Source organism: Haematobia irritans, chromosome 4 (assembly GCF_050003625.1).
Source record: "Haematobia irritans isolate KBUSLIRL chromosome 4, ASM5000362v1, whole genome shotgun sequence".
NCBI classification, from domain to species: domain Eukaryota; kingdom Metazoa; phylum Arthropoda; class Insecta; order Diptera; family Muscidae; genus Haematobia; species Haematobia irritans.
In genome coordinates, this window is record NC_134400.1 from 3,327,897 (window position 1) to 3,399,985 (window position 72,089).

Here is a 72,089-nt window from a genome sequence, read left to right on the forward strand (position 1 = left end):
TAATTATTGACCGATGTGGACCAATTGCATGGTCATTAGAGACCACATTCTAACACCATGTACCAAATTTCTGCCGGATCGGATGAAATTTGCTTCTCCTAGGGGCTCCGCAAGCCAAATCGGGGGATCGGTTTATATGGGGGCTATATATAATTATTGACCGATGTGGACCAATTTTTGTATAGTTGTTAGAGACCATATACTTACACCATGTACCAAATTTCAGCCGGATCGGATGAAATTTGCTTCTCTTATAGGCTCCGCAAGCCAAATCTGGGGATCGGTTTATATGGGGGCTATATATAATTATGGACCGATGTGGACCAATTTTTGCATGGTTTATATGGTCTCTAATATACTAACACCATGTACCAAATTTCAGCCGGATCGGATGAAATTTTCTTCCCTTAGAAGATTCCCAAGCCAAATTTGGGGGTCCGTTTATATAGGGGCTATACGTAAAAGTAGACCGATATAGGCCATTTGCAATACCATCTAACCTACATCAATAACAACTACTTGTGTCAAGTTTCAAGTCGATATCTTGTTTCGTGCGGAAGTTAGCGTGATTTCAACAGACGGACGGACGGACATGCTCAGATCGACTCAGAATTTCACCACGACCCAGAATATATATATACTTTATGGGTTTGCTGGGTTATATTGTGATACTTTTGTGCCACCTATTTGTTTTGTGTCACTGAATGTGGTACTTTTTACTATTTTGCGCCACTTTTTTTTGTCATATTGTGCCACTCTTTAATTACATTCATTTATATTTTTACACGTTTCGATCGCAAATAGCGATTACAGATATGATTAGATTCTTCGCGAATAATTGAGTTCACGAGGCAAATATTATATTTGAGAGTAATTTTGCTTTTTTATACCATAATATTATCAGTGTATACTTTTAGCGCCTAAAGGTATGGATGTAAAATTTATAGTAGATAAATCGAATATCAAATTTCCAAGATGTTCATCTAAATGGAGATACAATTAATAGTATACTTGTTTAGATCTAAATTAAAAATATAATATTTCACTACGATATATAATATAAATTTGTTTAATTGTTGAATTTTCTTTGTGAAAAATGTGCCACTTTTTTAAAGTGAGTGTGCTCACCTTTTAGGGCTTATGACATTTTTGTGCCACTTTCCACAAATTCTCAACGGTAAAGATGATACCACAGGTGGTGGAGTTCTTTCTCATTGCATCTCCTGATCCTTGTTTAGCTCAATGACACCACGTACGTACATGTACCAGAGAACGGCTGCGATTGTTGTCTTATTCACTGCCACCGAAATTTTGTGGGTAAGATTGCAATACGAAAAAAGCCACCCGTTGCAGTTCTCTGACATGTACACTGATGTGACAGCCGCTGGCAGATGAGTTGGACCCATCGGGTCAATCCGGTGCATAGAACCTGCCGCCGCCTCCTTCTTATGCCGAGTCTAAACGATCCATTACGCTGAAACCACATAGAAAAGCTTTACAACACTCAAAAATGTCACCACCGCTTATAAAATTTCGGTTTTTGGTCGATAATGGGAATGAACCATTGACCCTTTTCATGCAAGGTGGGTAAGCCAGCTATTGCACCACAGTGGTTCCCATCGTTCAATCCCATGAATGTACATATACGAATGCAATATTTAAATTTGATTGGACAATGTAACTCCGATATGGCGAACAGCAACTAATAAATTGACGGGCATTCAGATCTAGATAAACTTATCTACTTATTGTGAGTGGATAATAGTGCATTAATTTGGATCTCTGACTAACACTTGTGCTAGACACACTCTCATATACATATATCCCACAATGATATTGAATATACCAATTATCTCGAAACTTCCACTGAACCTCGTATGATTTCAGTACTCGTATAGAAAATGTTGATAAATATTCTTCCCACTATCTATCTCCTATTTGCAAAGTACCCAAAAGGGATTTATCTTCAAAATGCATATGCAATTAACTTTTAATTAAATTAAGAATAGTACTTAAATCATAAATAAATAATTTTCCTCTTAAGGACAGTAATATCGAAAAATAGTTACTTCGAATGCTTAAAGGATAGGGATTGTTAACAACAAGGAACAGTAAATCCTTGATGTGTATTAACATACATGTACTTAGGCCATAGCAATGTGAGATTTTTTGGTTTCCTCTGAATCTAATTACCGCTGTATGAAGTAAGCATACATCATTTAAATTGTCAATTATGATTTTCTCAATGTGATACCATGTAATTTTCATTCGTAGTTGATGTAGTCACGTGACTTATTTTTTGACATGAATGTCACAGCAGCAGCAGCAGTAGTAGTAGTTGGTCTCTAGCCGTCTGCAAATGCTTACTGATGTTGTTGATAACATTGACGATGCCATGTCCAAAGTGGCTTTTATTGGAGTCTTATTCTGTCATATTTCTCATAAATGGCGTTAAAAATGCCCGTGAGGCATTCTTTTAACACGCTTCTCAAATGCAACGAACGCGCACCGCAGATAACACAAATTGACATAGACTGGTGGTGTGGTACAATGGAATGAGCAGAGAGTGTGCGTAGGGGATGAAGATGCCATTATGCAGGGCCTTATTACAATAATCGGCCTAAGTTCTTAAAGTGTTGGATACAACGTTTGTATGAAATTTTCAGGGTTATGTAAGGTCTCATAAGTTGATGTAATATATATCAAATTTATATATTACCAAAAATGGAATTTAGGACAGTTTTTTAAAATTCTAACCTCAAAATTTTCTTCAAAATTCAAAATTTTTTTAAACAAGAAAATGAATTAATTGTCTAAAAAACTTTCTTGAATTTGTCGAATAAATACCTTATTTTTAACATCGTGGCCTTTCTAATTAAGTTTATTTAAAATCTGATCATCGAGAATTCCACCATGTATGGTTTCATAATGGAGTCGGTTGCAATGGTATTTTGTTGTGGACAATGTATCAGTGCATACACAAAGTCGTGGGTTCGATTCCTGCTTCGACCGAACACCAAAAAGTTTTTCAGCGGTGGATTATCCCACCTCAGTAATGCTGGTGACATTTCTGAGGGTTTCAAAACTTCTCGAAGTGGTTTCACTGCAATGTGGAACGCCGTTCGGACTCGGCTATAAAAAGGAGGTCCCTTGTCATTGAGCTTAACATGGAATCAGGCAGCACTCAGTGATAAGAGAAAAGTTCACCAATGTGGTATCACAATGGACTGAATAGTCTAAGTGAGCCTGATACATCGGGCTGCCACCTAACCTAACCTAACCTATCAGTGCAACTCTTGACAGTATTGCCAGATTGATTTTAAATAAAATAACCATTTTTTACCATTTACTTTTCTTCAAAATATATAATTTTTTTTTGTAAATATTTTTCACTAAATAAGCTATTTATTATATATAATAGGTGAAGGTCCTGGCTACCAATCCTAATGTTCTTTTTATAAATATTTTTTTTTTATACATTCATTTACACAGAATAAATCAAAATAAGCCTTATCAAATAAGAAACCTCTTTTCATATAGTAGAAAATATCGAAGACATAGCATCCCTGGAATTCCTGGAAAGGCAATGCTTGTAGAACTTATTTCGATTTCTGTTTACTGGGTTATCCTCTAAAACTTCATTCGCAAAAATCCAAGGCCTTACCAACTCTGTCTCACTTATAATAGGCAGCAAAAAAAAAAAAAAAATGAGATGACTGGTCACAGAACCATGTAATATTTTCCATTGAGACATGTGTCAATGAAATTTGAAATTGCAGTTTAGTTGTCAAAACAGTAGGGGGTGTTTTTCTAACTCAAAAACCCAAAAAACAACCAAACACAAATCGTCAAAGAGAAATCAAATTAAAGTTTTAAATTTCTTGGAGCAGCATACAAAAAAGCAAGCTATTCAACATTTTGGGGTGGTTTCAGGCATACCGCAATTGATTGCACATTAAATTATAACATGAATAACATAATTATAGATGTAGGAAAATCGTACACAGATAAAATTTTATTTCTGATTCAATCACGAAATTAATGATTCAATTATTTTTTAAATTGTGATTACGTCAATCAAAACAATGTTAATATCAATCACATAATTAATTAAACACAAAAATTATACTTGATTTAAGTTAAAAGATTTTTTTTTTCGATACTTTCAATTACATCTATCAAAAATTTTATGTTTTTAATTGAGATAATCAATTATTTGATTTGAAAAGGAAGTGATACTTTTTCAATTAATTTTTTATTTGATGAATGAGAAAAAGCGTAAGATTATGCATTTTCTTATATGACTTCCGATTATATATACAGTCTTTCTATTTGAGTAAAAATTAAGCACTACACCACTAAGCTATCGGCTTATAAATATACTAAAATAAACTAAACTATTTATTTAAAAACAATCAATTGTGTTGTTGATTGGAAAGATATTTATACACAAAAAAAAAATTTTGATTCAATTAGGAAAATTAATTGATTATTATTTTTCAATTGAAATGTCTTCAATCACAGAAATGATAGTAAAAATTAAAAAATTAATTGAAAGTCTATTAAAAAATTAATTGATACTATTAATTTTTGTGATTGATGTTTGTTTCAATTAACCCTTGTGCACTCCTGGAAAAGTGCCCTCTCCATGTGCGGATTATAGAAATATTTTATTTTTATTATTATCTTCTAAAAACATACATTTCGTCCCTGTAATGGATAAATAAAAGTTCCAAAAAAATATCCAATAACTAAAGGAATACAAATTACGTTTTAAAATCAAAGTTGGATCACATTGACCCAAAGAGTGCACAAGGGTTAAAAAATATGTTGAATTGTTGTTAAGACTTTAATTGGAAAAAATTTCATGAAATTTTCTTCTGTGTATGTAATTAAAATGTTAAGGTAAGTACTATGTACACTTTTCAAGTTGAAATTTTCGCGGTTACTTTATTAAAATAGTTCAATATAAAGAAGAAAAATTAACTCTAATGCGCAGTTTCATGTTCCTCTAAATTTCGGCAAGACAATACGGGAATATGTTTGTTTTCATTTATAATTTTGATTATTTCAGGAAAAGTAATCGCGAAAATAAAGTGATTTTTCAAATCGAAAACCGAACATAGTACTCAGTACTTTAATTGGGATAAAATATATTTATTTGGAATATTTTCATTCACCGAAGCAATAAATGAATCAACTATTTTTTTTGAATCAAATATTAATTAAATTATGTTATTTTAATTGAATATTTTTTATACCCTCCAGATAAGATGGGGGTATATTAACTTTGTCATTCCGTTTGTAACACATCGAAATATTGCTCTAAGACCCCATAAAGTATATATTCTGGGTCGTGGTGAAATTCTGAGTCGATCTAAGCATGTCCGTCCGTCCGTCTGTTGAAATCACGCCAACTTCCGCACGAAACAAGCTATCGACTTGAAACTTGGCACAAGTAGTTGTTATTGATGTAGGTCGGATGGTATTGCAAATGGGCCATATCGGTCCACTTTTACGTATAGCCCCCATATAAACCGACGCTCAGATTTGGCTTGCGGGGCCTCTTGGAGGAGCAAAATTCATACAATCCGGCTGAAATGTGGTACATGGTGTTAGTATATGGTCTGTAACAAGCATGCAAAAATTGGTCCACATCGGTCCATAAATGTATATAGCCCCCATATAAACCGATCCCCAGATTTGGCTTACGGAGCCTCTAAGAAAAGCAAATTTCATCCGACCCGGCTGAAATTTGGTACATGATGTTAGTATATGGTCTCTAACAACCATGCAAAAATTGGTCCACATCGGTCCATAAATGTATATAGCCCCCATATAAACCGATCCCCAGATTTGAGCTCCGGAGCCTCATGGATGATCAAAATTCATCCGATTCGGTTGAAATTTGGTACATAGTGTTAGTATATAGTCTCTAACAACAATGCAAAATTTTGGTCCACATCGGTCCATTATTATATATGGCCCACATATAAACCGATCCCCAGATTTGAGCTCCGGAGCCTCATGGATGATCAAAATTCATCCGATTCGGTTGAAATTTGGTACGTGGTGTTAGTATATGGTCTCTACCAAACATGCAGGAATTGGTCCATATCGGTCCATAATTATATATAGCCCCCATATAAATCGATCCCCAGATTTGACCTCCGAAGCTCATCCGCTCCGGTTGAAATTTGGTACGAGGTGAAATTTGGTACATTGCGTTAGTATATGGCCACTAACAACCATGCCAAAATTGGTACATATCGGTCTATAGTTATACATAGCCGATCCCCAAAAATAATCTACCAAAATTTTATTTCTATAGAAAATTTTCTCAAAATTTTATTTCTATAGAAAATTTTGTCAACATTTTATTACTATACAAAATTTTGTCAAGATTTTATTTCTATAGAAAATGTTGTCAAAATTTTAATTCTGTAGAAAATTTTGTCAAAATTGTATTTCTATAGAAAATTTTGTCAAAATTTTATTACTATACAAAATTTTGTCAACATTTTATTTCTAAAGAAAATTTTGTCAACATTTTATTTTTATAGAACATTTTGTCAACATTTTATTTCTATATAAAATTTTGTCAAAATTTTATTTCTATAGAAAATTTTTTCAAAATTTTATTTTAATTTTGTCAAACTGAATTATATACGTATTTAAACGGCTTTTTTTAATATATACCTGTATGGACTAACTTACAATTGAGAAGACGGTGTTAAGTAGTTTTAAGTTACCTTGCCATCGGCAAGTGTTACCGCAACCCAAGTAATTCGATTGTGGATGACAGTCTTTAGTACAAGTTTCTATGCAATCTATGGTAGAGGGTACATAAGATTCGGCCTGGCCGTATATACTTGCTTCAAATTCTATTAGTAAAAAATCTTACTGATTTCATATAATCGTATTGAATGCCATTTTCAATCCATAGTTTAAGTATTAAGGCCTTGAATAATTCCCTCCAAAGTCCTATAATTAAAAACAGTGATATTTTTTTGGCATTTTTTTACCTGTGAAACACGAGCTTAGTATTGGTCATTATTTTCATATTCAAATTAATACATAACTTCCATAATAGCCATATTAAAAAATAGCTATGGCTCTTTAAAACAATACAAAAAATGCTTTGGAAGTTATAATCTTTAGGATAATTTTCTACAGGCCTCCATAATAAAATGGAGAATATTTAACGTTCGTATTTATTTTTTGCACTTAACTATTTTTTCATATATTTGCGTAGGGTTTTCCTTTTGCGTAAATACAAATAATTTTTCGCTTATTGTTTTCCTTATTTTTTTCAATATATATAAATTTAATAAATTTAATTTGTGATATTAAGCTGATTTATTACTTTGTGGCTTTATAGGTATTAAGTCAATGTTACATGAATACAATGAAACATATTTGTTAATTTTAATCCGATTAAAATGCCAACTAATTATTTAGCATAAAGTCCAGTGTGCAAGTGTGTAAGAGCAAATTAAAATTTCGTTTCCAAAAACGCTAACACTTTTTATTGTCAGCAACATAATTAATCGAGGTAGTGAAAAGCGATTATTTGCAAATGTCATTATTTGTAAAATAGCCCAGTATACACACACACAGATAGCTTCTAATGATTATTATTAAAATAATTTATGGCATAGAGCGTTTTAAAAACCAAGGCAACAAAATACCAAATACAATGTTAAAAGCTTGCATTTGTGGTTATCAAACCCTTCAAACAGTTCTCCTTTCTTTTTTCTCTTTCCTTATAATTTTTTCTAATGTATTTTTTTTTGTGTTCCACCCATTAGTATATACTGTGATTAGTCATTTGCACAGAAGTTACATTTGAAAATATGCTCCAAGTTTTGTTTTACAGGCTCCCTCCCAGTGTTTAGTTGTTTTTAAATACAGCCATAAGGTATGCTGTATTATCATTGCACTATTTGAAATTGTCATGTTGCCTAGTTGTAGGCAATGGTTTATGATAATTACTTTTCTTCGTGGTTTTTGGGCTTGAGGTAGACAATCACATCTTAAAGTTGAACAATAATGGCGTTATTTTTCATTACAACCACAATAGGATCCCCAAATTCAGCTATTGAGGGGGAGTCCTATAGAATGCATTATTTTCATGGAGTTTGAGATAAGATATTAATTGTAGTGAATACACCATTATGTTTTACAATATGTGACTGTGAAATTTATTATAATTACATGCTATATTTTAGAAGTCGGAGGTAGAGATACAATTGTTATAGGGAATGAGATGCGTATAAAAATTAACATGTTTTTGAAAGATGGTCATAATGGAAATAAGCAAAAAACACAAATACGAAAAATGTGCGTTCTAATTATATATTTCTATTCTGCAAAAGCAAATTAACTTGTAAGTTTACAATAAACAACTTTTTTTATCGTGGTCACAGTTATATGTTACCTCATACACCAGGTAATTTCTGAGCAAGGAGAATAATGACGAAGAGGGATTGTAATGAGGATCAAAAAGTCGACTTTTTGACTTTAAAAAAATTGTTATTTTTTTATTGAAAAGTAGATTCATAGCGTCGCATTTTTTAGCTGATTGATGGATTGACAGTACAAACAGGGCTAGTGATAAGTGATTATGGCTAACATCCAATTTCGATTGTCGACTTAAAAAATCAAAAGTATGTAACATTAAACAAGTATATACGGCCGTAAGTTCGGCCAGGCCGAATCTTATGTACCCTCCTCCATGGATTGCGTAGAAACTTCTACTAAAGATAGTCATCCTCAATCGAATTACTTGGGTTGCGGTAACACTTGCCGATGGCAAGGTATAATAATATGTATAAAACTTCCTCACACCGTCTTCTAAATAGTAAGTTAGTCCATACGTGATATATATTAAACAAAAAAAAAAAAAAAAACAAGGCACATAAAATACGTATATAATGCAACTTGACAAAATTTTCTATAGTAATACAATTTTGACAAAATTTTCTATAGAAATAAAATTTTGACAAAATTTTCTATATAAAAAAAATTTTGACAAAATTTTCTATAGAAATAAAATTTTGACACAATTTTCTGTAGAAATAAAATTTTGACAATATTTTGTACAGTAATAAAATTTTGACAAAATTTTCTATAGTAATAAAATTTTCATAAAATTTTCTATAAAAATAAAATATTGACAAAATTTTCTATAGAAATAACATTTTGACAAACTTTTCTATAGAAAAGAGATATGTTTGTTCGAATTTATTTCGGTATAAGCCGGCTATCATGCAAAACCTTTTTTCGGAAGGTTCAAGTGTGGTTCATTGTTGGGTTTCATGAACTGCCTGAATTTATTCTGATAATTGGTTGATAGTTTTGCTGCAAGTAGAGGATGCTGATGAGGAATGTGGTAATTCCGAAACGTGCATCCATCCAACCATCTTGCAGTCTATAGGGCTTTGTCAACATAAATTTTACAAACATTATTTTCCTCTGTTGGTTAAGCTACACTTGTAGTTTAGTCAATGCTTGGTTTTAAGCTGAAATCAAAAAACAACAACAATAAAATTTTGATAAAATTTTCTATAGAAATTAAATTTTGACAACATTTTGTATAGAAATAAACTTTTGACAAAATTTCTATAGAAATAAAATTTTGACAAAATTTTCTATAGAAATAAAATTTTGACAAAATTTTCTATAGAAATAAACTTTTGACAAAATTTTCTATACAAATAAACTTTCGACAAAATTTTCTATAAAAATAAACTTTTGACAAAATTTCTATAGAAATAAAATTTTGACAAAATTTTCTATAGAAATAAAATTTTGACAAAATTTTCTATAGAAATAAACTTTTGACAAAATTTTCTATACAAATAAACTTTCGACAAAATTTTCTATAAAAATAAACTTTTGACAAAATTTTCTATAGAAATAAAATTTTAACAAAATTTTCTATAGAAATAAAATTTTGACAAACTTTTCTATAGAAATAAACTTTTGCCAAAATTTTCTATAGAAATAAACTTTTGACAAAATTTTCTATAGAAATAAAATTTTGACAAAATTTTCTATAGAAATAAAATTTTAACAACATTTTCTATAGAAATAAAATTTTGGTAGATTTTTTATGGCGATATGGACCAATTTTTGCATGGTTGTTAGAGACCATATACTAACACCATGTACCAAATTTCAGCCGGATCGGATAAAATTTGCTTTTCGGAGTTCAAATCTGGGGTTCGATTTATACGGGGGCTATATATAATTATGGACCGATCTGCACCATGTTTTGCATGGTTGTTACTAACACCACTTACCAAATTTCAACCGTATCGTATGAATTTTGCTCCTCCAAGAGGCTCCGGAGGTAAAACTGGGGATCGGTTTATATGGAGACTATATATAAATATAGACCGATATGGACCAAGTTTTGCATGGTTGTTACTAACACCACGTACCAAATTTCAGCCGGGTCGGAAGAATTTTGCTCCTCCAAGAGGCTCCGGAGTTCTAATCTGGGGATCGGTTTATATGGGGGCTATATATAATTATGGACCGATATGGACCAATTTTTGCATGGCTGTTAGGTAGCATAAGCTAACACCACGTAGTAAATTTCAACCGGATCATATGAATTTTGCTCCTCCAAGAGGCTCCGGAGTTCAAATCTGGGTTTATATGGGGGCTATATATAATTATGGGCGGAGCCACCGTGGTGCAATGGTTAGCATGCCCGCCTTGCATACACAAGGTCGTGGGTTCGATTCCTGCTTCGACCGAACACCAAAAAGTTTTTCAGCGGTGGATTATACAACCTCAGTAATGCTGGTGACATTTCTGAGGGTTTCAAAGCTTCTCTAAGTGGTTTCACTGCAATGTGGAACGCCATTCGGACTCGGCTATAAAAAGGAGGTCCCTTGTCATTGAGCTTAACATGGAATCGGGCAGCAGTCAGTGATAAGGGAGAAGTTCACCAATGTGGTATCACAATGGACTGAGTAGTCTAAGTGAGCCTGATACATCGGGCTGCCACCTAACCTAACCTAACCTAACCATATAATTATGGACCGATATGGACCAATTTTTGCATGATTGTTGGGTACCATATTCTAACATCACGTACCAAATTTCAAGCAGATCGGATGAATTGTGCTGCTCCAAAAGGATCCGGAAGTCAAATATGGGGATCGGTTTATATGCTGGCTATAAATAATTATGGACCGATATGGACCAATTTTTGCATGGTTGTTAGAGACCATATACGTACACCACGTACCAAATTTCAACCGGATCGGATGAATTTTGCTCCTCTAAGAGGATCCGCAAGGCCAATCTAGGGATCGGATATACGTAAAAGTGGTCCGATATGGTCCATTTGCAATACGGTCCGACCGACGGCCATAGCAACTACTTATGCCATGTTTCAAGTCGATAGCTTGTTTCGTTCGGAAGTTAGCGTGATTTGAACAGACGGACGGACGGACGGACATGCTTAGATCGACTCAGAAATTCACCACGACCCAGAATATATATACTTTATGGGGTCTTAGAGCAATATTTCGATGTGCTACAAACGGAATGACAAAGTTAATATACCCCCCATCCTATGGTGGAGGGTCTAAAAAAGTGGCACAACATGGTAAAAAGGTGGCACAAAAATATAAAAAGTACGGAATTTAGTGAGCCAACAACAAAATAGCACACAAGTGCCAACGCTTATTGGCAAATTTTTCCCTTAAGTGACACAACGTTAACACTGCCAGCTAGACCAAGAGGACTTGCTTAGATACCCTTAATGCCATGTTGCATCTATTGGCCTTAGATATATTTTTCAAACAATCATCTGGCACAAAAGATTAGCGAGCTATTCCTGTAAAGTACAACAATGATGAGAGGAATTTAAGAAAAAATTTTTTCGAGTTTGATGAGTAATTTTCTAGAAATGAAATTCAGTAATGCCCTACAGCCTTGACATTAACTCTCTCAATAGAAGAGAGCAATACTCTATATTAATTCCAAATTGTCTGTGGCCAAATTGTTCCCCTCATTCTCCCCTAACATTGAAATAAAATTGCCTCCGAGTTTCTTTTACAAAAAAATGCTTATAAAAATTTTATTATATTTCTTTTATAATTTAATTTTTCTTTATATTTATTGTATGAACATTGATGAGATCATAAACATGATGGTATGTATATATATAATAAATTTATATATACATTTCTATATATATCAAATACATCATATGGTATGTAAACTACAAAAAAATAATTTTTGTTTTATTATAAAATACATTTTTATCGATTTACAATTTTTATTTTTCATTATAGCACAGAATTATTTAAAAATAATAATAATAATAGTAATAAATGAATACACACAAAAAAATTACAATTATAAAAAAAATACACAAAATAAAGTAGATATACTAACAGTAATATTGAAGAGACAGAGAGCCATTACATACAGGTATATATGTATAAAAAATAAAGACAAAAGATTCTTATGTAAAGAAACATGTTGGACTTAAAGATAAATTTGCTATTTATATGTAGTATGTGTAATGATTAAACCTAAAAAAGATTTATTTATGTATGTATACAAATGAAATGCATGACAAATGAACCTAATATTTAACTTGGCAGCAAATTTTAGAGAACTTTTAAATTAAATAGAAAATGGCGGGTAATTTGTGTGATATACACACACACATATACATATACTCATATGGGTATAAACATGTGTCTGTATATTTATTTTAATATACAACTTAAATATATGAAATTAATAAAGAAATGATATATTCATGAAAAGTAATGACTTTTAGCTTAAATGTTTTATATTTTGTAATTGTTAATTATTAAAAAAAAAATACAAATGAAATAATTTTTGTTTGGCCAAATTTTGTTTTAAGCTTTATTGTGGCTTTTCATATATAAAACAAAAAAATTATTCTAGCAACTGCAATTTTAGTTGTTAAACACTTTCAAATTTATTTTCTCAACAGAATTATCCTTTTTTTTTGGGTTCTGTTCTTCGCTATTGGCCTTTTTGGGGCCATAACGAACAATGGAAATAAATCTAAGTGTTACGAACTTCAAAATCCGAGATCATTGTGAAAACTACAAAGCAAAAATAAATGAACTAAATTTCGGATTATAAAATTATAAAAGTCCCTGCCTTAGGGCGAAGTGGACGCAATTAAATCTTATTTTTTAGTTCATTATTTTTGAAATTTACAAATTTATTTTGGGTTTTGTGTATGTGTTAAATAAATTTAATATTAATGGAAATGTTTAAATGAATAAAAGAATGTTGAAAGTTTCGAAATTAATTGACTTGAATGATTAGTGTTTTAATATTTTGAATAAATTGTACTATTTTGTGTGAATGCAAATTTAAGTAAAAAGTTATACATATATTTTGGCAAGTTATTGAAAATATTTAAGAATCTTTCAATAACATATCCATTATTGAAAAAATATAAAAATTTTCTATACATTTTTGTTTTGTTATATATTTTGGCAAAACAGAGACGAAATTCTTAAAGTCTATTATAAAAAAAGAAAATATTTGAACTATTTACATTTACTTAAAATTTTCATATATTTTATATAAATTAATACTACTTTAAGATAATTTACATTAAGAAAAATTACAACTAAACAAAAGTGTCAATGACAAGAAATTGTGCAAAATCCTTCTTACAAATATTTTATATAAAAAACCGTTTTTAATTATTAAAATGTTTGTTTTGTTTTTTAATTATGCTAAACATATGACGCTTGGCGTATTTCTTATATTCTTTAAACAAATATTTTTTATGTTAAATATTTATTTAATAAAAAAAATTATATATGACATGAGATCATTTTGTATTTGGGAATTGTTTTTGTTTAATTCTTATATATTTTTTTTGCAAATTTAATTCTTTTTACTTTTATTTTCTATTTTAAGATTTTTTTTTTAAGAATTCAAGCAAATGTTTTAAATCCATTTTTTTGTTGGGAATTTTTTTTTAATTTTTCTTTTATAAACAACAAAAAATCAACACAACAACTTTATAAAAAAAAATACAAGAAAATTAAAACAAAAATATATTTTAACTACAAAAGAACTAAAAAACTTGGGAGTAGTTGAAAAAAAAAAAACTTTGGTTAAGGAGATCGTTTTCTATATAAGTATTTATATTTAAATATGTAATTTAAAAACAAAATGGTTTTTAATTTTAATTTTCACTATTTCTTTTTTGGATGTGTTCATTTTCTTTTTGATTTTGATTTGACTGCTAAGCTTTGAGATCATCATTTTAATAAATTCAAGAATTTTAAAACATTTGCTTAAATTTAGTGATTTTTCAAGAAAACAAAAATCATAGATATTATGAGACCAATTTGAAAACTTGATTTATTTTAAATGATTTCAAATTTAATATTTCTGGTTTTCTTCTTCTCAAACTTACAACTCTACAATTGTTTAACATAAATGACAGATGTATGCATGTATATATGCATGTATTAACAAATAAAAAAACAATTTCACTAACATAAAAAATCCAAAATAAAAAAATATGAAACAAAAATCACAAATAAGGCTATATACATTTACTAAGTATGGTTTTTTTTTTAAAGGAAGATTTTTTTTGTAACTTAAAAAAATACGTAATTGAAATTACTAAAGAAGACATGGATTGTGAAAGGACACAAATACGGTTTGTGTCCTTTTTTGCGTATTAAGTATTTTTTCATTTATCATAATTGCAAAATAAATTAAGAAATTTAAACCGAATTTGAAATTTTAAATATATGTGGCCTTAAATCACATTAAATTGTGTCTAAGTAGAATTTAGAAGTAGATTTGAAACCATTGAAGATTTTTAGGAGAAAATCAAACATTAAAAAATATTAAAATATTTGTATACAAATTGCAACCATAATTTAATGTGTAATATAAAAAATAAACAAATAAAATATATTTTGTTTTTAAGTTAAATTGTACACAGAAAAAACTCAAGCAGAAAATTTTTTAAAAGTTAATTGCAATTGAAAATCCAGGACATTAAATAATTCAAGAAATGAAATATTTTTATTATTTTTCTATGATTTTTTATTATTAATTAAATCAATTATCGCTTTAATTACATCAACATTAACAAAATTGAATTAACAATATTATTTTTTATTTATAAATGGATTTGATTTTTTCGTATTTGTTATAGAAAGAAATTAAAAAAAAAATGAAAAGAAAATCTAATCAAAGAGTGTGATCTAATCAAAACATTTCAATTAAGAAGAAATGATAGTTCAGTCAATTCAATCAAGATCAAATCAATTCAAAATCAAGGGCTTATTGTTTAATTATTTTTGAAAAACGGAAACATTGAATCTCAAAAAGTTATAGTTTTGCTAATTAAATGAGTTTTTCAAATAAAATAATATTTAAATGCAATTGGTTTAATCAATTAAAAATTTGTAGGAATTCTCTCTATTAATTTGATAGTTATTAAACCAAACAAATTAAATTTTTAATTAATTTAGGTAATAATGGATTATTAATTTTAAAATTTAATTAATACATTTAGATAATTATTTATATTCATAAATTATTTAATTGATTATCAATTTTGTTAATTAATTAAATAAACCATTTCTTTAATAAGGAATGACGTTATTAATTTCTTGTTTGAATTTTCTCTTAACTGATGACATAAATAAATTTTATAATGAGAATAGCTTGGTGTTTTTCTGTGTACAATATATATATAGGCAGAGAATAAAATATTTAATTTATATTTATTAATTAGTTTTTTTGTATAAAATATTTTTTAAATTAAATTTTCCAAGGTAAATTAAAACAAATGATAACAAAAAAGTATATGCTTGTTAAATAAAACAAATTTATAAATTTTGAGTTGCAAATATTATTAAAAAAATTAATTTTTATGAGGACAATAAAAAAAATATTTAATGAATCAAATACTGTCATTTATCTAAAAATCTAGGATAGCTATATTTTATGATAAAGCTGCTTAGAGCTTTACTCATATAGTTTGTATAGAAAAAAAGTAATTTTATTATTTAACAGCAAATGAAAATGTATATGAAGCTTTTTCTATATTCTTAAATTGATAGTTTGTAAATATTTGGCCAAAAATATATGTTCTCATAGATATTTCTATATATGTATATGCTAATATTTAGAAGCTTTTTAATTTTTTGTTTTGTAAAAATTTGTTCTTAAAATATTTTGCTTTTCTGAGTTTAAATATAAATTTTTATCAAAAATTGGGAGTTTCCCCCATTGTAAATTTTTATCAAAAAAAAAAAATTGTAATCCAAAAATTTCAGTTTGTTGTTTTTTTTTTGTTTTCTTTAATATATATTTAGTTTTAGAATTTTTCTTCATTGTCTTGTTTTCTTTGCTGCCAGTCTAAATTGTTATTATTATTATTGATTTTCAAGGATTTCTAGGGATTTTCTTTAGCAATACTATATTTTTGTCTTGTTTATTATTTGTTTTTGTTTTTAATGCTAATGTGACTTTTTTTGTTTATTTGTTTTCTTCTTTCATTTCTTCGAGGAGAAAAACAAACCCTTTCCAGCTTTCTCCATTCTGGGTATTTTTGTTTTGTTGTGCATGTATATCCTCTGAGTTTTTGAGCATTTTCAAAAATACTTTTCACTTCACTTTGTTTTATGTAGTGGCACCAATTTTATCGTTCTCCTTTAAGCTCCAGCTTTCGGGGTTTCCCATATATATGACTCACAAACAATGAACTAGAGAGTTGTGTTAAAAAAATTTATTTTTGTCTTATGCAAAATAAATTCGTTGTGTTTTTCTTGCTATTTTGTTATATATATCTTGATTGGCGAATTTTGTTCCATGTCTTAGCTTTGCTTTTACTAATAGGCCAAAACTCATCGGGCTACTAGAAAACCACAACCCATGGCAAAAACGAAAACGGTTACAACAGCCGGCCAAGTAAAGCTTTGCTCCTGGAAAACATAAAAAAAAATAAAAACTATTAAAAAATTAAATAAGATATGTTTAGTAATATATTGGAGAAAAGACTGTGTTTACATAGCAGCCAAAAATAATCTAACAAAATTTCCAGAAAATTTTACCGAAAACCTACCAATCAAAAACAAATTATTTCATTTCAATAGGGAATTTTTCAAAATTGTATTTCTATAGGAAATTTTTCAAAATTGTATTTCTATAGGAAATTTTTCAAAATTGTATTTCTATAGAAAATTTTGTCAAAATTTTATTTCCTTAGAAAATTTTTGTCTAAAGAAAATTTTGTCAAAATTTTACTTCTATAGAAAATTTTGACAAAATTTATTTTTTTTTGTGACCTGTCCTATTCACAATAAATCCTACCACTTGTTCTTAATGTCCATTCGGAATTTTCACTTTATTCAAATGACCAATAAATTCACTGAAGCGCTCACTAATCTGTTGCAAACGAAGGGGACGTTTCCCATAAGCCCGTGCTGTTTAATATTCATTTATGGATAAACGTATAAATTATCATAAATGTCCAAATGAAAAATGTTACAAATTATTACTACAAGTAAATGCAAAATATATTTCAATAAAATAACAAAATAATACGATTAAGACCCACCCCAAAAAAGAGGCGCTAAAATGAGATGAGATATTCCAAACAAAACAAATGAACAAGTGTGGCCTTTAGTAATATTTTTCCCTTGATGTAGTGGGGAGAAAAAGCGGAAAAACTGTAGCGAAATTTATTCAATATAATTATTTGAGCATTGTTATATATATCCCAACAAAACAAAAAAAACAGCAACTATCACAGTAAATATGGAAGAACCAGAATGGTCATAAGTACGGTGATTATTGCCATTTATGATGGCAGAAAATGTGTGTGTGTGTGTGTGTGGGGAGAGAAAAAGTCATGAAAATAATTTATGGCCTTTACACAGGACAAAAACACCCTCCAAATACAAATTCTCTCCATAGACTTTTATTCTTGCTTCTTATGCTCTATTGTGATTGTGGTGAGGTCAATATTGTGGTCATTGTAATGAACTCTAGCCACATTGTTTAAGGATAATAACAATGATGAGGATGTTGGTTGTCTTGCTATGGTCTTTGGCTGCTCTTTGTTTTAATCTAAAGGACCTTTAATTGTATCCACGATTATGATTAAACCGGGCCACCACCTTTTTATCTGACTCAATTGCAAGGATATCTTATGGGGGAATAGGTTTTGATGATAAATAAACACTTGGCAATGTCCTCGAAAACTTCGGCCTATTTATTGTACTCTAGGGTATATTTGGGTGTTAGTTTAGTTTAGTATTTACTTTCAGAAAGATTCGATATTTTCGTTTAATAGGTTAAGCTGGATGTAGTGACTACCTCTTGCTATATGAAAATCTAAATTCATCGTTTATTTATCTGCTCTCAAGACTATTGGTGATATTTCTGAGTGGGCCATGCTATTCGAACACGCTTATTCAAAGGAGGTATCTTATCATTGAGATCCGTATAAAATGGGTCAATACCATGGTGCCACTCGAGCCACAAATAATATACCAACAATTTAGAGAAAATATTACCAAAAAACTACCAAACAAAAAATCTTAAAATTGTGGTTAAAATTTTATTTCGATAGAAAATTTTGTAAAAATTTTATTTCTATGCGAGCTTTGTCAACATTTTCTTTCTATAGAAAAATTTTGCAAAATTTTATTTCTATAGAAATTTTTGTCAATATTTCATTTTTATAGAAAATGTCAATATTTCATTTTTATTGAAAATTTTGTCAAAATTTTATTTCTATAGAAACTTTTGTCAATATTTCATTTTTATAGAAAATTTTGTCAAAATTTTATGTTACTTTTATAGAAATTTTTGTCAAAATTTTATTTCTATAGAAAATTTTTCAAAATTTTATTTTTTATAGAAAAATATTCTAAAGTTTAATTTTTTAGAAAAATTTTCAAAATTTAATTTTTTAGAAAATTTTTCAAAATTTTATTTTTTATAGACAATTTTGCAAAAATTTAATTTTTTAGAATATTTATCAAAATTTTATTTTTATAGAAAATTTTGTCAAAATTTTATTTTTTATGGAAAATTTTGTCAAATTATCTTTATAGAAAATTTTGTCTAAATTTTATTTTTTTATAGAAAATTTTATTTACATTTTATTTGTATAGAAAAATTGTGAAGTACCTCATACTTGGAGAGGAATATTTGGCAAAATATCAAGAATTCTACAAATCTACCGAACAGTAAAAAATCTACCATTTTAGTAGAATTCTATCAACTGCGGCAACGGTGGTCAACACTTATTGATAAGAGATTAGTTCACCTTATTTGGGATCACAATGGAGTTGCTAGCCACTTTAGCTAACCTAAGTGACCCTCATGTCACTTAGAATAAAAAATTAACAAAGATCAATCCCAAATCAATTAATTTTTTAATTGGCCCAATTAATTTTTTAAATTACGTTGGTGATTGGTTCTATCGTCATTGGGGAAAATCAATTAGAAATTAATTGGATTAATTAATTTCGTGATTGAAGACAAAAATTATATTTTTCAGGGTAACCATGGTACTTAGAATAAAAAATTAACAAAGATCAATCCCAAATCAATTAATTTTTTAATTGGCCCAATTAATTTTTTAATTTACGTTGGTGATTGGTTCTATCATCATTGGGGAAAATCAATTAGAAATTAATTGGATTAATTTCGTGATTGAAGACAAAAATTATACACGGTAACCATGGTACTATGAACTCTTATTTTTAACTTTCGAAGTAATTTACCCCATTTTAAGTTTTCAATATTTTTTGTGCCAAGTTCTTAAATGATTTCCTTTATACCCGGAACACTAAATCGCCCATCATTAACGGCCTGCCATTTAATCATAAATTCATAATTTCTTTCCATTTTTAAATGTTCTCTCGAAAAAAAGCATCTACACAACTTCAGCTCGTCTTTTTGTGTAATTCTAGGCCCGAACTTGCAACGAAAAAAGGTCATTAACTCATAAATGGCAATAAAAAAAATTACATAGGCGAGAAAGCAAAAAATAACGACAAATGTTACACATTTTCTTGAGCATTCGTTGAGTTTGTTTTTCTATTCACCGAGATTTTATTACGTGTTTTTTTTTTTTCATGGAGGAAAAAAAAACAACAGAAATAAAAATCAAGCAAATACAAGGAAATTTTCTACATCTGTTCAAACTTTCAGTGTCGTTTGTATTTAGTGATTCACACAGCAATGCATATGGCTGAACGAATCACATTGGCAGTTTGGCTACAGCAGCATCCAAGTGCACGTGTCGCTGTGTATGCAGCATGAATATCGCCTGCAACAGCCTGACCACCAAACAAAATCACAGCAGCAACAAATCATTTGCAATCAAAGTAAAATAAATGTGAACTGCCATAGTCCGCCAAAAAGAAGAACTGCAAATGAGTTGTGTGTGGACTTGGACTAGGAACTCTGGCCAAGCATAGGAATAAATATTATTGAGTAAATGGATGGAAGGAAAACAAATCATTGCCTTCAACTCATAGAGTAATAGCACACTTTTCACCAAAACTGACAAATTAGAGTTAAAAAAAAAATTGACAAAAACAAGGGAAATACGAGATATGTATGATAATTGTGATAAAAAAATAAAATTAGCAAAGTTCACGTTGTAGAGAGCTATGTTGATGAAGTCTTTAAACGTCTTTTTGAGTTTTCTTCATAGCTATCATAATCAACATTAGTTTTTTTACAATTACTAACTATCTCACCTTAACAAAAAAAGGCATAAGCGTAATGAAAAGATCCCCAATAAAATGCTGAATTAAATACCAAACTCAACTTAGAGAAATAATTTCATCGAAATAACTGACTACAATGACCAATCTACTAGGGCTTACAGATGGTTGAATTGAATCTTCGCTGCAGAACAGAATATTACATGAAGGCCCAAGACTATAAATAAAATGCAAATTTTATAATAAAAATTAATTGCGCAGTGTCACAGTGTGGTGTTATAGAATGTAATAAAATTAAAAATTGCCATTTAGCCATTTATTCTGGTATACAAAACTACCACATTTCTACTTCATCCTTTATTGCTTGTTTTTCTTTATCTTTTTTTTTTTGTAAAGTTGAGCTGATGTTTTGAGCTGTGATATGGAATATTGGTATTTCGATGTTGTAGAGACTGACCTGCCGAAACCGAAAGACAAAACTAAAATTAGGTTTTATATCTTTAATAAAAAAAAATCACACTTAAAAAAACAGAATCTATTGAATTCATAGCACAACAAAATTAAATTCACAGTTGAAATAGGAGATGACAGATTACCCTATTCAGATATTAATATCATCAGAGACGATACTAGAATTATAACCGATTGGTATACAAAAAAAAAACTGCATCTGGACGAATAATAAATTATTTCTCTACTGAACCAAAATCAATTAAAATAAACCTAATAAGTAATGTAATTTACATAACTTATGTGACAAGTCATTTATGGAAAGCAACATACAAAAGGTTAGAGATAAATATCTGTTGGTTGAAGAAGAAATTTAATGACAAATCTGAAAATATTTTTTTGTTTTAATTGAACCATATTAATTTTTCAATTAATTGTTAATTAAAACTGAAAAAATATTAATCGCTAAAACAATCTTCATTTTCAAATACAAGTTTTTCTGTTTTTTCGAGCTTCAGATCTATAGATCTCAATCAATCCTCAGAACATTTAATCAATCTTCAGAAAATAATTCAAGAAAATTTCTATAGCCGATTTAACTTTAACGTTAATTTTGATTTTTGTTTAATTTTGCCAAATTGGGAGAAATTTTTTCTTATTTTAATGACATTTTGCTTACTTTGGTTACATGAACAAAAATGAAAAAAAAAACGTTAATACAAAAGACAACCACAAAATAAAAATGTTTTATATGCTTAACTTCATACAGCAATTGACATTTAATAATTTTTAATTCAAAATAGGAGATTTTTAAACAAGAGAAAAAGTAATGTATTTATTCTAAATCGAGTAAATTTTTAATTAATTTTTTTATTATTTTATTTATTTATTCATTATTAAGTTACAATTAAAATTGGTAACTTAAAAAAGTTTAATGGCTATGACAACTAAGGTCTTAAGCTCTAAATTTTTAAATTATATTTATCTTAGACTTCGTATAGCGATATTTTAATAATTTTTAATAATTTTTTTTTTCTTCAAAATAGGAAAAAAAATAATTTTAAAACGTTTAACACAAAATGCAAACACAAAATAAAAATATTTTATATGTTTAACTTTATACAGCGATATACATTTAATAATTTTTAATTCCAAATAGGAGATTTTTAAACAAGAAAAAAATAATGTATTGATTCTAAATCGAGTAAATTTTTAATTTATTTATTTATTATTTTATTTATTTATTCATTATTAAGTTAACTTAACTTAAAAAATCTCTAAATTTTTAAATTATATTTATCTTGGACTTCGTATAGCGATAGACATTTTAATTTTAATTATTATTATTAATTTTTTTTTCTTCAAAATAGGAAAAAAATAATTTATATTTTTTCTAAAGTGATTAAATTTTTAAATTATATTTATCTTGGACTTCGTATAGCGATAAAACTGTTAATAATTTTTAATTCAATTTTTTCATTCAAGATAGAAGATTTTTTTAAACAAGAGAAAAAAAATTATAATAATTTTTCTTCAATTTGGCAAAAATATGAATTTATTTGTGTCATGTTGCAAATAGTAAAATATTTTGTTTTTATGTTATGTTTTTGTTAGGTTTTAAATTAAATATTTCTATTAATTTTGATTTTGAATTTAATTCTCAATATTTTTGAATATGATTTAGTTCCATTACCATTGTAAATTCAATAAAAATCTTTATTTTATATTAGTGAACAATTTTTCCCCGTTAATGTGACTTGATGGTTAACCGACCGATTTTTTTCTATTCGGCTGGCTTCTTTTGTCTTGTACTCCAATACAGGCAGTTAAATGCTTAGTTAAGTTTCTACTGTGACACTCACTGAGTTTCATTACAACAACAATGGCTGGCTTACACAATGCACATGAACTCAGAGCTACAAAAAAAATTCTCTTCTCACTTTTTATATCCATGAGAACTGTGAATGTAATCAGTGTGCTCTTTCATATGGTGGATTTCGTATACTTTGTTGTTGTATCTACTATGACGATTTTATTGGCTCACTGCACCGTTTTTTTATATCTTTAAAACCGTGCTGTATTGAAGCTTTGAGGAACAAAGGATTAACTATTCCCTCATTGACGAAGAGGAGGTCTACGTTCTGTATATAGTTTTTTTTTTGATTTTTTTCTACTGAAAAGCAAAAAATATGAACGAAAGGTTGTTTTTGAGAAAACAACGGCCATTAACAATTATTTACAGCAACGCAATTTTTGTTTTTTTTTCATGAAAATGCAAAAATGAAAATGTTCATTAATGGTGGTGCGATTACACTAATTAAAACTGAAAAGAAGGGCTTAGTCAACAGCAGTAAGACACAAAAAATATCAAGATACCATTGTAACAATAAAGGTTTATTTACAACAGTAACGATGTTCAAAATCTGTTGTATACGAATGCAGAAAACTAGTTAGTGGACTTTGGAATCGGGTGACTACACTGAAAGAAAAGATTTCTTTTCGGAGGAACGAAAATTCAGACAAAGTTTTCCTTTGAGGGTAAAATATTTTCTTTAAAAACGAATAGAAATGATAAAGAGTCAGTCGTTCCATGGCTTGTTATAAATTCGGGTTTATTTGCTCTTGAAGAAAATGGCATAGGGGAATTTCGTTTATCTAATATTTCGTTGCGGAGGCTAGTATTTTTTCTTTGAGTGTACAAAATACAATTTTTTAGAAGACTGTTTTGAGTTACCGCATTAATATGATAACTAAAAATTTCCAGCTTAATATTTTCTTATATTATTAATTTATTCGATGACTTTTTTCTTTTTTTCTTACCTTCTTTTCTGATTTTGGTTTCGGGACATCCTTTTTCTTCTTACGTGGCGGTATTCGTCCATTGAATTCTTGTAGTCGTTCACGTCCTGCCGTAAAATTATCATAACGATCATCGAATTCATCCCAACTTGTCTCATGTTCACTTTGATATTCACGTTCGTCTTCTCCAGTTGAGGTTAATCGTGATCTACAACACAAAAATGAATTTGTGTGGGAAAGGAAAATAGGAAAAAACGACAAAATAAAAATAATTAATTAAACATATGATGACATATGATTAATAATGTTTAATGGACACAAATGACACATACATATATGTAGACGACACTGGCACACAGACATCGAGAAGAAAGACCAATAAATATTACAGACAAAAGCTTATCTTGAATTATAGACAAAAGCCCTATTATGGGATATGGGGAGTCGTCATAAATCCAATTACTCATTTGATGGCCTGCATGGCCTGAGTATTGCACATTTTTAAGGGGGTAATTAAATGTCTGTTTTGTAATTTCATGGGAGAATTAAAATTTGTTAAAATTGTTAAAATCAAGCCAATGGACTTTGATTAAATCCATCAGGCTGTCTGCACGATAGACTGTCTATCTATTTGACCTACTTCAAATACAAAATGCCTTAGGGAGTTTTCGTTTCGCAAAAAATAAGTTGCCTTGGTGTTACATTATATTTTCGCCCAAATGATAGTGACATTCCAAAGTTATTGTTAATTCATAATATTGTGGGGGATACAGGACCCAAATGCTATGACTGTGTCCTTAATATTTTGCAATCAATTAAGAGAATATTGCACCATTTTCCCCCATCGAAATCGCCATTAGAATATATGCACTGTTAGAAAAATATGTTTTTCATATGTTCCGATATAAACAAAATGTGTTTCGGGCACAATTTTTAAACACAATATATTTAAGTGCAAACATGTAATGTTCCTAAACTAACACAAAATGTTTGGGACACATATGTTAATATGTTAGAATATATTATGTTTGGGGCATGAATGTTTCATAAAAATAATATGTGTGAATGTAAACATATATAAATTTACAAATTTCGAGTAAACATATATATGTTGTGATACTTTATTCAGCGAGCGACAGAGAGAGAGATGGACTGCTTAGTATAGAGAAAGAAATAGAGATGGAAACCGGGAGGGTTGATTAAAAAGTATCAACATAACACAGCGAGAGAATGAAATGAGAGCAATTTCTGTGAAACCGATTGTATGTTGTTTCGGAAAACTGTTTCATGATAAGGCCAAAAATTTAATATGCTTAAGTCTAAATATTATTTAATTTGAATGTTAGAAGGAGTATTCGGAATAAAGAGAATAGACATTCGGAACCAAGAGAATAGACATTTGAAAAAAACCGACATATTTGTATTACAGAAAAAGATGCGAAGAACTAAAAAATTTCGTGGAAGTGAAAATTATGTGAGGGAATGAACACAATCTTCTTTGGGAAATTCTTCCAAGCATATACTATTTTTGGACTCAAAATGCTTCCAAACATATAATATGCTCACATAAAACAAACATATTAATGTTTCGGCGGTATCCAATAATATATGTGCTTCCTGCAAAATATGTTTGGAACATATGTTAGAGAAGCGATTTTTTTTGAGGGTGTGGGATAGTGGAAATTAAGGATTACTTGCAGTTAAGACTCTCAAGGAATTTGTTTTCACTTACCTTCTGGCTGTATCGGAAAGACTTCGATGTAAATTCCTATGACCAGCACCTCCGGCAGTTGAACAAGCTCCCGCCGCCGCTGCAGCTGCTGCTGATGTAGTGGCATTGGCTGTGGTGGGGGTGGGAGGTGGTGTATATTGATAATAGCCAGCACCACTGGGATGATAGGCAAAATGTGGATAATGAGGATAATGCTGTTGTTGTGGCTGGAGATGATGGTGACTACTTTGAGGAATCGGAGGTGCTGACTGGGGGGCTTGTGTCGTTTGTGCCGAACTCGAACAGGTGGGCGCTGATTGATGAAAAAAATTCACCTCGTCACCAGCGGCGAAACTGACACTGGTACGTGGTGTTCTGGGAGTACTGCGGCTACGAGGAAAGAATACATCACCGCCGGTATAGGAAGGACTATGTACAGAGCATGAAGGGCTGGGTGGTGTAGGGTATTGGAAAACTGGACCTGGAAAATTAAAAAAAAAAAAAAAAAAAAAAATTATTTTACTTCTATTCAAGAAAAATTAATATAAAATTTTTATAGTTTTTATTTTTTTCCATAATTTTGTTTTTGTTTTCTCCCTCATCAATCATTCATATAACTGGCTTGTTAACTTTTATCTGTGCTTTCGCTATTCAATTTCCATACAATAAAATACACATTTTTAATTAATCTCCACTTCCATAAATATTCCATTGAAACGAATCGATAATAGTTTTACCATAAAATCCCATTTAAAAACGTATTATACGATGGCAAAATAATCAATTGTGAAAAGTTGACATATACTTTACATATTTAATAAAGCAATTATATAGACTTTTTTCTGTTTGGTTTGCATACTCTGTGTCGACTCCATCCCTTTAAAAAAAAATAAATAAAATGCATAACATTATGGCGCCTGTCACAACGCCTACAAACTCAACTCAATTAATCGAATGACAGTAAGAAAGAAATCTATAGCTTCGCTTAGAATTGCAATGCATTGACCACAATAGCAAAGTAGATGCGTCCATCATATTATGCAAAAAAAGAGAATATTTTCATTCGTCGTTACTTTTTATAGTTTCAAGATTTATTTATAGATCGTTGCAATAATTACACATATCATAAAATTCCTCATTTATGTAAATTTGGATAGTTTTTTATATTCAATTTAATACAATATTGCACGGGGGATAATCGTTGGTAAGATAGTTTATCAGTTAATAAAGATCCATCGAATATAATTTCATTGAATGAAGAGGTATAGGAAATTCGGTTGAGAACAATAAAATTTAATAAGACTAAATGAAATAAAATAATAATAAAAGTAAAATTCAAATTAAATTTATTATTATTTTTTATTATTATTTTTTTTAATATTTATATTTAAATTTTTATTTTTATATTTATATTTAAATGTGATTAGACTCAATTGAAAAAAATAGATTACATAAGTTTATAATTAAATTAATTAAGTTAATTAAATTTCAATTTCAAAATTTGGTTGAAATCGATAAAATTAAAAAAAAAAATATTTTTAAATTTAATAAAATAGATAACATAAATTTATAATCAAATTTTTATGAATGAAGAGCTATAAAAAATTCGGTTGTAATCAATGAAATAAAATAAGTTAAACGAAATAAAATAACAAACGTAAATTTAATTAGAAAACTTGAGTTAAATTTAATTAAATTAAACTAACCCCCATATTCATAAAAGTTAATGTAAACTTTAAACCTACTATTACCATACAAATTCCTTCGATAAACTGTCTGCAAATTATTATGAATATGGGCATAAATATATATTTTTTAATTAAATAAAATAAATTATATAAATTTATAATCGAATATGAATGAATGAAGAGCTATAAGAAATTTGGTTGAAAACAATGAAATTTAATAAAGTTACATGTATGAAATTACAAAAGTAAATTTCATTAACTTTAATTAAAACAACTTAAGTTAAATTAAATTAAATTAAATTAAATTAAATAGATTTAAGATAGATTCAACGAAACTTGTATTCATTTCTCGATTTTTTTTTAACAAATTTTATTAATAACCAAATTAAAAAAAATGTTTTCGTAAATAAAGTTTTATTTATTTTATTGTTCCTTTAACTTTAAATAACATTTCTATCAAAAATGTTGGTTCAAAATTCAATTTCCTATTTCCATTAATTTAAATAATAATATAATATTTATTTAAAATAGAATTTTCGATATATTTGATGTATATACAAAATATTTTGCTATTGATAAATAAATCAAAGAGCCAAAATTTAAATTTAATTAGATTAAACTAAAAATTTAAAAAGATTAAACTATAAGAAATTCGGTTGAATAATAAAATAACAAAAGTAAATTTCAATAAATCTAATTAAAAACTTACGTTAAATTTAATTAAATTAAACTAAATAGATTTAAAATTGATTTAATGAAATTTGTATTCATATCTCGAAAACTTTTTTTTTGTTACAAATTTTATTAATAATAAAATTTAAAAAAATGCTTTCGTAAATAAAGTTTTATTTATTTTATTGTTCTTTTAAGTTTAAATAATATTTCTATCAAACATTTTGATTCAAAATTCAATTTCCTATTTCCAACAATTTAAAAAAAAAAGTTTTATAATATTTATTTAAAATAGAATTTTCGATATGTTTGATGTATATAGAAACTATTTTTCTATTGATAAATAAATCAAAAAGCCAAAATTTAAATTTAATTCGATTAAACTAAAAATTTAATTACTTAAACAATAAAAAATTCGGTAGAAAACAATGAAATTTAATAAAGTTAAATGTAATAAAATAACAAAAATAAATCTCACTAAATTTATTCAAATTAAACTAAATAAATTGCAAATGGATTAATTTTGTAACCAGTTTGAAAATATTGAGTTTTTAAACTTAATTAATAATAAAAAATTTAAAAAAAAAAACTTTATAAAAAAATTGTATTTATTTTATTGTTCTTTTAAATTAAAATAATAAGTGTGCCAAATATTTTGGTTTAAAATTCAATTTCCTATTTTTTTTTAATTAAACAAAGTCTCATAATATTTATTTAAAATAGAATATTCCATATATTTCATGTATATAGAAAATATTTTTCCAAGGATAAATAAGTAAAAAAAAACAAAATCCACCGAATGGACTGATTTATAGAATTCTAGTTATTCCAAATTCTAAAGACAGAAAATTGTGTTAGTAGTAGCAACTGAAAATCGGTTGTCACAGTCGTCGTCTTCGTCGTCGTCACCATCATCGTACATTAAAGTGCGGCAATTCTTTAGACACATTGACCCTGAAACTACACCTGATTGTTGTTGATTTTATTACTCTTTATTACATTTGGTTGCAAATAAATTTGCAGTCAGAGTAACAGACAGTGACAACAACAACTGGTTGGTTGCTGATTGCTAGTTGTGTTTCTGCTATATGGCATTTTATTATGATAAATTATGCACATCACTTGTGTTCGAGTTGTATTGCCCGTATCTGTAACTGCAGAATGTGATTCTTATAACGATCGTACAGTCATTAAAAGCCAAGCATTGTTATAACAAATAAGAAGGTGTAGAATGAACAACAGCAAAACAGATAGATTGGACAGACGGAATATTTACATAAAATTGCAGACAATTTAAGATTAACGATAGTGTATTTAATTTATTTAAATATAGAATCGTATTTATGGAGAAGCATCTAAGGCTTCTCTATGCATGCCTATCTTAACATGTTATCATTATCACATATTTGTATATTTCACTATATGCCATGCTAAATCAATCTTAGGAAAATATCTTTGATTGGTTACAATTATCAAATGAAGTAGCATTGCATATAAATTAAAGTCTAGACATTTGTTGGTAATAATAAAACGAAATTGTAGATCCACAATTTAAATGTTTTCGAGGTTCATTTCAATGTTTGTTTTCTGTTTTTATTGACGAAAAACAGAATCAAGTATCATAAAACTCCAACCTAATATTCTTAGCCAAACTAATAATATAGATTTTCTTGCATGCTAGACAATAGTAAATATTATGCAAAATTGTTTACGACCAAAACTGCAGGTTTTATGGTCCTCCTTTTAAATGGTATTTTGTCATATCACTCTAAATAATGCACAAGAAAAGGTAAAATATCTTTTTTACGATGTCATCAGCAGACGGAGAATCTTTTAATGTAGAAAGGCCATAAAACTACAACTGGAAGTTAAAAACCAGTCGTTAAAAATTATTTCGAAATTCCTTTAAAATCTATTATGGGGGAAGCCCTTAACCAACAGAACTTAATTTTAAATAAATCAAAACAAGAATAAAAATGGATGATTGTATATCAAAAGCATTCTCTATAATATATAAATAATATATAAAATTTAGTTATTTTATTCCATGATATACAGTGAAACCTTCTATAATTGTATCCCACCAAAAAATTTGGAAGTTCTTCTAAAGACACAGCTTTAAAAGCACTTCCAAAAATGTCCTTCCAAAGAAGTTCTTTATTTTAGCTGCACAGGAATTCATTTGAGTCAATTTTTTAAAATTCACTTTTTTCATATTTTTAATGGAAAATTTAAAATTTTTTATTTCAAATAGGTTAAAAATAGATTAAGAATTAAGAAAATGGTAAAAATTATTTAAAATTTGCCGAAAAAAATGCCAAATCCATTCTAGAAAAACTGCGAATTTTTGAAAATATTTTATGTCAAACGTTCCACACAAGCGTAAGAATGAATTAAAACTCATAAAAAATTTAAAAATTATTTATTCGTCAAAATATCACAAAATTTCTTAATACACATCCAAAACCCTGAATTCGCATCACACCATAAGAAGTGATGCAAATTCAGTGCCACGGCTGTTAAAATAGTGGACATCCGTCCTATGACAAGTCCATATTAAATTCATCGCTTCTGCGCCATTTTTGCACCACTTCCGGATTCAAAAAGAACATTTTCACTAACTTTTTGGCGACGATTTTTTTGCTGGGATACTATTAAAAGTGGAAGTCTCAAAAGTGGAAAAATTCCGTGACACATATGAAGTCACATGTGTGTTGAAACATTAAAATTAACCTGTCATAAGTGGATATCTTCCAATTAGGGACACTGTTACAATTAAAATAAATAAAAATTATTTTAAAAAATATATATAATTTTTTTTTTATGTTATGCAACATTAAGTTTTAATTTATTTCATGCTATTTCATATTAAGTGAAACTAAGTCAAATAAATTTAAATAAATTTTTATTATAAATCAATTTCATTTAATTTATTATTTATTTATTTATTGTTTATTTTAATCATACGTTAAATGTATGATAAAAAGAAAAGGGAAAAGTAGCATTGGCTGCTAAGGCCATCAGCTATTCATTTAATTTAAGTTGCTTTGATTTGACTATTTATTGTTTATTTTAATCATACAGTAAATATATGATAACAAAAGAGAGAGAAACATTGATTTGATTTAAGGAATTTTAATTTAATTTATTTTAGGTTAACAAGGAAGTGGACAAGTCTCAAAAGTGGTAAGTTTTCGTTAGACATATGAAGCCACATATGTGTTAAAACCTTAAATTAACCTGTCATTAGTAAACATCTTCCAATTATGGAATTTCAATTAAATTTAATTTTTTTTTTATTTTAAACAAAATTAAGTTTGAATTTATTTTATGCTATTTCATAAAATTCGAATTAAGTGAAACTAAGTCAAATTAGTAAATAGTAAATGTGTTTTAAATCAATTTCACTTAATCTAAGTAGCTTTAATTTGATTTAGTGTATATTAATTTAATTTAGAATAACAAGGATATAATAAACTAGAATTTCTTTAATAATATTGCCTACTTTTAGGCCATGAAAGTAAACAAGTCTCAAAAGTGGTAAATTTTCGTGAGACATATGTATATGTATGTAATTTAGAATAACAAGGATATAATAAACTAGAATTTCTTTAATAATATTGCCTACTTTTAGGCCATGAAAGTAAACAAGTCTCAAAAGTGGTAAATTTTCCTTAGACATATGAAGTCACATATGTGTTAGAACATTACAATTAACCGGTCATAAGTGGGCTTTTCCCAATTATGGAATTTCAATTAAATTTATGATTATTTTTAAGTTTTAATTTATTTTATTATATAATATAATATTAAGTGAATCTAAGTCATTTTCTTTTAATGAATTAATTTTAAAACAAATTTCACTCAATTTATTGTGAATATAAGAAAAAATAATTTATTTTTTAGCTTCGATTTGATTTAATGTATTTTAATTAAATTTATTTTAGATTAACAAGGATACTAAAATTCCTTTATTTCTATTGCCTACTTTTAGGCCATGGAATTAAAAACCTCCAATAAGTTGGAATGTTTTTGTAATTTAATATAAAAAATTCCAAATGATATTTTACTGCAAATTATATAAACTAAATATTGTAAAGTATTGGTGGTTCATCAAAAAAAAAAAAAATGTCATGTCAGAGCTTCTGTTTAAATATCATTGCAAACAAAAAAATTAATTCATACAAATGACTTTGAGTTAAAATTTTAAATTGATATCACTATCTTCTAAATTTATTCCATAGATTGTTTGTTTCCATTTTGTATTAACTTCCAAAAGACATTTATTGTAGATTTAATTGATGATTAGAAATTCACTACATACAAACAAACAAATAGTGATTGATTATTGTCAGCTGCAAGCCAAGCAAAATGGTTACTCGACCGAAGAAGTATCGGGGGTTTGACATCATATGCTGTCAAGTCTCTCTCATGCTTCTAAGGCATTGTAAGTAAGTGAACGTATATATCAGACAATTGGCTAGCGATTGTCAGACATTATGTCTAAGATCTCTTGGCCATATTATTGCTAAGGTTTAGACACTATGTTCTGGGTTTGCTTATTTTTGCTAAAGTGGAAAACTACTATCATCATATTTAAGGTTTTTGCTAACAAAAAAAGTTTATCATAACGTCAAGCTGTCTTAGAAGTGTTCTTGTTGTTGTTATTGTTTTTTTTTTTTTGTGTAATGCACGTGTATCATGTTTTTGTTGTTAATTTCTATGGTTTGTTATTTTTATCATAGATTTTAACACCATATATTTGTAATTAAATTATCATTAACGTGTTTATATTCATAGATCCATAGTTAATAACATTTGTTGTCACATTTGGGTATGGCATCTGTCTTTGGAACATTTAACGAAATATTTAGAATTCAGAGTGCTATTGCATGGGGACTCATATACCAGGGCTAGGGCATAATTAAAAATGAATAATGACAAGTTTTATGCAAATCTAATGTATTACTATTATTACTATTAATTAATAGTAATAAAGTATTTAATAAAGCAATGTGGTAATTTTGCAAAAATTATCATCACATTTCTTTCATTAGCCTTAGAATTAACATGGGGTAGTATGAAAAACTTGGAAAATCTTCAAAATTATATATTATTACTTTTTAAGTTTAATTAATAAATAAAGGCTATTACAAATACATAAGTAGGTAAATTTAGTTTAAATGCAATTTATTTCTATCAATTAAATTATATTGTAAGTATTAATAAAACTAAATATAGTTCAATTAAGTGAATTAAATTAAATTAAACTGAAGCAAAATAAATAAAACTAACTAGATTTTAGATCATGTAATATAGACAAATGCCGTAAAATCTATTCAAAGATAATTTTAATTTAATTCAATTTAAAATAAGATGGGATTCTTTCAGTAGCCTTAGAATTACCATAAGGTAGTATGAAATTTTGGAAAATTTTATATAAATATTATTTTTTTTATAAATTTTATAATTTTTATTTTTTTAAAATTTTAATAAATAAAATTTTAAATTCATTAAATTTTAATAAATAAAGTCGATAACAAATACATAAGTAGGTAAATTTGATTTAAATGCAATTTATTTATATCAATAAAATTATATTGTAAGTATTAGTAAAATTAAATATAGTTCAATAAAATGAATTAAATTAAACTGAAGCAAAATAAATAACATTAACTAAATTTTAGAACACGCAATATAGGCAAATGCCGTAAAAACTATTCAAACCTAATTTTAATTTATTTCGATTTTCGAAAAAAATTAACTTCAATCAAATTCAGTTTACTAAACTAATTTAAATTAAAATAAAATAAATTAAATTAAAAATAATAAAATTGAAACTAAATTATCAATAAAATTAAATAAATAAAATTTTAAATTCATTACATTTTAATAAATTAAATTAAAAATAATAAAATGAAAAAATAATTATTATTAAAATTTAATAAATAAAAATTTAAATTCATTAGATTTTAATAAATAGAGTTAATTACAAATACATTTGGATTAAATGCAATTTATTTATATCAATAAAATTAAATTTAAGTATTAATAAAATTAAATATAGTTCAATTAATTAAAAGTGAATTAAATTTAATTCAACTGAAGCAAAATAAATAAAACTAACTAGATTTTAGTAACATAGATAAATACCGTAAAAACTATTCAAACATAATTTTAATTTAATTCAATTTAAAAAAGCATTACTGCAAAAAATTAACTAAAATCATATTCAGTTTATTAAAATAAATTAAATTACAATAAAATAAATTAAAAATAATAAAATTAAATCTTAATTATTAATAATACTAGATGCAAAACATTTTGAAATAATTTTTTTAAATTTAAATTTTGTCTGCTTACTCCTAAAAGTATGCTTCACATCCCCTTTAACTCTTTGTAGGCAAAATCTATTAACAATAATTATTCAATCATAGTTTTAATTTAATTCAATTTCAAATAGCATTACTGTAAAAAAAATTAACTGAAATTCAAATTCAGTTTAATAAACTAAATTAAATTAAATTACAAAAAATAAAATTAAATATTAATAAAATTAATAATAATAAAAAATTATAATAATAAATTACAATAAAAAAATTAATAAAATTAAATGCAAATCATTTTCAAATTATTTTTTTTAATTTCAATTTTTTCTGATTACACCTAAAAGTATGCTACATTCCCATGTCCTTTAACTCTTTGTAGGCAAAAATCTATTAACAATAATTATTGCATTACCCACATTTGTTTTGTAAATGTTCATGTTTATTTACTTCCATTGTCTAGGCCACCCCACTATTTCATCTTTCAAGACCAGTTTCATTGAAATTAATGACTCGTTTGGTTACCTGGATTCGTTACAGAGACAATAAACGCTCGAATAAATCCTCAAATTGCAATACACTGCAGAATTGCATCTTAACGATGTTATTTGCTAGTTTTTCAAGGTTATATTTGTTTTGAAGTAAAGCGCGCGCTTTTTACTTCATTTCATAGTGAGCGACGTGTGGACCGGCAACCATGGTGAGGCAAGCGGTAGCCTGGATAGATAGATGTTAGGTTAACTTAGATGTTTCCATAATAGCTCTAGCACGTGAATTATTGTTAATAGCAAAATTATTGTTATTGTAAAATAGAGAGACGGCCAGTTGGATTCAATAGCCCAACCATCACAACCCTCATCATCAGCATCAACATCTGAGCATTAACAACAACAGCATGAGTTCCATTGCACACCATGCCGTGAAGGCATGGAGCAGCGTTGCCAATTTAGCTTTTTTCCCGCTAGATTTGGCTTTTTTTGAAGACGTTTAGCGGGAAAAAAATGCATTTAGCTTTTAGCTTTTTTTCTGGCTTTTTTTCATGACCCTTTTAGCTATTTTTGGCTTTTTTATTTTCGACATGTTCCTATTGAAATATGAAATAATTCGAAGCTCAATTGAAGCATTAATAATTATTCCAGCCATTATCCGGGCATTTTTGGAGCAAATACACCTTGTTGTAAAGTTTTTTCCTCGTATTCGTAAAAGTTATCGTAAACTTTAAATCTACTATTACCATACAAATTCCTTATATAAACTGTCAGTAAATTATTAGGAATATTAGCATTTGACTCGTTTATCCTTTTTATGTTAGTATAATATTCTAAATTTATTATGATATTACTAAACTAAAATAGTAGATGTGAATTGCTTTGTACACTAAAAAAACATTGTCGTGAGGCCAAAGATTTCATGTCCTTAAAATACGTCCGCGAATTTTGGTTATAATAGCATTTGTGAATTTCATGTCCTTAAAATAGGAACGCGAATTTTGGTTATAATAGCATTTGTGAATTTCTCTTATATAAACTTTTTTCCTTGTCCAAAAGCCGATAAAGTCGTTTTGTCCTTATAGTTAATTGATTTAACTTAAAAGTGGGTATCTTTACATGAAAGAAGGCTAGGGTCAATTCTACAAAATTCTTAAAATTAATGAAATAGTCTTTAAATTTGTGGAGTTTTTGTATCTTGACCACAAACCAAAATAGGGCTCAAAAATAGAAGAGGGTTTTCAACATTTTATTTTAAAAAACGTATACATAGAATAATTTCTACTTAGAGTCTGAATTAGGAAATTTAAGTTTTCGTTAGCACGTTTTTAAAGCACTGTAGTAGTTCATGAATAAAAAGCTGAAAAAACGAATAAGTTCAAATTTGACTCGGAATCAATACCAAAATCATTAGTGTTCAAAATCTTTGGAACCGAACATAGAAATAATATAATAATAATAAATAAAATAATAATAATAAAGTTTTGAATGTGGTATTATTTTTTTAACATAAAAATATGCAATAAAAAAAATCGTAGTGATAGGATCAAAAAATCTGCTATTTATTAAAGGAATGGATTTACATTTACGAAAATTGGACAACAATAGGTTTGTAGGGAAATTTTTGAATAAAAGTTATTCAGTATAAACTTGCAAGATAGTTAGAATGGGTTTTATTCTCTTGGGAAATATTAGGAGAAGTGTACTCGTTCACGAATTTATCATTAATGCAGTTAAAATGAAATATGTTGATATTTTCGAATGCAGTTCTATGTGACATTGTGCAATATATCGCACATTTGACTTGTTGGTGATTGACCAGCTGATAATTGCAAGTTTACTGGGAAAAATGTTTTTACTAGGAAATATAAACGAAGGACTTCCAGTAAAAATTTGTGATAGTAATCCAAATGTATCGAGTACGCAAACAGAGCTAATATGACTTAGATTTTCTTACGGTCTCACAGAAATGGAAATAAAATGAATACAATTAAAATAATATGCATTTTAAGTGAAATAAAGCCTTTAAATTTGTTAAATTTCAATCAAAAACGTGACTTTTGATACAAAAAAATTTAGCTTTTTTCTAGCTATTTTTTTAAATTTTTTAGCTTTTTTTGGCTAGTTTTTTGGACAAATCTAGCGGTTTTTGGTGAAACAATTCTGGCAACGCTGGCATGGAGAAGAAATAAAAACTTACTTTTTAGAAAAAAAAGATGGAATACATCAAAGCGTCATCAAACGAGTTTCAAATGCAATTCCACTAAGGCTCTTGCCTAATGCATTGGGCTAAAGAAACAATTGTCTTTAGCACTTTTTTTCTGTCTCTATTAGACCATATAGTGCTAGCTAGCAGTTGTTAAACCACTCCTTTTCTAAAATCGTGTTTAACGCTTCAGCCATCATTGCTACTACTACTACAACGAATAATAATAATGCAAAACAAAAAAAATCTACTACAAATCCAGCTTATAAGGCTATATAGCCAGGTATGTCCACGTTTCTTGTTGTCTGAACTTTGAGCTTAAATGCTAATGTTGTTGCTGCCTTTGGTTATAAGTTTTGCTAAATAGCTCTAAAACGCTTTCAGGCATTTTGCTGCAGAATACAATAATATTTAGTTCTATAACTGCAGCAACAACAGCCTCCATATTACCAATAGCCTTTGATTTCAAATTATTTTTTTTGCTAGAATCATTAACAAAATGTTTCGTTAAGCTAAATATGTGGCAGCTTGTATTGCTAGTTTGTTGTCATCATATGTTGCATTTGAAGTACCAGCCAGCACCACCGGTTGAGATCAAGGATTGGAGGTCAAAGTAAAATAATTAACGTTTATTGTTGTTTTATTTCATTTGTTAGAACAAAATTAAATAATAACAATAGTTACAACTTGCAGTTGAATATCAGCATATGTTAATACAGTATCGACCAGAAAGGCTAAGGTTTAGGAAACCAAATCATATTGAATAGCTTTTGAGAGATAACCTTTGGCCAATGACAACAGAAAAGCTAAATTGAAACATGTGGTAAAATTAAAATAACAATTGAAATTTATTGAAGAGATAATTAAAATCAGTTTTTTTTTTAACTGAGAAGGTTAGCATAGTTTTGGGAGGATATATGAAGCATACTTTTAGGGGTTAATTGCATAAGAAAGTAAAAATTCTTTCAATCTTCTCCAGTTGTACTCAGTTTACAGGCTAGGTTAGGTTAGATGGCAGTCCGATGTATCAGGCTCACTTAGACTATTCAGTCCTTTGTGATACCACAGTGGTGAACTTCTCTCTTATCACTTCCAAGTTAAGTTCAATGACAAGGGACCTCCTTTCTATAGCCGACTCCGAACGGTGTTCCCCATTGCAGTGAAACCACTTAGAGAAGCTTTGAAACCCTCAGAAATGTCAACAGCATTACTGAGGTGGGATAATCCACCGCTGAAAAAACTTTTTGGTGTTCGCTCAAAGCAGGAATCGAACCCACGACCTTGTGTATGCAAGGCGGGTATGCTAACCATTGCAGCACGGTGGCTGCCCAGCCTAAGTCTATTAAATTTAAATTTATTGAGGACATAATTAAAATCAGTTTTTGTTTACCCTCTAATGCCCAATACCGCCTTTAGGCGGGTTTCGTTAAATAAGGAGGCTTTTAGTAAAACACACCTTAAGACATCAAAAATGGGTCAAATCGAAAGAAACTGTTCAAGAGGCTTCGAAGCATATACTGAATTTGACCGTATAAATTTTTCTCGTTTAGTTTTCTTGTTTTTGTGCCATTAACGTTGCACCCAGAGAAGGAATATGATCACCTCAAACATGTTTCAAGAGCACCATGTAACTTTTTCACAACGACCATGTAGCATTTTTGTGGCACAAATATTCTTCTCTCGTCAAACATAACATGCTTTCCGAAATCAGATACATAATTTCCGAGAAAAGAACATGCTTTCGACAAACATGCTACATGTTTTCCGTGAAAAAGTAACATTTTGCTCTTGGAACATGGTTGGGGTGATCATATCCCGTCTCTGCGTGTGAATATTAAATCAGCTGGCGAAAAAATTTTGGCATTAGAGGGTTAACCTGAGAAGGTTTGCATAGTTTTAGGAGCGAACTCGGGGCATATATGAAGCATACTTTTAGGGGTTAATTGTGTACGAAAGAAAATATTTTTAGACAGTTTCCAATATTTTTCTATTTGTATTTGCTCCAGTAGAACTCAGCCTGTAAGCTACAAATAAGCATAACACAGAATCAAAAATCACCAAAATTTTTCCAAATAAACTTTTAATTGAATTTAAAAAAATATTCAATTAAAAAATCGATCACTACAACAATTGTATCAGTTAAATATTTAATTGGAATAATTATTGTTTTAATTGACTTTGGTGATTGATACTATCATTTCTGTGATTGTAGACAAAAAAAAAACATTTTTTTCTGGGAAGTCTATTAAATTCTATTGAATTTAAATTACTGGCCATAAAATTCGAGATTTAATCTGTAATTTAATGTATTTCCCAAATTATTTTGTGTGTTTCTTTATTTTCAATTTGCATATGAGAGTTACGCATGCAATTTCCATATTATTTGCAAAATATATATCCATAAAATGTGGCTTATTAGTCAGAGAGGAGCAAACAGAAGTAGTCTGTATTTTGATGATCATGCCTTATATAGCCAAAGAAGTTTTGAGAAGACTTAACCAAATACATTTTTAAATAAAAACAGGTAAATACACTTAATTGTGTTGATTCGGATGATGATGATAATGGCGATGAGGATGCAGTTGATAACCATGAAGATGAAAAGTGTTACATGAGATTTTTGAGGAGGCGTATGCAACTTAAAAAAAAACAACAACAACATCCCAAAACCGAAAGAAAACAAAGGCGTAGAAATTTAAAACAATAAATCAAGGTGATACAATAACATAAAAACGTGATTTTAAATTTAAAGTTAACGGGTAACGTTTTTTGTTTAAACTATTACTGGTCATTATTCTCAAGTGGCAGTGTATTGCCATTTTTGGGGGGGCATTGTAAAAATACTCGTGCTAAATCCTTTTATGTCTTATTGAGGATATACATTTTGGGCATTGTTTTGGGGGGCTTCCGCCTGCCAAGTTTGAATGTGTGAGAATATTTTTTGGACGAAAAAAACATAAAACAAAAACATTTATTTTCTAAATCATTTTAAGTATCTACCTAATAAAGTATTAATTACAACTAGTAGCCATAAATGACCATAAATGGGGCATCTTAGAGACTAATTATTGGATTATTGTGATTGTTAGCTAATTACAAAATAACATGTGTTAATTAGCTATATTTCAAGTTTAACTTTAGAATTTTCAATGTTTGCCACCCTCCTCCGCTCCATATATTCTTTTTGTTATTGTTAGTTTAGTTTCAAGTCATGTCAAGTTATTGTTAAGTTTGTCATGTCCCCTGTCACGTTATGTTAGCTTACAATTTTGGCCAAGACAACATTCAATCATTCATTAAGATTCAACACTTTTTTGTATTCTGAAATAAATTTTGTTTTTCTTGTTGACGTTTTTTTTTTCTACTTCAAAGCGAAATATTTTATTCAATTCTATTCGCTGAAGTTGAGCGATAGTTATTTGTCAAAATTGCTAGATCGCTGTGTGTTTGAAATGATTGACATTTTCTCACATCCCCATGAACAAAAAACGAGCCTTTTTTTCAAAATCGATTTCTTCATTGTTTCAAAAAAGGTGACAAAATTGTTGACAAATTCCTTTAAAAGCTATATACGTTTATGGTAGTCCAGGAACCAACCTTTCACTCTCTTATTATGGAAGATTCTATGTTGCATCATATAACGGAGATAGCTAGGAAATGTTCTTAACTAATGAGAAATGAGGAATTGCCATAATTTGATGGTTTTCAAGGATGTAAAAAGATTAGAAAAATAAAATGATGGTGATATTTTCACTATACTAAATTAATTTAATAAACAATTAATTAAATTGTTTATTATAATATAACTCAATTATATTCATAATAGATTTCTCTGGATTGTAGTTAACGAGGACAAAACTAAATATGGGTTCTCTAGAATTATTTTCTAAAAAAGTTACCTTAGGATCCTCGCAGGTTAGGAAATTAGAATCGTATTGTATCAATTGAGTGCCCTCGGGGAGGTTTTTCATTGGCTTCAAAGTTAAGAAATATAAACATTATTATCACCAGAGTTGAAGAATAAACTGTCATTATAATTTCTACGATTTTCAATTATCGCATCTCCAATATAAAAGCCTTTGGGCTTACGACTCATTACCAAGTTCTGGCGATGATCAATGCCTCGTAGCTTTATGCAAGCAATGAGCAGTGACCTTGGCATTAAAAAACTGGCGTAATATCAAACGCATTGACTAGCTCATAGCCTTATCAATAGTTTTTCCATGGGTGGGCTGCTGGTTCCACACATATACAACTCCCCAACAGTGCATTTAATGCCGCAAAATGGTATTCAATGAATGAAGGAGAATTCAAACAAAGATTAAGAATACTAGAGCCTAGCTAGCAATAGTCACTATTTTATTAATACAATAGAAAACTATTACACAACAAATTAAAAACGACAATTAACATTTTGCGATAATAAAGTGTAATACCATCATTCAGACATCCAGCCATTCAGCCATCCAACCATCATGGCTATATAGAGGCACACTTGCAATTATCCATCAACTCGTCGTCGTTTAATTTTTCGATTACAGCATTCGTGCAATACTTAGATGTGGGATATATCCCAGCGGTGGAAAATGATACATAGGAGGCCTGATTTCAATGCTGATTTTGTAGTCATGGGCCCTATTCTTCGCATTTCAATTTCATAGTTTTATAAAAGGATTTAGAAATGACTCAAGTACATCCCAGTAAAAAAAGCGTCGCCAAACCAGTAGTGAAAATTATTTTGGCGCAGAAGCGATGAATTTAACATATAAAACGGATGTCTACCATTTCAACAATCGTTGCACTGCATTTGCATCACTTCTTAAGGTGTGATCCAAATTCAGTGTTTTAGATGTGAATTCAAAAATTTTGTGATATTTTGCCACATAAAAAAATGTTATAATTTTTATGATTTTTAATGCATTCTAAGGCTCGTCTGAAATGTTAGACCTAAATTCGGTGAAATATAATTCAGCCTATTTCATCACGTCTTAGTGTAAGGATTAAAATCCAAAAAATAAAAAAATGCCTTTTGTTATTTTGTAAAATGAAATGCGTTTTAGTGAAGTAGCATAACTTTATGAGAATTGAGAATTCACAGCCTATGACAAGGCTGAGTAACATTTATTGCTTCCGATTAGTTTTTATACAACTTTCGGATCCGAAAAGAATGTGTTCTTAGCCTCTTAGATAACTATGTTTTGCTGGGTTATTTTTAGTTTTTTTTTGTGAACAATTTGAAAAACTTGTCTGTGAGTGCAACCTGGATATGCACACCTAATGCTTAGTACTAAGTTCGTTTCTGCGAAAAACGAATATCTTCATCTATCTCCGTAAATAGAGTCTCAAAACCAGGGATGTTAACTTATTTACGCGAAATAATATGCCTGCCCATTTTTTCGTGCGAAAAATACAGGGTTGTATAAATATATGTGTCTGAAAATGCTCAAAACAAATATTTCGCATTTATTCCGCGCTAAGGTTTTTATATGGAGTATAACAGTTTTTCGTGCGAAAACGTGATCTTAGTACTAGGCTTAAAGAAAAAATACTTTCCTCCGGAACGAAATTTTAGACAAACGAAATTCTCCTTTCTTATACCATATTTTCTTTTAGAACACATAAATGCGAATTTATGATAAGAGATTCAACGATTGTCTCTAAACTTTTTTATTTGCTTTAAAGAAATTTTCTTAATGTCAAAAGAAAACTTTTCTTGTCTAAAAAAGAAAACTCTTCTTTCAGTGCAAAATGTCATAACAAAGCGCCTTAGCCACCGCAATCGCCGCTGGGCTATGCATCTGTATGGTAGGCCGGTATGGCACTGAACAAAAGTGCAAATGTGATGAATAGAATGCACACATGATGGCTGATTGCCTGACGGTAGCTAGCTCGGCGAAAAGGTTGTATGATGAAATTTTGATGCGTTTACAAGCACCTACACGCTACTCAATGAAGAAATTCTTCTGTGAGAGTTTAACAATGGAATCTCTCGCCGGAATTTTTTAATGTTGGACATAAGCAAGAAAATCCAATGTCGAGTGAGGCTTAGTCCCCAGACCATATTCAAACCTAATCGCAAACGTATGTGGAACTAAACCCAATTGTTGCGAATTTGTCGAAGGTTTGAATCATTATCTTTAAATGGGAAAGAACATTGCGGAATTCTTATCTTTGGGGATTTCAGTTTAGCAATAAAAAAATGGCTTAGCAAGCGAGTGATTTTGCAAAAGAAAAAGTTCTCCAAAGTTGGTAGAAAAACGTACTAAATGCTAAATCTTCTCCATGCCGAACTAAAAAGTCTGTGATTGTACAAATTTATAGGGCAAGTTTTCCATAACTCAATCTCATACGCGATTTCTAGGAAAATAATATTCAGTGATACCAAAATAGTTGGAAAAAGGTACAAAATATTAGCATTTGGTACATAAGGATCTATAATAATGAAATTCTACCTGTTTAGAGGTGTACGCTCGGAATAAAAAACAGCAATGAACAATATTTGCAAAACTTTGTAAAGGGGTAGATTGGCTTAAACGTACAGTTAAGGAAGGGATTTCATTTGTGAGGAAGATAATTTTGGAATACGGATGTTTTGTTCTGCCGTTAAACATCCTTAGAGAGAGTCTTTGTCCTAAATTTGGATTTACTTGTCCTAAAAAAAAACAAATATTTTATAACAAAGCTGAATTTCGTTTCTCTAAAATTTCGTTCGGGAGAAAAATATTTTTTTTTGTTGTGTAAAGAATACGATTAGGTACTAAATAGGTATTAGAACTTGATGATAAGGAAACAAAAAATCTTTTCGTAGCTAAAATCCCTCATGAAGATATTACACTCCTTTGAAACATATCATCATTAGGTCTCTGTGCTAATACTTATAAGCTTCAATCGTGATAGACTAACAGCTGATAATTACCGGGGATACTTTGATGGAAGTCAAGATCAATGTAATCGCATTGCTTGCTATAGAAAGCGAAATGGAATTGCATTAGATTTCCTCCATATCTGCATTTCTAATCTATTTATACATCACATCTATTGTTCTGTTGCAGTCATTATCACCAAGCTGTCTAGTATTGAGTTTATTCGTCTTCCATTTGGAAGAAATATGACACACAATTTCCGTTTATCACCTACTTGTATGAAGTTTTTTTCTATTCATTGTGCTAAATTCAAATGTAATTTTATATTTGATTTGTCTGTCTGACAAAACGTGTGATTTTCTTTTGTAATCTCTAGGAACGTAGTGTTTTGTTAAATAAATTATTTTAATTGCGTCGATTGTTTGTTTTTCTTCTTCTATATTTTGTAGCTTCTTCTTCGTTCCTTGGGTATTATTATTATTTATATTTTTTGCATTGTTGACGTTACAATTATAGTAAAACAAAACGTCAGCCAACTAGCTTTGTTTCTTGCTGGTGATGATGATTAATCCATAATTGTAAAAACGTTTTTATTTTTCTATTGTTGTGTTTGTTGTTTTTGGTAATTCAATATTACTAAGTAGTTTTTTTTTTTTGTAAAAGATTTATCGCTCTAATATTTAATTGTGTGTGAATTTTGTTTTTTTGTTTTGCTATAATTTATCGTTAATCTGTTGATAAATATATTATGATATATGTGAAAATTACTGCAATTAATTGTTATATTAAAAGATTATTATTATTAGCTATTGCGGATTGTAATGATTTGACCATGTGTTATCCTGAAAGCGGATTAGATGAATAAGTCTGAGGAAAATGATTGAGTTAGTTAGTCAAATTAAATATTCGATGTAATTTATTTCAATTTAAAATTAAATGATTTGAACTAATTTTTACTTCACGTGATATGTTAATTGTTCTCAGCAGTGAGGGGTCCCTTATACGGTTACCACTCGTGCCAAATATAATCTACCAAAAAAAGAAAATATTACCACAATTTACCAAATTTACCAATTTTTTTTAATCAAGTTTTTGTGGTTAGTTTGGAATAAATGTAATTTTTTCGAATGAATGAATGAATGAATGATCGATCCATCCTATTAGCAACAATCTTGTGGTGTATAAATATGTCTTGAATTGCAAATGTTCCGAATTTTACGTTTCTTAACGATTTTAGCTTTTATTTCTATAGAAATATTTCTCAATATTTTATTTCTATAGAAATTTTGGCCAAAATTTTATTTCTACCTAAAATTTGATCACAATTTTGTTTCTATAGAAAATTTTCTCAAAGTTTTATTTTTATAGAAAATTTTGTCCAAATTTTACTTCCATAGAAAATTTTGTCCAAATTTTACTTCCATAGACAATTTTGTCCAAATTTTATTTCTATAGAAAATTTTGTCCAAATTTTTATTTCTATAGAAAATATTCTCAAAAGTTTATTTCTACAGAAAATTTGGTCAAATTTTTATTTCTATAAAAAATTTTGTTAAAATTTTATTTCTATAGAAAATTTTGTCAACATTTTATTTCTATAGAAAATTTTGCCAAAATTTTATTTCTATAGAAAATTTTCGCAAAATTTTATTACTATAGAAAATTTGGTCTAAATTTTATTCCTATAGAAAATTTTGCCAAAATTTTATTCCTATAGAAAATTTTGCCAAAATTTTATTGCTATAGAAAATTTGGTCCACATTTTATTTCTATAAAAAATTTTGTCCAAATTTTACTTCTATAGAAAAATTTGTCCAAATTTTATTTCTATAGAAAATTTCCTTTTCTGAAAATTTTGTTTCTATAGAACATTTTATCAAAATTTTAGTTCCATAAAAAATTTGTTCCAAATTTTATTCCTATAGGAAATTTTTGCAAAATTTTATTCCTATAGAAAATTTTGTCAAAATTTTATTTCTATACAAAATTTTCGCAAAATTTTATTACTATAGAAAATTTGGTCCAAATTTTATTTCTATAAAAAATTTTGTCCAAATTTTACTTCTATAGAAAAATTTGTCCAAATTTTATTTCTATAGAAAATTTCCTCAAAATTTCATTTCTACAGAAAATTGTCTTAAAATTTTGTTTCTATAGAACATTTTGCCAAAATTTTAGTTCCATAAAAAATTTGTTTCAAATTTTGTTCCTATAGAAAATTTTGTCAAAATTTTATTCCTATAGAGATTTTTATCAAAATTTTATTTCTATAGAAAATTTGGTCCAAATATTATTTCTACAGGAAATTTTATCAACAATTTATTTGTAAAGAAAATTTGGTCAGCATTTTATTTATATGAAATATTGAAGTACCTCTTAGTTAAGAGGAATGTTTTGCAAAATCTACCTAAACATCAAGAATTCTACCAATCTACCAAACAGTAAAAAATCTACAATTTTTTTGTAGAATTCTATCCCTTATCCTGGAGATGAAATGAATACGGATTGCTTTCAGTGATAAGAGAAAAAATTCTCTTGGTCGTCGCTTCATTTTCATGGAAATTAAAAATGATTACACTTAGTATTGCCTTTTTTTAATAAAAGTTTGTTTTACTGACTTTAGAACTAGAAATTATTATTAACAACACCACGAGTACAAAAATGTCTAGTGTTAATTTCACACCTATTTGTTTTAGAACAAACATTTATTGTTGCCTACTTTCAGGATGATACTTAAACAATAGCTCCATTGCATACTTAAAGGTAAGCGAAAGAAAACTGTCAACCATACTCCCACTCCCACGCTCTATCTGTCTGAGGAGATCAAAAGAAATATTATTCTCTACTTCCTAGATCTTGTCTTCAGACCACTTTAAAATTATCCTGAACGAAGAAGAATAGACACAACAAACTTAAGCACGTTTGACAAAAGTGTGCTTCTTTCATAATTCTCAGTTTCAAATGAACTTTAAAATATTGCATATTACAGAATTCATGGCCGAAGCAAACTTTTAAAGGAAAATCATTTCTATGCTTCCTACTTAAACCATCATAAACAATAGGAGGACATGTTTGGGCTGTAGATGTCTGATACAGCATTTGCAGCTTATAAGTAGGCCCAAGACTAACAAGCATAGAGAAAAAGTTCTGTTTTATGGTTTTTGTTTTTTTTTTTTTTTTTGCAACCCAAGGCAGCAAAGTAAACAAAGTCAATGGCATTGAATAATATGCCAAACCACCCTCCGACTCCACAAACGATTTCACATAGGCATTCACAGAGGATAATAGAAAGCGGAGACTCCATGAGGATGTGTTGGCCCTAAAACCCAGACGGCGAGCCCTCCTTTTTAGGTGTCTATACCACCCATCATGTACTTGAAGTACACCCTAAAAAGCAGCTGTTTCTAGGCGGCCATATTTGCCGCCATTTTTTATTTGTTTTCCTTTTTTGCATCATCTTTTGCAGTTTTGTTGATATCTGCTTCGTTAAGTAAATAAACAAGCAAAGAGAAATCCATACAAAAATAATGGGAACGCGCCCAGTTTTAGGCTTTAAAATTTTTCATAACAACGAAGTTGCTGAGCAAAACAAAACCTAGAGAAAAGCCAAGCAAAAGGGATTTCAATAAAAAACAAATGCAATAGACCTGTGCAGAAAACAGCTGATGATATCAAAACAACAGAGAGAGAGAGAGAGCATCTTGACATCTATGCTGGGAGAGGAAGGATAATGAAATATAGAATTATTTCAAAAATGTGAGAAGTAACATGCACCACGAATAACATCAGCATCAAAAATATTAACAAGTGTATGCGGCATCCACCCAACCAGCAAAGTCAAGAGCATTGCCTTTAGTAAATCCATGCAGCCTAAATGAAAGCCTTAGTCTATGCTTTGGGATTTCTATGGAGGCAAACAAAAAAAAACACAGAACTGTAACGCCTGACAACAACACCAGGCGTTTAAATTTTAACACATTAATCCCCTAGTCCAGAGGATGGGGGCAAAATAGGCTTTTGTTAAAACAATGGTGGGTACATGCTTCGTTCTTGCCGGAAAAAGGATGTAAGCCCATGCCAAAAGAATTCTTCAACGGCACACATCATGATTATCCCTCAAGCTTTGGCGCGAGACAGGATAACAGGCAAAAGAAAATGCGTCAAAGTCAGCGTAGAAGGTGTAGTGTTGGAGGAAAAACAGTTCCTATCCTAATGAGTGCGAATTTCCTATGCCAACAATAGGCTTAGGCGTCGTACATTCCAAACTGAGTACTGTGAAGCTGTTGTTTGGGTGGAAACCTAGGAATGTTTGGTACTTCATGTTTTTGCTGTCTGTGGGTAGTGTACTAGAATTTGCCCTTGTGTATCGGTGTTTACATCTTATCTGAGAAACTCGTGATTTATATTTTTTCAATGTCTTAGTCCTAGCTAGCGAAATGTGGCTGCTGCAAATTCTTTTACCTCTATCTGTGATGATGAGGCAAATGTTGTTGAGGTTATTTTTTCCCATTTGTCTGCTTACGTAATGATGACTCATGCAGTCTATAGGACGCTTCATTTTGGAAGCGAATGAAATGAAAAAAACTAACAAAACATAGAAGGAAATAAGAAAGATTTCAGAAGCGTATATTTATTTGGAAGAAAATTTCAAAATCCTAAAAGTAGGCTACAATATTTAATAAAAAGTAGGAATTCTCAAAATTTTGCAGCATTGTATAAAAATGAAGCACAGAGAAAATTTTCATTAAATTTTAGCTAATGACTTTTTTAATTGATGTAAAAAAAAAGTTCATTATTATAAAGTATATTTTCCCCATAAGTGTGAAATGTTTCGTTCTTTAACAGAAAGTGTGCTACACAGATTTTTGGATTCAACTACGCAATTAATGGATCCAATTAATTTTTAATAGAAATTGAAATATGACAAAAACCCAGAAGCGTATATTTATATGGAAGAAAATTTCAAAATCCTAAAAAAAATAGGCTACAAAATTAAAAAAAAGTAAGAATTTTCGAAATTTTGCAACATTGTATAAAAATGGAGCATATGTTAAAACACACAGAGAAAAGTTTCATTTAACTGTAGCTAATGATTTTTTTCATTGATGTAACGAAAAATTTCATTACTATAAAGAACATTTTCCCCATTTATATGAAATGTTTCGTTCTTTAACAAAAAGTTCGCTACACAGAAAAAAAAATTATTTTGGGATTCAATCACGAAGTTAATTGATCCAATTATTTTTTAATTGAAATGTCTTCAATCACAGAAATGATAGTATCAATCACTAAAGTCAATTAAAAAATTAATTGATATTATTATTTTATGTCATTGATTTAATTTTAAAAAAGTTGAATCAATTAAATTGTTAATAACGTATTTCTGCAAATTTAATTAAAATTACAATTAGAAATATTTTGGTGATATTTTTTTCTGTGTGCTGTTATCAATTATGTTATCATTATATTTCATTGTATTAATTGCAATGAGAAATTTTGTTAATTTAATTGAGTTTTTCTACCAGAGTCGGTAATCCTATATAGTCGTTATGCCACTTTCATTAATCATACGAAATTGTTCATTCTTCAACAGGGATTCGTTATAATAACAAATAGTTTCGTTATATTTGGTTGTTTATGAATTGAATTAATTTTTGTTTTTTTGAAAAAAAAATTGCAAATTTAATGAGAACTTTCTTCCAATTCTTGAACTTCTTGGTAAGTAATTTTTTAATATAATTTTATAGCCCCAAGAAAAATCATCAATCCATAATCTGACAACCTAAGCTACAAGTGCCTTGCGAGTTATTATCTTTTAGGAGCATATACTTTCTTTCAGGAGCATAAGCGTATTCAAGATTCTATTTCGACCATTTTCTCCTATTTAATGTTCCTGATTTTTAATAAAATTCAATGAATATACAAAATTAAAACATTCAGAAGCTTCCACATAAAGTTGCACCACTTTGAACCAGCTTGTAATTGCCACCAAAAACAAAAAGCACCCATAGAATACATCAATAAGTAAATGGTCATACGCTAACAAACTAATGGTCAGTAGCCAAAGTTATAGCCAAGAAAACAAGTTTTGGTCAAAGGATACCTATAAGAGTTTTTAGTGCCTGGCAAAACACAAGTTAACGAGAAGTTAACAAAAAAAAAAAAAAAAAAAAACAACCAAACTTGATTTACCAGATTTTGTCAAGTTTCAAACCAACAAAAAAAATCTCAACAATAAAACTAAATAAAAAAATACGTTATTTGATATCTGAGCACGCGAGCTTTACAACATTTAATTTTGTTGTTGTTTTGGGTTTTTGTTGGGGTTTCAGATTCTTTGGGAGAAGCAGAAACTAAAGGAGTGAGGTAAAAATCCCCTCTTCGCTACTCCATCCAACTAAAGATCTTACGAAAGCCAAAAACCACAACTTCATTTGTAGCAGCTCCAATACGGCTGGTCTATACCGAGATTATAGATCTCTTTAGTGTTACAGTAGAAACACACACACACATACACACACTCTCCAACAAATACAAAGAAAAGTGGGCGTGTGAGGCCTATTAATGGCCCATAAGATACCAGCAGATATATTATGAGCAACATAAAAATTGATTGTTGTGCTTTTGGGCCTGGATGCAAACCAAGAAGATGAAGAGCAAAGCAATAGGGGGCCAAAAAGCCAGCAATTGGAGCACTAACATGGCTAGTATGGGCACGCGACAAACACACTTTGGCCAAGAATGCTTTGGAACAAGTAACAACAAAACTAACTCCATTGAACTGGTTCAAAGGAAAATTGAATAGCATGGCTGTTAGTTTCGGCGCTGCAAAACTATTGTCTGCAAATCGAATTCACGTTGTTATGTGGTTAGATAGACAAACCCATTTTCAAATTGACCTTAAGTGTTAAAAAGTGTTAAATTGGGGCCAATCATAGTATCGAGCAAGTATCAGTGAATTGCGATTTAGGAGCAGTGGACAAACAACCGTCTTGGAGGATAAGAAATCCAAATAAAAATTTTATTATATAAGAATGATTATGAGTTGCATCCTAAAAGTATGCTACAAATCTCTATATGATATTTCTCTTAGATGTAGGGTAAGGCTTTTTGAATTATGGACAAAAATATAATTTTAAATAGATATATTTTACAGCACGTCCACTTGCCTATAAATCCATATCAAAGAAAGCTAAGCGATCATATTTTTTGAAGAATTTGTTTCCGTTTTGGAACACATCAGAACAAGGGGGCTCTCTAAGGTTTTAATGTAGCATCTGGAAAAGTATCAGACCTGTCTCTGTTTAGCAATGTTTAAATCCGGTCTATAATAATTGAAACAAAGTGGCGTTTAAATATTCTAACATATTTCCTATGAACATTCCTCGAACACTCACATATCAATAAGTGAAGCCCGATTTCAAAATCATCTCAGTTTTAAGTGATTACCCTTCTATAGGGAATCTGATTTCTGCCTTCGTCGGTCGAAAGCAATTACAAATCTTTTTAAAAAGAAAACTATCAAGGAATAAAGCAATTAAGCAATGATTTTCTAAGAAAATAATTACAAAGAATTTCTTAATTGGCTTACTTTACTATGCAATATTCGTTACCCTTTTTTTTGCTTTACATCATCTAACTTTTCAATTTTTCTAATGGCCATTGGCACATAGCTCAATTTTTAATTCATTCTAATTCCCTTGTGCTTCATTGCATTTTTAATGCAATTTTTATGAGCTTTTATATATTTAACAATAAATTTTTTTATCTGCGTTTTTTTTGCAGTTCAAACTGCTGAGTTTAGTTGATTTTGTTTTTTTTTTATTGTCATCGACATCGCTGTAATAGTGGGCTTCCATTTGCCTGGTAATTTAAGACATTTTTTATGTTCGATGAACAAAAAAAAATACTTTTTATAGTAATTGGATACATAAGCTGATTAAAGTACGCATTTATTACCATAATATAATTATGGCATATAGTTGTGAATTTTATTTTACATAAAGTGCCAATATATCTATGAATACAATTCATTGGAAAGCACCCTGGACAGATATCGATGGTGCTGACTGTAATGATGACTACTATGATGGTAATGAAGCGTCAATACACAGGTGTGAATTATGGTTTATTTAGCAAACATGAGTTTAGCGACCGCTAATTTTAATGGCTATAATGTTACCAAGATCTACCCTCCTTTATATAAGTAAGCAAAAAGTGCTATAGTAATCGTATTTTTTATGAATTAATTGGCAGAGTTTATATTCTTTGTTTTGGGGGAAATTTCAACAGAATATTGAGGATTTTATATTTTTTAGTACGTGCTTAAATATTAATCCTCTATTCAAGGTGATGAAATATAGATATTTTTGTATCTAGAAAAACGAAATTAGGTCAATGACTTGTTGCAGTAAATTAAGTTATATGCTACTTATATACAGGTTATATCCATAGAAAGAAAAAAATGCTTTGAAAGAAAACAAATTATTTAAGAGATTTAATTAAATTTAAGTAAACTTAAGTAAACTTAACCGCAAGGAAAACTATTCAAAGTGAACTTTGTTGGTGTAAACTCTAGTTTTAGATCAACAATCAAGTTATTCTTTTAAGGCATAAATTACTTTTTAAGGATAAAAAAAATTAAGGGCCACCATGATCCTATTGGGTGTCAATTTTTATGGCCAAAGTCATTGTTATAGTGGGATACGAAATTTCTTAACGATAAATCCATTAAAACTATTTTAAAAAGAATAAAGAAAGGTAATGTATTCTAAATGAAAGGGTAATGTAAAAAGAAAAGGATAATGTACTTATTGTAAAATGAATTTTGAATTTAATTAATTTTAGACAAACTAGTTTCTTTAATCTAAGAAATAATAGTTTCAATCGCCAGCGGTAATTAACCCTGGAAAGTCATCATTATTTTTTGTACACTAGTGTCATCCTTCGTCATTTTGACTATGGCTTATTTCGTGAGCAAAAATGAGAACCAAAATTGGGTTTATATTCTTATTCAATTTGTTTTTGATTAATATAAAACAAAAAATCATAAAACGGTTGAATTATTATAACTTATATTTATCATTTCCCAATTGACTAAAATGCATTTTGTATTTTAAGCGTCGTCACTTTGACGAAGGATGACTGCCTAGGGTTAAAAAAATAATTGGAAAAAAATTAACAAATATAAGCAATTGATGTTTCTTTTTTTTTGGAACAGAATTTGTAGAATTAAATTTGAAATTTTATAAAATCAAATTAAAATTTGAATTGATGGTTTTTTTCTGTATACACTCAAAACAAAGTGAAGCCTATATAGTTCTAAAACCAATTTAAATCTATTTTAGTTTATGGAATTATTGTATTTTGAGAAAGTTTTCTTGACTTTAATAATTTTTTGTGTGCGTTAGTTAAATGAACTGAAAATGGGGATAAGTTATACACAAATCAAGCATAAAGATTTACTAAATTCATGTCTCCCACAAAAATAGTTCAGAATTTCTTAAAATTTGTAAATTTTACCAATAATGCGTCTAACTTCATAAGGTACTAGAGAAATTTTTGCAATTTTGAACTTCAATTTTTCCTTCAAAATTCGAAATTTTACCAATAAAGCGCCCATCATGAACTTCATAAGGTACTAAAGAAAGTTTTGCAATTTTGAATTCCAATTTTTCCTTAAAAATTCGAAATTTTCTTTAACAAGTGAAAAAAAAATAATTACGTCAAATAAATTTTCTTGAATTTGTCGACAAATATTTTCTTATTTGTGTGAAATGGGCGTGACATACGCGTTTGTAATACACTTTAGTTAAAATTTCCTAAAATTTAGTAAAAATTTCCTCTGTGGTGGGTTCACTGTTTTTTTAGTGTATGAATCATATTTAACCAATGATCACATATGGATGATGGTTTTAAAAATTGCATTGTATTATCAAGGATTAGAAAATCCCATACTATAATTATAAGAACTTTGTATTCTTGTTCTTCAATTTGTCGAAAAATATTTACTTATTTTTATGACATCGGCGTGATGCCAACGTTGGTAATAATGTTTAGTTAAAATTTTCTACAAATATTCAAAATTTTCTAAAATTAACCGAAAGTTTTCTTCCTGGTGGGTTCACTGTTTTTTCAGTGTTGCGACTAATGGTTAGACTGTCTCAGTAGTTGATTATGGATCTACGACACATATAATTTTTTTTTATTCAATCATGAAACTTAGTAATCCAATTAATTTTTTAATTGAATTAGTCAACTGATTTTTTAATTAATTTTATCATATGATTTTTCTCTTAATTTTTGATTTAGCTTTTCATTTTTTATTTAAATATTATAAAATATTACAATAATTGACTTTATTTTTTATTTTGATTAAAAAATTAATTGTGTTAATTGTGTTTTAATTTTCAATTAAATTTTAATTTTTAATTGCAAATATTTATATTATTTTTTAATATAAAATATTACAATAATTGACTTTAGTTTTTATTTTGATCAAAAAATTAATTGTGTTTTAATTTTCAATTAAATTTTAATTTTTAATTGGAAATATTTTGGTGATTTGTTGTTCTTCAAATGCATTATGGTGTCTAAAAGCTCTTAGAGGTTTGGGGTATAATTAAAATGTGAAGCCAGGACCTTAATCGTACGAAATGTTTTAGTATTAAATATAAATTAATTATAATGTCGATATTATATTATGCCAGCATGATAAAGTTGTGCAGAATTAATTATTAACATAAGATACTAATAAAAAAACGCAACACCGTTATAAAATATAAACCTGTTAATATTCGTTAGCGGCAATTTTATAGTTTTTGTCCTCTACAAACATACTACAATAAAGTCAAAAACCGAATTTTTGTCACGAATTTTTCATACAACATTGTTTTAATTTTTTCAATTTTTAGATTTTTTCCAGTCTAACCGATCATGTTCGATCACCTCATGGAAGTATATTGTATCCTAAGATTATGGTTTGATATGTTTAGTTATGTTTGCTCTTGTTATTACACGATTGCGCATGTTCATCGGTGGCTAACAAGAACAAGCAATGAATTTCACAACAGTTCGTGCTGGTGACATTAGGCGAAGAGAACGATAAAGAGAGGGATTTAAAAGCTAGAGGATTTTTAAATATTTTGTATAGATTCTATTTAGAAAATATTAATGGATTTGGAAAGAGAAGTAATTTATATTTAATTTTTTTTTTGCAAAAAGAAAAATCGAAAAAAAAACCTTTCCTTTGTTTGTTTCCTCAATCCTTGGAAATTGCAACACCAAAGTTGGGTTCTTTGTTGTTTCTTTAATAAAAAATTATAATAGTTTACTTACCACTATTGACTGAATAACGACAGAATGCCTGATAAAAGGCCATTACCAAATCTTCTGGCAATACAGGACTTTGCATGGGTGTCTGTGTCGCTGATGAGGTCGTATTCGGTGAGGATTGTAATGAACTTGCTGCACTACTGGCACCATCCGAAGAAGTGGTTCCGCCCGATGAAACGGTATCATCGGCACCACCCTCTGGCAAATAAAAGGGCACAGCCATTGTGGTGGTAATTTGTAAAATGATATGTTAACCAAATAGAAGAAAGAAGCAGCACTTGCCAACAGCAACAACAATAATATGTGTGGGGCAATAATGTCCTGGCAGTTGTTGTTGCTGCCTATAATCGAATTGATCACTTGCTTGCTAAATTGTACAATTAAAGCTGTCTTATTGGCAGTAATTATTTTGATATAAAAATAAATATCACAAGATATTTTATTTAGTTATTTGCTTTTTTAGTTTCCTTATTAATTTTGTTCACTTGTTTGTAACACTTCTTTTTGTGACTTCTCTGTTTATTTTGAGATTTTCTTTTCTGTTTTGAGAATTTCATGAAAAGAAATTTTTGATTTTTTTCTAAATGGATTTTTTACATTTTCTTCAATATTCTTTGAGTTTATATTTACACTGTACTTCTTGTTTTGTTTTTGTTTTTTTTAGAAGGATATTTAGGTATTTCACAACTTTTTATTTACTGCACTAAAATTTTTTAGTTTTGTTTATTTGGTAGTTTGCACAATTTCTTTTTCACAAAAGTCGGATTTAGTAAAATATTTGTTTTTTTTTATTAAATTATTAACGCTTTCTTTGCTTCTTGGCACTAAAGTCGTTTTGTTTTGATTCTTTAGAATTTGGGGGTGTTGGTGGGTGGTTTAGTAAATTTCTGATCTGTTTGTTGTCTTTTTCTTATTCTCTGTTTGTTTTTATTTTTTTTAGTAATCGTCGGCTTTGTGTGTGATTTTTCTTAAAGAAAACTTAACTAAAAAGCACTTAAAACGTCGTCGAACGTATAGATAAATTACAACAACACACGTCTTACTCGCTTCGTAGCTCGAAAACAACTGCTGATACTGTGGCTAGGTTCCTCACACCATACCCAAGACCCGACCGATTGGGGAGCATACTTTGCCTTGTTGTCTATACAACAAAAAACCTCAGCTGCAACAACAACAACCACAGCATTACACTCTGTGAGCACAGACAAGAATCAACTGAGAAGACCACATCAGCCTGTCAGCAACAACAACATCACAACTATACTAAGCAAAGAATTAAAATAATAATAAAAAAGAAAGAAAACAAATCCACAATACACCAACAATGCACATACACGTAGAGCAGAGAAAAAAGACTGCGAGAACAAGAATTGAGAAGTAAACTGGCTGCAACAAAAAAGCATTTAAACGATGAAATATGAATACAACAAAAACACATACACGCTTCCATACAAATACACAGGGCTCGTGTTCTCCACTCCTTAGGCCCATAGCATGCACCGAAATGCAACATCAAAATCATGCACGCAATAGAAACCAACACATGGATGGATCCATCATCCAGCCGCTGCATAAACCAACACATTGTCAACTCTACATCCAAATGCATCCATCCATCTTAACCATGGAGTATTGTCACATAGTAGTAAGTACCCATACGTACCTACATATCATATGTTTGTATGTCTCATTATTACCCAGCGGGAAAATTGCGAAGTACCGCAAGAATCATGCCTTCTTAACCCATGATTTTGGGATCCTTAACACCTTCCCATATGCCTTCTCCTATCATGCATGCTAAAATGCCTTGCACTTCCTTTCTAAAAAATGCCAGCAAACATTATTCTGTGCATTCTTTGGGAATTGGAAAAAGAAGGACCTACATTGTTGTTATAAGAATGAAAATTCAGTTTTTTTTTTTTATATAATCATCAAACAAACATTTGTATCAACATTTTTAACAGGACACGGTTTTAACCCGATTTGCCTCAAAATTAGAATTTGCTGTTATTTCGCAAGATGATTTATATTTAGATATAGTTGTTGATTTTAGTTCTAGAGCATGTAATGCGCTATTCTCATCCATTTGCCAGAAATTTGGAAATTAGTATTCCTCCCCGCCTTACAATGTATTTAAAATAGAAAATATATTTTTTGACCCTCCACCATAGGAACAAAAAAATCAGAAAAGTGAAGTTTTGTATTCGAAACAGCATTTCTGACGATGTCTTAAAATTTACTTATTTTTGGGATTAAGTTGGACATATAGTTAGTTGTAGATCAATTTACCCACATATTCTCCATTGGTTTTACTTTATACGTTTGTTTTGATCGTGATATTTTTCTATTTGTCTTCTAACATATATTATTTGTTGTTGTTATAATACAGTTTTGTAATGTTGTTGTGAGAGCATACACACAGAATAATTTATTTGACTTCAAATCTTCTGAACTTTCCTTAAGGATTTCGTTATTGAATCTGAAATATTGTTTTTTTTTTTTTTTAATATAAAGTCACTTTTTTGGAAGTTAACTAGCTCTAGATCTGGGCTCTGTGAATTTAAAGCTAGGATACAGGTCTCATTTATTGAATTTTCGTTCACGTTTTCCTATATATCAACACAGGTATACAGCTATAAATAAATTTCGAATAAAAAATACATTTTAATGCAACAAATGTTTTCGGATTTTCAAATAAATGTTTAACCAAAAATGCAAAATTCTCCAAATAAGTATTAGCCTATTTTGAAGTTTTTTTTTTATCTTTAATACAAGGGTTCAATATCACAGTTAATTAAAAGATTATTCACTTAAATCATTTTTTTTATTCTTTATATTAAGTGAAATCGGCCTTACTTTAAGGTCCTATAACTTTGATATAGGCACGATCATTTCAAAGATTCGTGTACTAAATTTAAATAAAATAGATTTTAGTTTAAGATTATGAACTTTTTTCAATTATTGTTTGTTTGTATATGTGCAGTTTTATCTCTACATGGTCACTATAGTTTGTTCTCCCTTGTTTTTGAAAAATAAAATTAAAAAAAATAAAAATTATAGCACTTGTTGCATTACATATCAGCCACCCTGTACATATGGGTAGGTATATATAACTCCGATCAGGTTTGAACTGAACATAGTAAAAGTGCTTGCCACTCAAAAAAAGTTTGTTCAAAATTTCAAAAAATTGGCTGAGTAAAATGGGATATAAACTCAAATCGGACGATTAAATATACGGGCGCTATATATATATCTGACACGATCTTTTTGAAAATTGACAGAAATACTACTATTAACAAGAGCAAACGTTTTGCCAAATTTCATGTAAATCGGTTGTTCCCTTGAATTAATACCAGTTTGGGGGTCAAATACCCCACTGTGCGACGGGATACTTTGTACAAGTAGCTACTATTTATGTAGGTCGGATGGTATTGCAAATGAGCTATATCGGACCACATTTAGGTGTAGCTTACGATCCTCTTGGAGGAGACAATTTTATCACATCCGTGGCCTGTAACAACCAGGCAAAAAATTAGTCCTAACCGGTTCCCCGATTTTATTTCCTGCGCTTTCTGGAGATGAAAAATTCATTCGATCCAGTTGAAATGTGGTACGTGGTGTTAGTAACTGGCCTCTAACAACGATGCAAAAGTGGCCCATATCGTTCCAAAGATATATGTAGCCTCCATAAAAAGCAATTTACATTATTTATTTATTATTTAATTTATTATAATTACAAATTACAATAAACTTATTTATACGGGCACTAGCAACTAGAGGCTATCTGCCTAAGCAATTTACATATTTGGTTTCCTGCGCTTCTGCAGGGGCATATTTCATACGATCCAATCAAATTTGTAAATTTTTATGTTAACCGATCAAGAACTGATTTAGCTTATATAGGTATTTAATCTACCTCAATGTACATTAAGGCAATGTTAAGAGGTTTTAAGATACCTTGTCTTTAGTAGAACTGTCTTCGTAATACATGGTGAATGGTCCATAAGACTCGGCCTGCCTGACATTCCGGTCGTATTTACTTATTTTTATAGTGCGGTTAAATATATAAACATAAATCTTTCTAAATAATTAATAATTAAATTAATAATAACAAAAATCTATAACTTTGCGTATGGTAGAATCTGTTCGAACCCACCAATGATCCCATACCCATTCTTTGTTGGCTGCCAAGCTATTAATTTGCTTATGTCTAGTTACTCCTAACTTTGGCCTTCTATAAGTCATTCTCTGTAACATATAAAAGATCCGATACACATTATACGTTCACTTCCAACAGAAGGGAACGCGGAATGACCTCACGTGTAGCTTAAGTTCACCTTTTGGCGCCCACATCACATAAATGTGTCGTAGGCCAGTGGATGAGTGTAGGACTACCAATAACGAGGACCCCGGTTCAAATCCCGACGGAGCAGAAAAATAAAAATACACTTGAGGTAAATATTAAAATCAAAAAAGAAGATAAACTGTATAGGAAAAGTAAGTCAAATTAAATTCTAACGTAAAAGGTATGAGGGCAAATGTTCAGTTCATAGACAACCTTGCCTTCAAAATATATATTTTTACACGCTTTCTTTTAGGTCTTCCTGACCAGGCCTGTTTTAGGGCCTTCTTTGGAAGGCATGATTTTTGTACTTAGTATGAAGGCCTGATAACATGGCATCGACGACACCACCTCTAGAAGGCATACGAATAGAAGCGAGAGGCAAGGCCTTGGTCTCCAATCCAATCCAATGTTATTTTGAAATGAACACGTAATGCAGCGCCCAGGCCTTATAGCTACCCGGACAGCACTTCCATCATCGATTCCACGTCGCTTCCATTTCCCGCTGGGTATCCATGGAAAAGAGATATGGTAAAAATCATACATACACATGTAAAGAACGTGCTCTTTTGGGCCTTAAAAAATAATAAAAATTACTCTCCTCATTTTGATGTGTGTATGTAGGGTCTTGGCATTGCCCGAGTTAAAGACTTTGATTAATCAACCTTAGACTATTAAACCAAAGAAAAAAGAAGACACATCATGGAAGAGATAACTGCTGCCTAGTACAAGAGATTATAAGGCAAAGAGATTGAGGGAGAGAGTGACTTTGACAGAGTGTACTAAAGCCCTAAAAGCGAATCATTAAAATATAATGGTATGTAATGTAGTTGATTTTGGCCTCTGTAAGGATAAATATATAGAGTGTTGCCACTAAATTGAATTAGGTTAAGTCACATTGAGAATGAAATTCAGTTTGGTACACCCAAAAAACGGGAACACTAAAGGCAATTTATATATATTTAATTTATGGAAATTATTTCGGTTTAGTTAAAATTCCCCCAGTATGGAAAAGTTTGATATTGAAGTTCTAACTCTAATTTTTCCTTCCAAATACAAAATATTCCTCAAATCAAAAATAAATCTCTAAAAGCCGATGAACATTAAACTTTTTTGGGAAATTTTATTATATTTATTATGGGGAGTGATCCAAAGCAATAACCGAAAAAGATTATTTTCTCTAAAATTAATTATTAAAGAAAAGTAACCATGAAAAAATCGCTATTTTAGCGCGATCATGCCAACTTAATATTAGTCTTAATGATAGTTATCGAAAAATACTTAAGTTTATCATATCGGAGTTTGCAATATTGTTTAATTAAAAATTTATATACATTATACTATAATTTCTTTCATACACCCTACTTCCTTTGTATAGTGTAAAACTTACCTCGAAAATAGAATATAGTGAACAGAAAAAAGGACGTCTGGATTTGATTCAGAAAATGTCGTCTTGGCGTATCTTAGGAACGTTTGGTATATTTTACTTTTAAATAAATTGATCATACTTTCCAGACCAGTCGTGGGGATCCAAGGGTCAATCGATTGAAATATGCTGCCAGCCAAATAAAACTTCTCATTGACATGAGCATAAGGAATTGTTGAAGCTTGTACATGAATGCGATCCCGAGATGAAATACTGACATTTACGAGCATCTTAAATATTTGGATGTAACAATACTGTATGCGGTGTATGTAGGGTGTCCAAAACCGACACCGGTTATCCGAAATCGGATACTGACAAAAATTGGCATATTCGGTTAACCGCGAAACCCGGTTTTCGACCATCGGTTAACCGGTTTTCTGTATTTCAATGAAATTTATATTTGTACATATGTTTCTTCGAAAATTCCAACTTACTGATCAGTATTATCAGTCAACAAGTACAAGTACATCGTCATGTTTCATAATAATGAAACGAAAATATTGCTTGAAGAGGCAGTACTTTAACCCTGAACAGTCATCCTACGTCAAAATGACGTCGCGTAATTTCATTTTCGATTTAATTTGCATTTTGGTCGATTGGGACATGATAAATTTAAGTTATACAAATACAACCATTTTATGAATTTTTGCTTTATACTAATTAAAAGCAAATTGAATAAGGAAATAAACTTAATTTTGGTTCTCACTATTGCTCACAATGCAAATTATAGCGCCTTGAAATAAGCCGTAGTCAAAATGACGAAGGATGACGTTAGTGTACAAAAATAAGGATGACTTTCCAGGGTTAACGACATTCAATTTTTCTGTCATACGGGAAGTACAGCATGAATTAGTCCGAATTTTCAAATCCTATACACCTACCTCGCTTTGCGTTGTTTCGAAGTTGCGTCGCTGCTTAATTAGTACTAGTTCTCACTTTGCGTCGTTAGATTTTCGAAGTTGCATTGTTATCGTTGTTATCTGTCTCCAATCTTTGCATGGTTTCCCATAGAAACTCATAATTCACTTTGCGTCGTGTTTTTTGGAACGTATCTGCGACGCAAAGCGAGGTCTAGGTGTACACAATGTGCCAAACTATACAGAAGATCTGGGAGCTAAGATTCCAAATTTTATCAAATCATTGTATCTTCTGTCAGGCTGACATAATGAGCAAAATTACAGATTGTCATATTATTTCTTATTCTAATATTGAGGCAGGTCGACTGCAATCAAATAAGTTGTTCCTCAACGCAAAAATGGCCACAGTCTGCCTCAAATCTCTATACGAGAATGCAATTCACCTAAAAGGGTGTTTGGCAAGCGAGTCATACCAGTCGTTTGCAAAATTAGGAACTAACTTACATTCAGCCAAATTTACAAAAAAAATCCAAATTTAGGTGGCAACGTTTTTTACTGAGCCTATATAAAGAGGAGATAGCTTCAAATTTCATGGCTCTCCATTTACTGATGTTCTTTCCGGCAGTTTGAACAGTTGGTGCCTTTAGCAGGTATTAAATTGTTCATGCATACGGGCCTATAGCTGAGAGATTGGAGTTCATCTGTGTGTGTAATATTTCATTTGTTGTTGGTGGTGGTGGTAAATATGCTACTCACAATTCCCGACAGCACCACTAACCACTCTCAATTATTGTTATCATTTGCCGTCGTCATAATTATTGGCAGCAGCAAATAACAACAAACAGTAGCCTACACAACGAATGCTTAAGCAAAACAAAACATACGATTGCAGGTTTTTCGCTTGTTTTGTTTTGATATCCACATTTGCCTTCAATGCTCTTCTGCTGTCGTCGTCGTCGTTGTCGTCGTCATTGTTGTTGTTGCTGCTGCCTATCGCACAATACAAAATTCAAGAATATAAACAAAACTACCAAAACAAATCTTTTATAACTGTGTAAGCCAACTAAGAGAGTGTATATGTGTGTTCTCTCCGCAATAGATTTGTGTGATGCTACTGACTGTGAGTTTATGAATTTCGTATAGAATAACCAGCAAAGAGAAATAAAAAGAAAGAGAAGTTGATTGTTTATTAGTTTTAAGAGAATTAGACAAATTATAAAAAAATGCAGGAGTGAAAACCTGTAGCATCTTTAAAAACTGATAATGTCAGATTATGATTTGTCTAGAAACGATTTTGCAACATTTGAATAACAACCACGAAATTTATACCTCAAATTCATAAAATATTCTAAGATCTACAAAAAGAGTACATTTCCTTTGGAATATGATAGTTTCATGTCATGTCACCTCATCTCTTCTAATATGCAGTTTTCTTGTAACTCCAGTACGTAGTGAATATTGCATTGCTGGGCCATCTCATTGAGACGTAACGGTAGTCAGTAATGTCGATCTGAGGACTACAAAGAATACAAAGTATTTGCATAGTGAATGTATAAGAAAGGTCCTAGAATATCGGCTTTAGGGGAAGTACGAGGTATCGCCGAAGGTTTCACAATAACGCAGAAAGATAACGGTCAAACATTTGAAAGGAAATCCATACAATATGACCATGAGGGTAACTGAGCCTAATCGTTTGTATTTAGGTTTCTTCAAGTACCGCCCTGGACTTTTAGAAAAGCCAATAATAGCCAATTTTTACATTTTACATGAAATCAAAGTCCAACACTCTTAGTCAGTGTTATCAGCCCATTTCATCTGCATCATCAGCAAAAGGGCATTATCCCCATCAGCCTGGTCATGAGTGATGTCCATCACTTTGGCAAACGAAAGATCGATCTGCAAAAAACAAGTATCCATGACTAGAAGCTTCAACAACATATGTTTGTTTCCATTTTATTTTTGATATAGCAAGTCTTAAAGAAAGAAAAAAACAACGAATCCCATTTCTCTAGGTTTCCATGGAAAACTTCAAGGAAGCGTATTCCTTCTTCTGAGACAAAATAAACGAATGATGCTAGCTAGGATGGATGGTTGCATATCAAATGGAAAAACAAACAACGGCTATAATATCAGTCTGTTACATCAGAAAAATCTATCTCAACAAAAATAACCAAGAATCATAAGATCTTTTAGCACATTGTAAATGTTTACATAAAAAGCAACAACTTCTACAGCAACAAAATTGCAATGCTCTATTAATTGTTGACCTCAAAGTTGCCGGCAAGCGGCGAACAACCCACACGCACAGAAAAAACATGTTTGGACATGGTTGCCGCATCCATTTAATGCTTATTTAGAGTATGTAATTGTCCCGAAAACCATGTATTTTGTCTTTGTAAAAATAATTTTCGAGCGGAGAAAAATATATGTTGGCAATAAGCATTTAAATGGTTCTCAAATGCCGCAAACATGTTCTATTATTTAAATGATAGAATTTGAGACCATTATATGGTCAGGAAAATCATGTACCTGACCATTCAATTTTTTTACTTTTTTGCATGGAAAAAAGTATTTTTATAGGTTACGTATAGACATGTCTAGAACCATTACATGGCCATAAAGATCATGTACATAGTTTTCGTGACCATTTACTTTTTTATTTTTTTCAGCAAAAAGAATTTTATAAAAACATTGAGCAGGTACACACGATTTTCATTTTGCGCGTCAGTCGTGTGCTGATTGTTTCTTGGAATGGACGGAGAATACGGAATTATTGTGTTTTGTTTTAATTTATTTATTCAGAAATGGCACGTGGTATAAAACCACGTGCCATTACACGGAAAGTGTAATTGAAAAAAATGTACCTGGTTTTTGTTCTGCATTTTGATACATGGTATAATTTATTTTTATTTGCAGTTTGTACATTTGATGGGCACGAAGTAAATATGGAATGATTACTTATTGTTGAAATTGAACCAAACTAGAGTGTGTAAAAAATATGTGATGTTTGTGTGCACGACATTATAAATACAAATAAACAATGAATTAGTTTATAAATATATAAAAACAAATAAACAAAGTTGATTTTGTGTTTTCTTTTCTCAAGTGGCGTCCTTTTTTCGACGACGAAAAAAGTTTTTTCATAAAAATCAACATATATTATAGGTTGTGACCATGTTCTTTTAACTAGAAGAAAACATTTTTGACGAATAACATAACATTTTAGATCGTGACCATTGTCTTTTAATGGAAACAAAATTCTTTTTATCAATATAATAACATTTTAGATGAGGACAATAGTATTTTTCTTAGAACCATGTTCACTGAGCCAACATGGTTGCAGGTTAAAATGTTACATGGTCGCCGCAAAAATAGCTGCTATCATATTATTTTGCTCTTCGAATATGATTGTGACAATCATGTTTCTTCTCTGCGTGCAATCGATGCAGCTGCAGAACCCAATATATACGAGATCAGAGGGAAATTAAGTTACTATGGAGGACATTGCAGTGAAACTACTTAGAGAAGCTTTGAAACCCCTCAGAAATGTCCCACCTCAGTAATGCTGGTGACATTTCTGAGGGTTTCAAAGCTTCTCTAAGTGGTTTCACTGCAATTTGGAACGCCGTTCAGACTCGGCTATAAAAAGGAGGTCCCTTGTCATTGAGCTTAACAGCACTCAGTGATAAGAGAGAAGTTCACCAATGTGGTATCACAATGGACTAAATAGTCTAAGTGAGCCTGATACATCGGGCTGCCACCTAACCTAACCTACTATAAAGTTTTTCTACATTCTGCCTGATGACATAAAGCTGCCTGTAATTTCTATGTTCTATCAGATGTTGAATAAGACTGATGTCAAAATTAGCTTAAATGGCATCAATATGTTATGCTATTTTATATTTTAGCTCTTCACATTTTGAAATATTGCATTTTATATATAGACAAAATTTTCATAGAAATAAAATTTTGATGAAAACTTCTATGGAAATAAAATTTTGGAAACATTTTCTATAAATTAAATATTTTAAACTTTTTCTATAGAAAAAAATTGACAAAATTTTCTATAGAAAAAAACAAAATTTTCTATAGAAATAAAATTTTGACAACATTTTCTATAAAAATAAAATTTTGACAAAATTTTCTAAAGAAATTAAAAACCTTCTATAAATATGAAATTTTTATAAAAATAAAATTTTGACAGAATTGTCTATAAAAATAATTTTTTTTTTTATAAAAAATAAATTTTAAAATTTTCATCAAATGTTGGTAGATTATTTTTGGCACGAGTGGCAACCTTTATCAATTCAGATTTTTATTGAAAAAACTTTGGCTTTAATCAAGAAACTACTAATAAAAATGATAATAAGATTAAAATCATAAATTGTTTAAATTAAATATTAATTTATGTAACTGTCTTTTATTTTGATGAAACATTTAATTGTATTAGATTAATTCTTTTAATTGAATATTTCTTAAAATTAAATGCCCTTTTACATCTACCTACATATTTTCATGGAGCAACTACTATCAGTGCTTGGGCCTAAGAAACACAGGAAGAAGAAGAAGAAACAACAACAAAACATTGGCCATCCCAATGAAAGAAAAATTAACCCAATTTGAATTTACTACTTTGTCGTCATCACCATTGTTTTCCACTTCATCCTGGCTGGACGGTTATGCTGCTTTGGTCTTGTGCAGCTTTTTCCATGTTTCTGTTATGTTTCGTTTTTTTCTCCTCTATATTGAGGATAGGGTCGAGGAACTTCCCACATGCAGATATTGGTGGCTCTATGGAATTGGGCCCATATGGTGTGGTGTCTAGAATCACAGGGCCACAGTTGGCAACACTTTGTTGTTGTTGCAGTAACATTGATTTTATTTTCTATATGGGTTTCAAGCCCATCCGTTAGGGATGGCCCCCCATTTTTAACTTCGACAAGACACCAGAGAGGAAAACGGAAAAGAAAAACAAATGCATTATTCCCTAGTTGTAGAGTTGGTTCGATTTGCACCGGGTGTTTTTGTTTTTTGCCTCTTTTTTTCCTTTTTGTGGTATTCATCTGGGGAGCCTACTCGGCCTGCCTTTGTGGCCAGGAACACGCCACAACACTGTGAGGATGAGAATGGTAATGATGATGCTGTACACTCATCGAAAAGCAGTTGCTGTTGTGTTCCTGTAATTCTGTTACTCTGTTTGGTACTGCTACCAGAACTTTTAAGAGTTAGAGCTACTGTTACCCGGTCGTTTCTCTCCTGATGCCACACCAAAGCCTATGTTACTGCCACATTTGGCTGCCATCCTCATCAGTAGCAGCAGCATAGGATTTGTTTTGAGGCAAAATGTGAACAAAAAAACTCCACTGAAATGGAAAAAACTCACTTGATAGGTCAGCGACCCAAAGGAAGCTGTATAATTGTTAAATGCGCGCGTACTTTATGCCGCCACATAGTCATCGGCCCTGCTCAAACTAAACTTTCGTTCTTCCACGGATGGCAGACCTGGGCCTCTGTAGTCGACTGTGATGCTGATGATGATGATGACACAGAGAGTAGATTTCTTTTGTTGAAGTAATGTTGCCATTGCTGCTGCCTTTGCTGTTACTGATTCTAACTTTACTGCGAATGCTGAGGTGCTGTTGTTGCAAACAGCAAACCAGCAGTAGTAGTAGCAACATAGGCCGCCGATACTGCCGTTTACTGTCCCATGTAAATATTACACAGCTACTGTCGCTGGTTTTATTGTATACATCAGCATTTTGTGGCCTAGATGATATTGCCTAGGTTTTCGGGTAGCATAAGTACACGGATAATATTAAGATACCATGAAGCTTAATTAAATTTTGCAAAAGAAGGAAAAATATCCTTTTATTTTTATAAAAACTTTTGTCAATTTTTTTTATAAAAAATTTAATTTCTATAGAAAAATGTGTCAAAATTGTATTTCTATTGAAAATTTTGTCAAAATTTTATTTCTATAGAAAATTTTGTCAAAATTTTATTTCTATAGAAAATTTTGTCAAAATATTATTTCTTTTGAAAATTTTGTCAAAATTTTATTTCTTTTGAAAATTTTGTCAAAATTTTATTTCTGTAGAAAATGTTGTCAAAATTTTATTTCTATAGAAAATTTTTGTCAACATTTTATTTCTATAGAAAATGTTGTCAAAATTTTATTTCTATAGAAAATTTTGTCCAAATTTTATTTCTATAGAAAAATTTGTCAAATTTTCTTTTTTTATAAATTTAATTTAATTTCTATAGAAAATGTTGTCAAGATTTTATTTCTATAGACAATTTCGTCCAAATTTTATTTCTATAGAAAATTTAGTCCAACTTTTATTTCTATAGAAAAATTTGTCAAAATTTTATTTGTATAGAAAATTTTGTCAAATTTTCTTTTTTTCATAAATTTAATTTCTATAGAAAATGTTGTCAAAATTTTATTTGTATAGAAAATTTTGTCAAAATTTTATTTCTATAGTAAATTTTGTTAAAATTTTCTTTCTATAGAAAATTTTGTTATCTTTTTGTTGTTAAAATTTTATTTCTATAGAAAATTTTGTCCAAATTTTATTTCTTCAGAAAATTTTGTCAAAATTTTATTTCTATAGAAAAATTTGTCAAATTTTCTTTTTTTCATAAAATTAATTTAATTTCTATAGAAAATGTTGTCAAGATTTTATATCTATAGAAAATTTTGTCCAAATTTTATTTCTATAGAAAATTTTGTACAAATTTTATTTCTTTAGAAAATTTTGTCCAACTTTTATTTCTATAGAAAATTTTGTCAAAATTTTATTTGTATAGAAAATTTTGTCAAATTATCTTTTTTTATAAATTTAATTTCTATAGAAAATGTTGTCAAAATTTTATTTCTCTAGAAAATTTTGTCCAAATTTTATTTCTATAGAAAATTTTTTCCAAATTTTATTTCTTTAGAAAATTTTGTTAAAATTTTATTTCTATAGAAAACTTTGTTAAAATTTTATTTCTATAACAAATTTTGTTAATATTAGTTCTATAGAACATTTTGTAAAAATTTTATTTCTATTGAAAATGTTCGCAAAATTTTATTTCTATTGAAAATTTTCGCAAAATTTTATTTCTATTGAAAATTTTCGCAAAATTTTATTTCTATAGAAAATTTTGTCAATGTTAATTCTATTGAAAATTTTGTCAATTTTTTTGTTCTATAGAAAATTTTGTCAAAATTTGATTTCTATAGAAAATTTCGTCAAAATCTTATTTCTATAGAAAATTTTGTCAAAATTTTATTTCTATAGAAGTTGTTTTTTTTTAATTTTATTCCTATAGAAAATTTTGTCAAAATTTTATTTCTATGGAAAAATTTGTCAAAATTTTGTTTCTATAGAAAATTTTGTCAAAATTTTATTTCTATAAAAAATTTTGTCAAAATTTTATTTCTATTGAATATTTTATCAAAAGAATTCTACCAATTGTGGCAACCGTGATGATGATTCATTGATTTTCGTCCTAACGAAATTTTATGAAATTTCTTTCAGTGTATCGAATCCCATGCTTCCTTTTATTGCTTCTGTGTATTTCCCCTATTATTTTCTTGTTTTGGAGTTATTCCATCTATCTCCATAGTATGATGTTGCACTTTCAAAAACAAAAAAAACATAAATTATGAAATAAAGACTCTTTGCACTCCACGCCTGGTTTCTTAAGGGCAACTTGTGTACACAAAGTCATAGGCGAAAGTGTACAACATCATCGAAGATGGTGTTGTTGTTCCTGCTGGTTGTACTTATGCTGCTGCTGGTCTTGGATTTTATGTTTTTGTGGGCTCCTATTCCTATCTACAGTTCTTAGGATTTGATATTGGGTGGATGGCATAGAAAAAGGTGCTGCAATTGCCAATGGTGATGTTGTTGTCGAAAATGCTACCGCTCATTGCAGTACACTCAACTGATGGAGCTGTTGTTTGTAAAGTTGCCCTCTGATATTGTTGTTCTTGTTGTTGGTGTAGCAAATTCACTGGAGAAGTTCAGTTGAGTTTGTTTTATGGTTTTATGATACAATTTTACACATAAACGCAAGATTATTAATTTTCAACTATACATACATTAGGGTGGATTGGTGATAACGCCCTTAAACTTGAAAGCATTAGTTTTCAACTTTACCAAGGATTAAGAAGGAAAATATCCTGAAAACAAAAGTTCTTTACTCAAGTGGGGGCATTTTAGATTGTGATCCAAGCACGGACCAAAATGAGGTATGAAGTAATGGGAAACATCAATGGAGACTACCGGTCCATCCAACGTTACTCCAGCTCTCTTGACACTTTAATATTTTTATGATAGGATTTTTAGTGTTTGGTAGAGTGATAGAATTCCTAATATTTTGGTAGATTTTGCAAAATACTAAGGGGTACTACATTTTGAAAAGAAATAAAATTTTGTCAAAATTTTCTACAGAGATAAAATTTTGACAAAATTGTCAACAGAAATGAAAGTTTGACAAAATTTTTTATAGAAATAAAATTTTGACAAAATTTTCTATAGAAATAAAATTTTGACAAAATTTTCTATAGAAATGAAATTTTGGCAAAAATTTCAATAGAAATAAAGTTTTGACAAAATTTTCAATAGAAATAAAATTTTGACAAAATTTTCAATAGAAATAAAATTTTGACAAAATTTTCAATAGAAATAAAGTTTTGACAAAATTTTCAATAGAAATAAAATTTTGACAAAATTTTCAATAGAAATAAAATTTAGACAAAATTTTCAATAGAAATAAAATTTAGACAAAATTTTCTATAGAAATAAAATTTATACAACATATTCTATAGAAATAAAATTTAGACAAAATTTTCAATAGAAATAAAATTTAGACAAAATTTTATATAGAAATAAAATTTAGACAAAATTTTCTATAGAAATAAAATTTTGACGAAATTTTCTATAGAAATAAAATTTGACGAAATTTTCTATAGAAATAAAATTTTGACAACATTTTCTATAGAAAAAAAAAATTTGGCAAAATTTTGCATAGAAATAAAAATTTGACAATATTTTTTTTTGGAAAAAAAATTTTGAGAAAATTTTCTATGGAAATAAAATTTTGACAAAATTTTTTATAGATATAAAATGTTGACAAAATTTTCTATAGAAATAAAATTTTGACAAAATTTTCTATAGAAATAAAATTTTGAGAAAATTTTCTATAGAAATAAAATTTTGACAAAATTTTCTATAGAAATAAAATTTTGACAAAATTTTCTATAGAAATAAAATTTTGACAAAATTTTCTATAGAAATAAAATTTAGATAAAAGTTTCTATAGAAATAAAGTTTTGACAAAATTTTCTATAGAAATAAAATTTTGACACAATTTTGTATAGAAATAAAATTTTGAGAAAATTTTCTATATAAACAAAATTTTGACAAAATTTTCTATAGAAATAAAATTTTGACAAAATTTTCAATAGAAATAAAATTTTGACAAAATTTTCTATATAAATAAAATTTTGACAAAATTTTCATTAGAAATAAAATTTAGACAAAATTTTCTATAGAAATAAAATTTTAACAAAATTTTCTATAGAAATATAATTTTGACAAAATTTTCTATAGAAATAAAATTTTGTAGACAAACTTTTCTATAGAAATAAAATTTTGACAAAATTTTCTATAGAAATAAAATATTGAGAAAAATTTCTATAGAAATAAAATTTAAACAGAATTTTCTATAGAAATAAAATTTTTGACAAATTTTTTCATAGAAATGAAATGTAGCAAAATTTTCCCTATAAATAAAATTTTGAAAAAAAATTTTCCGTATAAATAAAATTGTGAAAAAAATTTCTATAGAAATAACAGATTGACAAAATTTTCTATACAAATAGGATTTTGCCAAATACGATATTTTCTTTGCTAAAATTTTCTCCAAATGTTCGCCTACGAATACGAATTTCCATAGCTTTAAATTTAGATCAGGCGGTGGGATATGATTAATTTTGGGATATATTATTTGGTCATGAGATTTTTCGCTGGGATATATGTTTCTATGGTGTTTGGGTTCCCTCCCCAATTTATCCCTATCTCACTAGCTCACAAATAAGTTGGCATTCAAATTAGATTACAGTAACACTTGGACACGTGCATCTTCAATAACATAATCGGATGCCCAGAGATAAATAAATTTT

General features: G+C 29.2%; 1 protein-coding gene across 1 annotated transcript; it reads right to left on the minus strand.

The window, feature by feature from the left end:
- Positions 1-16,774: 16,774 nt before the first annotated feature.
- Positions 16,775-56,232, minus strand: hid (head involution defective). The gene is made up of 4 exons (XM_075305002.1): positions 55,291-56,232; positions 25,732-26,191; positions 24,021-24,207; positions 16,775-16,985 (listed from the first exon to the last, which is right to left on the minus strand). The coding sequence occupies exons 1-4, from the start codon at positions 55,508-55,510 to the stop codon at positions 16,908-16,910; spliced, it is 945 nt and encodes a 314-aa protein (XP_075161117.1). The 5' UTR covers positions 55,511-56,232; the 3' UTR covers positions 16,775-16,907.
- Between the last annotated feature and the right edge of the window lie 15,857 nt (positions 56,233-72,089).

Coding starts and splice junctions, on each gene's coding strand:
- hid (XM_075305002.1), bottom strand. CDS start 55,510: ATGGCTGTGCCCTTTTATTTGCCAGAGGGTGGTGCCGATGATACCGTT. Junction 26,192..55,290: donor TCGTTATTCAGTCAATAGTG/GTAAGTAAACTA, acceptor TTAATTTTCCAG/GTCCAGTTTTCCAATACCCT. Junction 16,986..24,020: donor AACCAAAATCAGAAAAGAAG/GTAAGAAAAAAA, acceptor TATGTTTTCCAG/GAGCAAAGCTTTACTTGGCC.